Source organism: Oncorhynchus mykiss, chromosome 15, assembly GCF_013265735.2.
Source record: "Oncorhynchus mykiss isolate Arlee chromosome 15, USDA_OmykA_1.1, whole genome shotgun sequence".
Taxonomy (NCBI): Eukaryota; Metazoa; Chordata; class Actinopteri; order Salmoniformes; family Salmonidae; genus Oncorhynchus; species Oncorhynchus mykiss.
In genome coordinates, this window is record NC_048579.1 from 59,315,035 (window position 1) to 59,380,025 (window position 64,991).

Sequence of the window (64,991 nt, forward strand, 5' to 3'; positions counted from 1 at the left end):
AGGTGACGTGTATCTTACATAACTTCAGTCTCATTGCATAACACTTTATACATCCTTACATAACAAACATGGAGGATTGGTTAGGCACTACCCTCTTAGCCTCCACCACCACAGCTTTCACCTCTATTTCTCCAGAAATAACCTCCGGTCCACCAAAGCGGACAACCACCTCAGAAGTGTCCTTTGAAGGGGAGATTCAGCTGCGGCTTCTCCCTTCACACAGACATCTGAGCCAGGATATATGAATAGGCTTTCTCTCTCTTGGTGGTTGTTGGTGAAGGTGCGGGGGAGGGGAGATACGTGGGGGCTGAGTGTAAATACAAATATCAGTCGATATGGTTTCAAGTCTCATTCGTCTTGGTAAGTAAGCCAGTCTTTGGTAAGCCAGTTCCTTCTACTTGTGCGCCTGTCAAATAGACCTCTGTCTTTTTTAAGGAACACAAAGCCAGGGAACAAGAAGAGATTATATGTTCCAGGCTGTAAATTTGTTCTCATTGTCTCTCCTCTGATGGGAGCTCAGTGATGGTGTGCAGAGGGAAAGAATGCGCAACGAAAGGTTGAATATATGAAAGAGCTTTAAATAGTGATGCCTCCTCATTCTTAAGGGCTGTGTCCTACTCAGTTTTTTTTGTGCCATTTCCTCCATTCCTAATACTGCTATTCCAAATGTAGAAAACAAATAATCTCAATGATGATGTGCAACGTTGTGTAGCTGCGATATTTTAATAGAAGAACTTTCAGCTTCATTCACAAAGACACCCACACCATGAATAAACTTTATTTCAGATGTCATTTGATGCTCTGTACAAAGTTTATTGTCAAAGTCTCAGAAACCCTGTCTAAAGAGATGTATCCACTCCCAAGGCTGACAAATGAATTGCTACCCACTGGGCACACACTGGTTGAACCAACGTTGTATCCACGTCATTTCAATGATATTACGTTGAACCAACACGAACTAGACATTGAATTGACGCCTGTGCCCTGTGGGTACTATCTGCAACAGTTGCTGGGTGATTCTCATAAAACCAGCTTTAACCATGTTAGTAGCAAATTGAGTTAGAAAACTACTATGCATCTGCAAAAATTAACTACAGTATGACCAAAAGTATATGCTCATCAAACATCTCATTCCAAAATCATGGGCATTAATATGGAGTTGGTCCACCTTTGCTGCTATAACAGCCTCAACTCTTCTGGGAAGTTTTTCCAGTAGATGTTGGAACATTGCTGGGGGGACTTACTTCCATTCAACTACAAGAACATTAGTGAGGTTGGGCACTGATGTTGGCCGATTACGCCTGGCATGCAGTCACCATTCCAATTCATCCCAAAGGTGTTTGATGGTGTTGCGGTCAGGGCTCTGTGCAGGCCAGTCAAGTTCTTCAACAACAATCTCGACTAACCATTTCTGCATGGACCTCACTTTGTCCACAGGGGCATTTATTTTACATGTTTTTATTTCACCTTTATATAACTAGGCACATCAGTTAAGAACAAATTCTCATTTACAATGACGGCCTACACAGGCCAAACCCGGACCACGCTGGGCCAATTGTGCGCCGCCCAATGGGACTACAAATCATGGCCGGTTGTGACACAGGATTAAAACCAGATGCACAATTGCATCTGCACAAAACCAGATGCAAAATTGAAAGCGTCCTGTCGGGCTGTATCACCGCCTGGTATGGAAACCGAACTGCCCGCAACCGCAAGGCTCTCCAGAGGGTGGGGAGGTCTGCCCAACGCATTACCAGGGGCAAACTACCCACCCTCCAGGACACCTACAGCACCCGATGTCACAGGAAGGCCAAAAATATCATCAAGGATATCAACCATCTGAGCCACTGCCTGTTCACCCCGCTATCATCCAGAAGGCGAGGTCAGTACAGGTGCATCAAAGCTAGGACTGAGAGACTGAAAAACAGTTTCTATCTCAAGGCCATCAGACTGTTAAACAGCCATCACCACTAGCATATTAGAGGCTGTTGCTTATAGGCATAGACTAGGAATCACTTGCCACTTTAAGGAATGGAACGCTAGTCACTTTAATAATGTTTACATACAGTGCCTTGCGAAAGTATTCGGCCCCCTTGAACTTTGCGACCTTTTGCCACATTTCAGGCTTCAAACATAAAGATATAAAACTGTATTTTTTTTGTGAAGAATCAACAACAAGTGGGACACAATCATGAAGTGGAACGACATTTATTGGATATTTCAAACTTTTTTAACAAATCAAAAACTGAAAAATTGGGCGTGCAAAATTATTCAGCCCCTTTACTTTCAGTGCAGCAAACTCTCTTCAGAAGTTCAGTGAGGATCTCTGAATGATCCAATGTTGACCTAAATGACTAATGATGATAAATACAATCCACCTGTGTGTAATCAAGTCTCCGTATAAATGCACCTGCACTGTGATAGTCTCAGAGGTCCGTTAAAAGCGCAGAGAGCATCATGAAGAACAAGGAACACACCAGGCAGGTCCGAGATACTGTTGTGAAGAAGTTTAAAGCCGGATTTGGATACAAAAAGATTTCCCAAGCTTTAAACATCCCAAGGAGCACTGTGCAAGCGATAATATTGAAATGGAAGGAGTATCAGACCACTGCAAATCTACCAAGACCTGGCCGTCCCTCTAAACTTTCAGCTCATACAAGGAGAAGACTGATCAGAGATGCAGCCAAGAGGCCCATGATCACTCTGGATGAACTGCAGAGATCTACAGCTGAGGTGGGAGACTCTGTCCATAGGACAACAATCAGTCGTATATTGCACAAATCTGGCCTTTATGGAAGAGTGGCAAGAAGAAAGCCATTTCTTAAAGATATCCATAAAAAGTGTTGTTTAAAGTTTGCCACAAGCCACCTGGGAGACACACCAAACATGTGGAAGAAGGTGCTCTGGTCAGATGAAACCAAAATTGAACTTTTTGGCAACAATGCAAAACGTTATGTTTGGCGTAAAAGCAACACAGCTCATCACCCTGAACACACCATCCCCACTGTCAAACATGGTGGTGGCAGCATCATGGTTTGGGCCTGCTTTTCTTCAGCAGGGACAGGGAAGATGGTTAAAATTGATGGGAAGATGGATGGAGACAAATACAGGACCATTCTGGAAGAAAACCTGATGGAGTCTGCAAAAGACCTGAGACTGGGACGGAGATTTGTCTTCCAACAAGACAATGATCCAAAACATAAAGCAAAATCTACAATGGAATGGTTCAATAATAAACATATCCAGGTGTTAGAATGGCCAAGTCAAAGTCCAGACCTGAATCCAATCGAGAATCTGTGGAAAGAACTGAAAACTGCTGTTCACAAATGCTCTCCATCCAACCTCACTGAGCTCGAGCTGTTTTGCAAGGAGGAATGGGAAAAAATGTCAGTCTCTCGATGTGCAAAACTGATAGAGACATACCCCAAGCGACTTACAGCTGTAATCGCAGCAAAAGGTGGCGCTACAAAGTATTAACTTAATTAAGGGGGCTGAATAATTTTGCACGCCCAATTTTTCAGTTTTTGATTTGTTAAAAAAGTTTGAAATATCCAATAAATGTCGTTCCACTTCATGATTGTGTCCCACTTGTTGTTGATTCTTCACAAAAAAATACAGTTTTATATCTTTATGTTTGAAGCCTGAAATGTGGCAAAAGGTCGCAAAGTTCAAGGGGGCCGAATACTTTCGCAAGGCACTGTATCTGGCATTACTCATCTCATATGTATATACTGTTTTTCTATACTATTCTACTTTAACTTAGTCCGTTCCGCTCTGACATCGCTCGTCCATATAAATATAGTCTTAAAATTCATTCCTACTTAGATTTGTGTGTATTGGGTATGTGTTGTGTAATTTGTTAGATATTACTGCACTGTCTGAGCTAGAAGCACAAGCATTTCACTACATCTGCAATAACTTCTGCTAATCAAGTGTATGTGACCAATACAATGTGATTTGATTTAGTGACGCCTCAAGCACTGAGATGCAGTGCCTTAGACCGCTGTGCCTCTAGGGGCCTGCTGAAACAGGAAAGAGACTTCCCCAAACTGTTGCTACAAAGTTGGAAGCACAGAATCGTCTAGAATGTCATTGTATGCTGTAGTGTTAAGATTTCCTTTCACTGGAACTAAGTGGCCTGAAGTATGAAAAACAGCTCCAGACCATTATTCCTCCTCCATCAAATTTTACAGTTGGCACTATGCATTCGGGCAGGTAGCATTCTCCTGGCATCCGCCACACCCAGATTCGTCCATCGGACTTCTAGATGGTGATGCGTGATTCATCAGTCCAGAGACGTGTTTCCACTGCTCCAGAGTCCAATGGTGGTGAGCTTTACACCACTCCAGCAGTCGCTTGGCCTTGCGCATGGTGATGTTAGGCTTGTGTGTCGGCAGATTGGCCATGGAAACCCCTTTCATGAAGCTCCTGACAATCAATTTTTACACACTACGCACTTCAGCACTCGGCGGTCCCGTTCTGGGAGCTTGTGTGGCCTACCACTTTGTGGCGGAGCCTTTGTTGCTCCTAGATGTTTCCAATTCCCAATAGCAACACTTACAGTCGACTGGGGAAGCGCTAGCAGGGCAGGAGTTTGACGAACTGACTTTGTTGGAAAGGTGGTGTCCTTTGACAGTGTCACATTGAACATCACTGAGCTCTTCTGCCAATTTTTGTCTATGGGGATTGCATGGCTGCGTGCTCGATTTTATAGACCTGTCAGCAACTGGTTTGGCTGAAATAACTGAATCCAGTCATTTGAAGGGTGTCCACATACATTCTGAAGACTAAGATGCTCAGTTTATGATGTCTTATTTGAAATACATTTAACATTTTCGCCTGAATTCTCTCGGTGGATGCTGCAGTGAACCCACTGGCGTCGGGAGCAACAGCTTGCACGTGCCTTACCACTCCACTATGTCTCCCTGTCATGGCTTTTGCGCCATCAGTACAGACACCAACACATCTTGACCACCAAAGTCCATTTGATGTCACAAAGCTGTCCAGTACTTTAAAAATATTCTCTCCTGTCGTCCTGGTTTCCAGTGGTTTGCAGATGAGGATGTCTTCCTTAATTGACCCCCCATAAATGTAACGGACATATACCAGGAGCTGTGCCAGACCCAGCTGTAACACATAGAATTCACTGGCTTGTATGTGAAGCAGTAATTGTTTCAAAATATCTCCTGCCATGTCACTGATGCGTCGTGAAACAGTGCTGTTTGATGAAGCCATTGTCTGTATAGTTTTTTGGGCCTTTTCCCCCAGCCATGTCCGCGGCAGCAGGAAGTCCTCCACAATAGTATGGGGCTTGCCTGTCCTATCCACTCGCTAGTTCACCATATAAGACGCTTCTAGCCCCTGCCTAGGAGGCAGAGTCGCCTCTCCACTGTTGACGTTGAGACTGGTGTTTTGAATAGAATAGAATAGAATGACGAGTTTCAGAAGAAAGGTCTTTGTTTCTGGACATTTTGAGCCTGTAATCGAACCCACAAATGCTGATGCTCCAGATACTCAACTAGTCTAAAGAAGGACAGTTTTTTTTATTCTTTAATCAGGACAACAGTTTTCAGATGTGCTAACATAATTGCGAAAGGGTTTTCTATTGATCAATTAGCCTTTTAAAAGGATAAACTTGAATTAGGTAACACAACATGCCATTGGAACACAGGAGTGATGGTTGCTGATTTTTTTTCTTCACCTTTATTTAACCAGGTAGGCTAGTTGAGAACAAGTTCTCATTTACAACTGTGACCTGGCCAAGATAAAACATAGCAGTGTGAACAGACAACAACACAGAGTTACACATGGAGTAAACAATAAACAAGTCAATAACACAGTAGAAAAAATAAGAAAAAAAAGAGTCTATATACATTGTGTGCAAAAGGCATGAGGAGGTAGGCGAATAATTACAATTTAGCAGATTAACACTGGAGTGATAAATGATCATACGGTCATGTGCAGGTAGAGATACTGGCGTGCAAAAGAGCAGAAAAGTAAATCAATAAAAACAGTATGGGGATGAGGTAGATAAAATGGGTGGGATATTTACTGATGTACTATGTACAGCTGCAGCGATCGGTTAGCTGCTCAGATATCAGATGTTTAAAGTTGGTGAGGGAGATAAAAGTCTCCAACTTCAGCGATTTTTGCAATTTGTTCCGGTCACAGGCAGCAGAGAACTGGAAGGAAAGGTGGCCAAATGAGGTGTTGGCTTTAGGGATGATCAGTGAGATACACCTGCTTGAGCGCTTGCTACGGGTGGGTGTTGCCATCGTGACCAGTGAACTGAGATAAGGTGGAGCTTTACCTAGCATGGAGCCAGTGGGTCTGGCGACGAACATGTAGCGAGGACCAGCCGACTAGAGCATACAGGTCGCAGTGGTGGGTGGTATAAGGTGCTTTAGTAACAAAACGGATGGCTCTGTGATAAACTGCATCCAGTTTGCTGAGTAGAGTATTGGAAGCTATTTTGTAGATGACAATGCGCCTCTGTGTGGCTATGTAGATATTCCATTAAAAATCTGTCATTTCCAGCTACAATAGTAATTTACAACATTAACAATGTTTACACTGTATTTCTGATCAATTTGATGGTATTTTAATGGACAAAAAAACAGATTTTCTTTCAAAAACAAGGACATTTCTAAGTGACCCCAAACTTTTGAACGGTAGTGTAAGTGAACCGCAAATCCATGTAGTTCTCATCATATTTGCTCCTCTTCAATGGTCTATCGTCCCTGTCTGTTGTTCGGTGCTTTCCCAGGTAAGGGGCCAGTAGTTCTTCAGCTGCATCAGATTCACAACTTACAGTGTCCATGCTAGCTGGGCTAACAACAAATTTAGAATTACTGATGCTAGCATTGGATGTGCTCGTGGAAGCAGAACAGCTTGTGTCGTCAACAGGTGCAGGTGTAGTACTGCTGGTAGTAGCAGTACTACCAGTAGAGCTGGCATGTGTGTCTATGGACGCAGGCCTTACTTTTTTAACTATTTATCCATTTTTGAGCAAATGGAATGAGAAGCAGCTACATACGGACCGTTAGTGGAATTCCCACGAGAGAGTAACGGTTAATGTGATTGGATGTTAATTATTTGACTAGGCTACCTGTATTTGAAATTGTGTTGTTATTTAGCATGAACAATTAAAAAAATTGGCAGTGAAATGAGGCTACTCATGCGAGAAAAAACATCTCACCCAAATGTATAGGCCCTTTGGAAAATATAAATGGACTGTTTTAAACATATATATATATTTCTTCACATTTTCAATGTAAATGTGAATTTTATTTGGCGTACCCCCGACGGCATTGAGCGTAGCCAAGTTTGGGAATACCTGCCGTAACGCATCTGGATTCAATTCTCTGGTTATTTTATACAATTTTACTTTAGAAAAACCACATTTATTTGAATAAAATTCAAAATATGTTGCTGTAGTTTGTCCATAAATACTAGTTGAAGATTACATTAAACTCTAATATTTATTATGTAAAAATACAGTGTCTGTGGACATGTTGAGTTTGTTTTACTCACTGCTTTAGCACACTCTACCAACCCGGATGTCTTAGTCGTGTCTGAATCATGGCTTAGGAAAACCACAAAAACCTTGAAATCTCCATCCGCTAACTATAACATTTTCCGCCAAGATAGAACTGCTAAAGGGGGCGGTGTTGCAATCTACTGCAAAGATAGCCTGCAGAGTTCTGTATTACTATCCAAGTCTGTACCCAAACAATTAGAGCTTCTACTTCTAAAAATGCACCTTTCAAGAAACAAGTCTCTCACTGTTGCCGCTTGCTATAGACCTCCCTCTGCCCCAGCGCTGGCCTCAATACCATATGTGAATTGATTGCCCCCCATATATCTTCTGAGATAGTGCTACTAGGTGACCTAAACTGGGACATGCTTAACACCCCGGCCATCCTACAATCCAAGATTGATGCCCTCAATCTCACACAAATGATCAATGAACCTACCAGGAACAACTCCAAACCCGTAAACACGGGCACCCTCATAGATGTCATCCTAACTAACTCGCCCTCCAAATACACCTCTGCTGTTTTCAATCAAGATCTCAGTGATCACTGCCTCATTGCCTGCATCCGTAATGGGTCTGCGAACAAACGACCACCCCTCATCACTGTCAAATGCTCCCTAAAACACTTCTGCGAGCAGGCCTTTCTAATTGACCTGGCCGGGGTACCCTAGAATGACATTGATCACTGCCCCCACCTGCTCGCCCGTCCAGCATCACTACTCTGGACGGCTCTGACTTAGAATACGTGGAAAACTACAAATGCCTAGGTGTCTGGTTAGACTGTAAACTCTCCTTCCAGACTCACACTAAGCATCTCCAATCCAAAATTAAATCTAGAATTGGCTTCCTTTATCGCAACAAAGCATCCTTCACTCATGCTGCCAAACATACCCTCGTAAAACTGATCATCCTACCGATCCTCGACTTCGGTGATGTCATCTATAAAATAGCCTCCAACACTCTACTCAACAAACTGGATGCAGTCTATCACAGTGCCATCCGTTTTGTCACCAAAGCCCCATACACTACCCACCATTTCGACCTGTACGCTCTCGTTGGTTGGCCCTCGCTTCATACTCGTCTACAAACCCACTGGCTACAGGTTATCTACAAGTCTCTGCTAGGTAAAGCCCTGCCTTATCTCAGCTCACTGGTCACCATAGCAGCACCCACTCGTAGCACGCACTCCAGCAGGTATATCTCACTGGTCACCCCCAAAGCCAATTCCTCCTTTGGTCGTCTTTCCTTACAGTTCTCTGTTGCCAATGACTGGAACGAACTGCAAAAATCTCTGAAGCTGGAGACTCATATCTCCCTTACTAGCTTTAAGCACCAGCTGTCAGAGCAGCTCACAGATGTACCTGTACATAGCCCATCTGTAAACAGCCCATCTATCTACCTACCTCATCCCAATACAGTATTTATTCATTTATCTTGCTCCTTTGCACCCCAGTATCTCTACTTGCACATTCATCTTCTGCACATCTACCATTCCAGTGTTTAATTGCTATATTGTAATTACATCGCCACCATGGCCTATTTATTGCCTTAACTCCCTTATCTTACCTCATTTGCACTCACTGTATTGCACTCACTCATTTGCACTCACAGACTTTTTGTTTTCTTTTATTCTACTGTATTATTGACTGTATGTTTGTTTATTCCATGTGTAACTCTGTGTTGTTGTATATGTCGAATTGCTATGCTTTATCTTGGCCAGGTCGCAGTTGCAAATGAGAACTTGTTCTCAACTAGCCTACCTGGTTAAATAAATAAAGGTGGAATAAAACATTTAAAAAAAAAATCTTATTACCTTCAACTTTTATTCACACATGATGCTTCCTCTCGAAGTAGTCATTAGATGAGCACAAGTTAAGTTAATTTCTTCAGAATGTGCCGTTAGAATGGGGATCTTATTCTCAAACACCCCCTTTACCTTCCACACTTGACCTCAATACCGAAATGACTAAAAAGCTCAAATTGGGAAAAGGTCAGAGAACCAACATGGAGGCATGAATGGAATTAGTGATGCTGTCGAAGGTGAAGGTGCATTAAGATTTCAGAATGCAGATATGACGTCATTGTTTTACCACTATCCACTGAGTTTTTAAACTACTGCGTGCGACATGGTTGATAAAGGAATTTATATGTTTAAAGTAATGACTAAAAGATTCCACCCTGAAACATATTTAACGGTGTGAAATGTATTACAATAATAAGACTATAATCCAATATTAGAAAATAAGACTATAATCCAATAATTTGTGTGTGGGACAAGTTAAGATGGAGAAATGTATGGTTGAGAAAACAGAGGCTGGTAGACTACACACGACCTGACAACAGGAGGGCCCTTCCAAGGCCTCTCTAATCTAGGGAGGAGAGGAGAGAACAGTGAGAAACTGTCAAGGCTGGTAGAAAAGTGATCTGTCTGTCTGTCTGTCTGTGTAAGTAGGTGGGGGTTATAAAATGACTGTGTTTGCATTCTTGACTTCAGAACGTACTCTGAATAAAGAACCAACCTTTTGCAGAGATCTGGGACTTTGCCTAATTCTTATTAACCCTAGCTGTACAACCCAGGGGGAATTGGTCAAAGCTATAGTGATTGTTATCATCATTGGGATTGAAAATTCTCGTGACAATGGTTCAACGAACCAATATACAATATACTTTATTTTCATATTGTCGCCATCCTGGAACCTAGAATTGGGATCATGTATCCTGCGCTAATGATGACACAAATAAGAGTAAAGTAGAGCAATGTATAACACAGCGAACTTAGTAAACAAGGCATTTGTGGGAAGTGCATGGGGGCCGCCATCTTTATGAACCTTCGCTATTGTTTGCTGACTTATAATGGCTGTCTCCTATTACTTGCATATTAAACTACACATAATTTTTAGGTCAGTTTTGATAACGAGAACCTTAATTTAGGTAACGATAATAATTTAATTATAATTTAATTCAATCGGTGTGCTGTGCTGGTAACTTTATTTTACTACAGTAGGACCATTGGTTATTTGACTAAGTAGGGTTTGTCAAGAAATATAGAGTGTATTAACCCCCTTTAATTTACTTAAACCCACAATCTGGAGTTTGTGTGTCAAAGACAAACCCTGATTTGGTCAGTGCTTATATTTGTCCTATTTCATACATTTTAAATTAATTATAAATGTGTTTTTTTTGCATATCCCAACTCTCTCTGAGACACCCTCAGAGAGTGGGGTCACAGCCAGGGTCAGCTCTGGGATTCGAATTAGCAACCTTTTGGTTACTGGCCCAAAGCTCTAACCGCTAGGCTACCTGCCGCCCATTTCATATCCCCCACTTTAAAATGTGTACCTGTTTTAGCACTTACCTATATAGTTGTTTCATATCCCAAGCCAGTGTTTGGTCCATATCCCACATATTTAGATACTTTATAGGCATATCATGTTGTGTCATTTGCCAATAGGATCCCATTCAATCCAGAAATACATCTAAAATACCTTACAACTTGAATGATACAGTACCTACATGTACATACTACCTCAATAAGCCTGACTAACAGGTGTCTGTATATAGCCTTGCTACTCTTTTTTCAAATGTATTTGTACTGTTGTTTTATTTCTTTACTTACCTACACACACACACGCACATATACCATTTTTTTTGCACTATTGGTTAGAGCCTGTAAGTAAGCATTTCACTTTAAGGTTTACACCTGTTGTATTCGGCGCACGTGACAAATAAACTTTTGATTTGAACTCCACATATCCACGTCCTGATACACCAATATTACTTGTAAGGACCTTGGAGAAATTGCTTTGTCTTAAAAAAAAAAACTTTCCTACCCTTAAGTCCACTTTTGACTTGCATGCATGTATAGTCTGAAAGACAAGCACAATTACACTAATTATTATACATACGTTTTTTTTTGGTCAATTGAATTAAGATCAGTGATTTTAATATTATGCAAGTCATTTGGGATTAGCAAATGACACAGTTTAATTATGTATTGGGTTACTGAATCTCTAATAGATCTCAGTACAGTTTTTCAATGGATTGCCAAACTGCAACACTCATTACCGAAACATTCATTGGTATCTCCAAAAGCTGCTTATCATTAAAGTAATGGATCAATATTTAGGAAATATTAGGAAAAATACAACTTATTCTTTAGCAATTATGGCTTAATCTTGTCATGAACATCGTCAGGGAAATGACTGTACCAAGGTGTAGCGGGGTGAGCGTACATTCGTTTTATTTACAATGTTGCCAACAACACAAGAAACAACAAAAACGACCGTGAAGCTGACTAGTGCTATACAGGCCACTAACACAGACAACTACCCACAACTAAGGTGGAAAAACAGGCTGCCTAAGTATGATTCCCAATCAGAGACAATGATAGAGAGCTGTCCCTGATTGAGAACCATACCCGGCCAAAACATAGAAACAGAAAACATAGAAATAAAGAAACTAGAATGCCCACCCTAGTCACAAACCTGATGCCTTTTGTTCTTTATCCAAATATGTGTGCATAAAAATGACATGTATACACAAATAATTATGACAAAACAAGATTCAGAAAAGGTTATGTGTTGCGGTAATGAGAGAAATTACAAAATACATTTTAGTAATTTTATTAGAAATATATTTGTTTTCAGTGTTATGTTTAACTCAGGCTTTTTCAGTAGGGGAGCAATGTTTGTGTAGAACTTTTTTGGACATTGAAAACTGTTGTGGTAATGAGAATTTTTGCATTGGTTGTTTTTGAAATTTCTTAGTCATTTTTATGATGTATTTATTTTTTGTCAATTTTTTTTTTTTTCAAGTGCCAGTTTCATGAGAATCACCCTCCTGCATGAGTTTTCGCAATCAAAGTCATCAATCCATTCCTCGAGGCGCTCCCTGAAATTAAACATGAAGGACAGTGGAGGAATTGAATTCAACGAACTGGAATCACACATGGTGGCACAGGCAGAGCACAGACACATACTGTGTACACAGTGTACACACACACACACACGCATGCACAACATAACACAAATCCAGTTGCCAATACATCTTATTCTTCTCAACGGAACCACCTAATTACTTCCGCTCAATGTCTTCGACAAAGTGAGCCCAGATGGAATAAATGAAAGTGTTGCTGTTTGTTCCAGGCTTTATTTAGAGGGCCCGTCGGGCAAAATCCTCTCCTGCATGACACCATTACCACAACATCCACATCTCGTAGCCGGGGGTGGGGTTGGAAAATGCTCTGTGAGACATGCTCTCTCTCCTTGGGCGCTAGACAGCAGGTACTAGCCTACCTGCAGCTGCTCACGAAGCGGCGGAAGGAGATTAACGCCATGGCATGCTCTAATTAAGCAATAAGGCAAGAGGGGGTGTGTGGTATGTTGGCCATATACCACAAACTACGAGGTGCCTTATTGATATTATAACTGGTTACCAACACAATTAAAACAGTAAAAATACATGTTTTGTCATACCAGTGGTATACGGTCTGATATACCACGGCTTTCAGCCAATCAGCATTCAGGGCTCAAACCACCCAGTTTATAATTTTTTGTTTAATTATAGTCCTGGAGCACCTGGAAAAGGTTCCATCAGTCAAGCCTGATATTGACCACTGGGGTAACCATGGCGACAGCTCAATGAATTGTGAGTGTCTGCACTAGAGTCACACTGGGCGGGGGGGAGGGGGACATACACACACACATAGACAGACACACGCATGAGCGCACATGCATACCTGCACACACAGAACAAGATGCACACACTAATATAGACAGCAGAAGTTCTCATTGATTAGAAGCAAATAAACTGACTAATTCAATTCAATCATGTTGACAGACTATCCATTATCCGTCCATTGTCAGAAATGCAGTAATTTTATGTTTGAGCATAATATTTGTTTAAACACCAGCGGTGATACAGATGTAGGATCTTCATTTTTGTTGTCAGAGCAAAATTATCCCACTGCAACAGGATTAATGTTGCTTTATAGGTAGTTACGCTATTAGCTGGACAAAAGTAGACTATGTGGAAAGTGCACTGATGTTAATAACTGTGTGTTAGTGTGGGTTTTCTTTGAATTTATGTAAATCACAAAGCTCATCTGCATTTCCTGCGGCGCAGTGATCAAATTAAGATCCTACATATGTAGTATTACAACACCCAAGGCTGAAATAGCTGGAAACAGCATTGTTAGAACACACCGTATATTACAGCATCCATTCTATAAAGCGGTGACCAAATGCCATAAATTACAGTAAGAGCTTTCTCAGTTGTCTGTCCCTGTGGGTGAGCAGCCAGGACACGGCTATTGATTGGAAGGCCTCAAGCAGAATACATTACTGCAGCAGAAACCTTTTTTGTCTGGTTGTGCACTGGCTAGGGAAAGGGAAGGCCGTCTGCTTCAGGGCAGTGTGTGCTGTAATAGGCCAATTCAGATTTCAACCTTTAAAACCTTGTAATCGGACGTTATTGCCACAGTGGCGGTGTTCACATGAAGAGCTCCCATAAAGAGCCCTAACAAACAGCTAGGCCTGCATATACAGTATAATTACACATGCATATCTCTAAATATGGGACTGGGCCTGTAGATCGAAGCCCAATAAACCACATAGTAGACATATTCCTCTCACATGAACTCATGACCCTCACTCTTCATGTCAAAAATGTGCCATGAGGATAAATCAATCATTAGATGATTGACAGCAAAGGCTCTCATACAGTATGTGTAATGGTTTTCCATTAGAGGCGAGAAGGATCGGAGGACCAATATGCGGCGTGGTAAGTGTCCATGGTTGTTTATTTAAACACATAAACTGAACACTCCATACAAAAACAATGAACGTAACGTGAATAACCAAAACCGAAAACAGTACCATGTGGTGTAAAACACAGTCACGGAAACAATCACCCACAAAAACACAGTGAAACCCAGGCTACCTAAGTATGATTCTCAATCAGAGACAACTAACGACACCTGCCTCTGATTGAGAACCATACTAGGCCGAACACAGAAAAACAACCTAGACACACAAAACATAGAATGCCCACCCAGCTCACGTCCTGACCAACACTAAAACAAGGAAAACACAAAAGAACTATGGTCAGAACGTGACAGTATGTACTGTATCAGCTATCATCTCTTGCTTTACCTACCCACAGGGCCATATAAATGATAATGGACCTACATTTATAGTCTCTTCACTTTGTCCAGCTTGCTAACAGTGATCAAAACGAAAGCTACACAGTCAGGGAGCATCATAAATTCCAAAAGCGATGAATAGAGGACAATTCACAGCAAATTTTGGCCGCACTTAAAATATATGCAGGGACAATTTGTTTGACACCACTGCTTTAAGCTATTCATACTTGTTGAACTAGAACAATATTAAAATGAACTCCAATACATTTCAATGGCCATAGACTTGAATGTTTTTTGTTGTTGTCTTTTTTACAAATTCCAGACACTACTCGTCTTGAAACGTTTGAGCTATCAACACCAAACCAATGTTGAAATGTGCAGACTCGCTTAAATGTTATTAATTTTATTCAGATTTTTTATACAATGTATACTTTTTGAAATAAATTCAGCAAAAAAATAAATGTCCTCTCACTGTCAACAGCATTTATTTTCAGCATACTTAACATGTGTAAGTATTTGTATGAACACAGCACAACAACTGAGACATGAACTGAACAAGTTCCACAGACATGTGACTAACAGAAATGGAATAATGTGTCCCTGAACAAAGGGGGGATCAAAATCAAAAGTAACAGTCAGTATCTGGTGTGGCCACCAGCTGCATTAAGTACTGCAGTGCATCTCCTCCTCATGGACTGCACCAGATTTGCCAGTTCTTGCTGTGAGATGTTACCCCACTCTTCCACCAAGGCACCAGCAAGTTCCCAGACATTTCTGGGGGGAATGGCCCTAGCCCTCACCCTCCGATCCTACAGGTCCCAGACGTGCTCAATGGGATTGAGATCCGGGCTCTTCTCTGGCCATGGCAGAACACTGACATTCCTGTCTTTCGGGAAATTACGCACAGAACGAGCAGTAGGGCTGGTGGCATCGTCATGCTGGAGGGTCATGTCAGGATAAGCCTGCAGGAAGAGTACCACATGAGGGAGGAGGATGTATTCCCTGTAACGCACAGCGTTGAGATTGCCTGCAATGACAACAAGCTCCAAATCGATCCCGCTCCAGAGTTCAGGCCTCGGTGTAATGCTAATTTCTTCGACGATAAACACAAATCCGACCATCACCCCTGGTGAGACAAAACCGCGACTCGTCATTGAAGAGCACTTTTTGCCAGTCCTGTCTGGTCCAGCGACGGGTGGGTTTGTGCCCATAGGCGACGTTGTTGCCGGTGATGTCTGGTGAGGACCTGCCTTACAAAAGGCCTACAAGCCCTTAATCCAGCCTCTCTCAACCTATTGTGGACAGTCTGAGCACTGATGGAGGGATTGTGCGTTCCTGGTGTATCTCAGGCAGTTGTTTTTGCCATCCTGTACCTGTCCCGCAGGTGTGATGTTCGGATGTACCGATCCTGTGCAGGTGTTGTTACACGTGGTCTGCCACTGCGAGGACAATCAGCTGTCCGTCCTCTCTCCCTGTAGCGCTGTTTTAGGCGTCTCACAGTACGGACATTGCAATTTATTGCACTGGCCACATCGTCCTCATGCCTCCTTGCAGCATGCCTAAGGCATGTTCACGCAGATGAGCAGGGGCCCTGGACATCTTTCTTTTGGTGTTTTTCAGAGCCAGTAGAAAGGCCTCTTCAGTGTCCTAAGTTTTCATAACTGTGACCTTAATTGCCTACCGTCTGTAAGCTGTTAGTGTCTTAACGACCGTTCCACAGGTGCATGTTCATGAATTGTTTATGGGTCATTGAACAAGCATGGGAAACAGTGTTTGTTTAAACCCTTTACAATGAAGATCTGTGAAGTTATTTGGATTTTTATGAATTATCTTTGAAAGACAGGGTCCTGAAAAAAGGTCAATTTCTTTTTTTGCTGAGTTTATAACCATTTTACATTAGTATAAATCATCATGGGTTTGAATGAGAACACTTGGAATACAGTGATAGCTATTCAAAATGGTCCTGCTCCTTGGCCAATTAAGACCAACTTTAAAATGTTCAAGCTTATCTAACTTCAAATTCTCTAAAACCTTTATAAGCTATAAACCATTTATATTTGCATAAATTATCATAAAATGTAACGGATTCAATGCCAATGAAACAGACATCAGTGTGCTTCTAACAGTATAGATTCCTCTATTGTCCCTATCCCTGTATCGGGCTCGAACCAGTGATCCTCTGCTAGCAAACACATGTGACTGCCCTCCTTGACAACATACCAACCGTTGATCTGTGTCATTTCAAGTTACCTGTAGAGTGAGCTTGCGGTAGGTTCTTAACTCCATTACACTCTTTGTCCACTGTCCCTATCCCCATACCATGCTCAAACCAGTGATCCTCTGCTCGCAAACACACGTGGACAGACCTCCCTACTTGATAAGTAACCAATCGTTTGAGCTAACGAAAAAGATCCATAGGCGATATTTCAAGCTAGCTGTGGAGTGAGTTTACAGTACATTCTTAACTTTACACCAACCATAACAGCGTATGTCTGTAGCTAAAAGTGTTAAAGAGCTAGCATTTAAAACATCTACCACTTAAACAAATGTTTATCCTTATAAATTATAACAATTTAAATTAGCATAAAATAATCCACCAACAGTAAAAGTAACTCTTGAACTGTTCAAGAGCTAAAGACACCTAATCAACTTATGTTCAGGCTATCCTATCAAGCAATCAATCAATCTTTCCATCTATCTATACTATACACAGTGACTGTGATGGCGCCGACAGAGATGGTCGCCTCGCTTCGCGTTCTTAGGGAACTATACAGTATTTCGTTTTTTTATGTATTATTTCTTACACTGTTACTCCAGGAAATCTTCTTACATACAGCCTGGAGGAACTATTGGATATACATTACGACCAGGAATACGACTTTCCCGAAGCGGATCCTCTGTTTGGACCACCATCCAAGACAACGGATCAGATCCCTGTAGGTGACCTAAAACAATAGCGCCACAGAAGGGGCAGACAGAGGGGCACATCGCTCACCGATCCCGAATATACTAATCACTGCTTTTAATCATGGCAAGGCAACCAGAAACATGACCGAATACAAACAGTGTAGCTATTCCCTCCGCAAGGCAATCAAACAAGCTAAGCGTCAGTATAGAGACAAAGTAGAGTCGCAATTCAACGGCTCAGACACAAGAGGTATGTGGCAGGGTCTACAGTCAATCACGGATTACAAAAAGAAAACCAGCCCTGTCGCGGACACTGATGTCTTGCTTCCAGAAAAACTAAACAAGTTCTTTGCTCGCTTTGGAGGACAATACAGTGCCACTGACACAGCCCCCTACCAAAACCTGCGGGCTCTCCTTCAACGCAACCAACGCGAGTAAAATATTTAAACGTGTTAACGTGTTAACCCTCGCAAGGCTGTCCCACATGCTTCAAGAGGGTCACCATTGTTCTTGTTCCCAAGAAAGCTAAGGTAACTGAGCTAAACAACTATCGCCCCGTAGCACTCACTTCCATCATCATGAAGTGCTTTGAGAGACTAGTCAAGGATCATATCACCTCCACCCTACCTGACACCCTAGACCCACTCCAATTTGCTTACCACCCCAATAGGTCCACAGACAACGCAATCACACTGCACACTGCACACTGCCATAACTCATCTGGACAAGAGGAATACCTATGTAAGAATGCTGATCATCGATTACAGCTCAGCATTTAACACCATAGTGCCATCCAAAATCGTCATTAAGCTTGAGACCCTGGTTCTCGACCCCGCCCTGTGCAACTGGGTCCTGGACTTTCTGACGGGCCACCCCCAGGTGGTGAAGGTAGGAAACAACATTTCCACCCCGCTGATCCTCAACACTGGGGCCCACAAGGGTGCGTTCTCAGCACTCTCTTGTACTCCCTGTTCAACCATGTCTGCATGGCCATGCACGCCTCCAACTCAATCATCAAGTTTGCAGACGACACTACAGTGGTAGGCTTGATTACCAACAATGACGAGACGGCCTACAGGGAGGAGGTGAGGGCCCTCGGAGTGTGGTGTCAGGAAAATAGCCTCACACTCAACGTCAACAAAACAAAGGAGATGATCGTGGACTTCAGGAAACAGCAGAGGGAGCACCCCCCTATCCACATCGACAGGACAGTAGTGGAGTAGGTGGAAAGTTTTTTAAGTAAGTATTTCGCTACACTCGCATTAACATCTGCTAACCATGTGTATGTGACCAAAAATATTTGATTTGATTTGATTTTTCAACTAAAAACTATTTACAATTATTCTATGGCAATGGCGTCAACAGATATGGCAGCTCTGCATCTAGCTCCTAAGCAACTTTGCAGTATTATTATTTTGTGTCTGTTATTTCTTACGTTATTAGCCCAGAAATATTTTTGCGTTATTCTTAATTCCATTCTTTTACTTTTAGGTTTGTGTGTTTTGTTGTTAATCGTTTTTAGATACTACTGGACTGTTAGATACTACTGCACTGTTGGAGCACAAGGAACACAAGCATTTCACTACACCCGCAATAACATCTGCTAAATATGTGATTGTGACCAATAGAATTAGATTTGATTTAAATATAAATAAAGACAGTTTAGTTGTTTACGCTAAGCTTAGTTGTTCTGGCGTCTTATCCCCTTCTGAAAATAACAGGCAGACTGCAGACTTTTCACAGTTGCATATGTTCAGTGATTCAGAAATGTTATTCTGTATCAGACACACAAAAAAATAAATTCTCAAGTCAATTCTGTGAGATTATTTAAGATACCCTTTAAAGAATTAGCATTTGGGGCGGCAGGGTAGCCTAGTGGTTAGAGCGTTGGACTAGTTGCAAGTTCATATCCCCGAGCTGACAGGGTACAAATCTGTCGTTCTGCCCTTGAACAGGCAGTTAACCCACTGTTCCTAGGCCGTCGTTGAAAATAAGAATTTGTTCTTAACTGACTTGCCTAGTTAAATAAAGGTAAATAAAGAATTAGCGTTTCAGATGTTCGGAAGCTGGGCAGGTACTCTTAGCTGTCCTGACATTAGGGGAAAGCTTGTTCCACCATTCGGGTGCCAGAAGAGAGAAGATCTTTGGCTGGGCTGGGCTGAGCTGGAGCTGCCCTCTCATAGCGGTGGGTGGGCCAAGAGACCAGAGGTGGCACAACGGATTGCTCGGGTTGGGATGTTGGGTTTGACCATAGCCTGAAGGTAGGGAGGGGCAGTTCCCCTTGCTTCTTCATAAGGTTAGTGTCTTGAAGATGATGTGAGCTTCAAATGGAATCCAGTGGACTGTGCGGAGGAGCAGTTTGACATGGGATAACTTGGTAAGGTTGAACACCAGGCGTGCTGCAGCTATCTACATAGATTACAGGGGTTTGATGGCACAAGCGGGGAGCCCAGCCAACAGAGAGTAGCAGTAGTCTAGACAGAACATGACAAGTGCCTGGATTAGTACCTCCGCTGCTTCCTGTGTATGAGGAAAGGTTGTACTCTACAAATGTTGTAGAGCATGAACCTGCAACAGCGAGTCACTGCTTTGATGTTTGCAGAGAATGACAGTGTGTTGTTCAGGGTCACGCCAAGGTTCTTTTACCTCTGGGAGGGAACACCAAGGAGTTGTCAACCGTGATGGAGAGGTCTTGGAGCCGGCAGGCCGTTCCCGGGAGTAAGATCAGCTCCGTCTTGTAAAAGCGGGTACTTACACTGTGTCAAAACTAGATAAAAATAGAGAGTATCTCATCTGTCTGAACTGTCCTCTCCAGAATAAACTCAATTCGAACCCTGTGTAAAAAGTAGTAGTAAAAGAATGAACCAGCTGAGGCTGTCCGCTAAGGCTTGGATAAAGGCATGTAGGATAATTATTCTCATGCGTGCAGTTCAGATTTGAATGGATGACTAATGAAGATGTAACCAAAAGATTTTGAATACATACATCACTCTTGCTTGATAGATGACAAGATAAACACAACAGTGTGACTAGTGATATACTTATAGCCTCACATATGTTGGCATTCTGTATCCAATTCTGACCAGTGGAATGGGTATTTAGCCTAGCCTCCATGCAGATGCCCCTGACGGCACAGGTTCCAGTGTTACAGTTTTTCTCAATTGCTAAAACACTAAAACTCATTGGCTGAGCAAAGTTCTCAGTTGCCTGGACTCATTTAGCTAATTATGCAGTCTGTTGTCAATACCTTAAACCATTTCACATGATAAAACACAATTTGCAATTCAGCAAAACTCTAAACACATTCTCATTCTCAAAACACATTCTGCACTCTAATACACATGTCATCCATACTGGTAAACACAAGTGGCAACAATCAAATACAAATAGAGAACATATGTCATTGATTGAACACAACCACTCAAAATTGATTTAACCTGTTTGAAATGATGTGACACAACCAATATAAGCCAGTTCAGAGAGCAAACAGGTTGTTGAAGGTGGGAAGGAGAAAGTCTGAGAATGGATACTGTACAATGGACAAATTGTACGGCCCTGAACATTGTGCTTTCCATTTATTAACAGTACTGACTGCTCAATAGATTTTGACTGGTTGCAGGTTCATGTCAACAAAGAACAAGAATTACAGTATCACAGAGACAAAGGACAAGTTTGTGAGATGCAGGGTACAGTACTGTAAAAATAGGGGTACAAGGAGGAGGAAGAACAAAAAACACATTTGCAAAGCAGAGTAGTAATTTCTGATCCATTTTGAGCTACTATGATAGAACATGTTTTCGTTCATCAAAGGACAATGACAGAAAAATATGAATACTTTTTTAGATTAAAAATGTACTTCTACCTGAGGATTGACTGTTTTGAACAATGTGTTTTCTATTTTTCGGTGTATTGTTTACTGACTGCTTGAGAGTGTATATCATTTTGATCACTTTGTTTATGATTTGAGAGCAGTGTTTGATTTTGCAAGAGGAGTCAGAGGATATGTAAATAGTGCTTGAAGATGAGGTTTTGTGTTTAATGTTTTCAGGAAATGGAGCAAGGTTTCAGAATTGTGTTTTAGCAATTGAGAAAAACTGTAATGTAAATAAATAGCTGTGACTGCAAAGAGCGGCCTCAGGTTTCCATTATGACTTCACCTGAGGTGTGCATGGCAGCCGGGTGGACATAATTGTTCTGAACAGCCCAGTGTGGCGCTCTCAGTTGTGATCAGCTCATCCACACAGAGTGTGTGTGTGTGTGTGTGTGTGTGTGTGTGTGTGTGTGTGTGTGTGTGTGTGTGTGTGAGAGAGAGAGGTGAGTCAGGTGAGTCAGTCAAAGCAACGTCCATTGACAATGCAAAACCAGATAGGACTGGGTTTTAATCTAATTTGTTCTGATGCATACCAGATGAGCAAGATTTCACTTCTGGAACACCTGAATAATTTTACTTACAGTATATTTCATTGCATTGCATTGCAAATACTAAGTGTACAATAATACATGTCTACTTTTTCACATGAACAAATAACCTTTTCGATCAGAACCATGTTCTCCTTGCAATGACCGAGAAGGTCTGCTTCATCAGTGGTGATAAGTATCAGTATTAAAGGCAAAGAGCCGTGCTCAGTGAGTTGTCTGACTGCTTTGGACATGGGAGCAGACCTGGCAGTTAACCTTTCAATGGCCTAATTATTGTAAATCACTGCCAAGGCCATTACATAACCCTATATTAAATAGGACTGTTGCTGAGATGAGAGGGAACATTAGGCAGGCTGTGTTACCTGGGGTGTAAGTGTTCCTTTCTTATAATGAGATGTGTCACAACAGGCAAAGTATGAAGACTTGCTTTTTTACTGTAGGGAGTTTAGGGAGTGTGTGCGCGTGCGTGCGTGCGTGTGACACGAGCCTACCAGATGAGCTAAACTACTTCTATGATCGCTTCGAGGTAAATAACACTGAAACATGCATGAGAGCACCAGCTGTAACGGAAGACCGTGTGATCACGTTCTCCGCAGCCGATGTGAGTAAGACCTTTCAACAGGTTAACATTCACAAGGCCACAGGGCCAGACAGATTACCAGAACATGTACTGCGAGCATACGCTGAGCACACACTCAGAGGTGAATGCTCAGTCCCTGTTCAGTCCCTGTTCACTCATGACTGCGCGGCCAGGCACGACTCGAACACCATCATTAAGTTTACCGATGACACAACAGTTGTAGGCCTGATCACCGACAACGGTGAGACAGCCTATAGGGAGGAGGTCAGAGACCTGACCGTGTGGTGCCAGGCCAACAACCTCTCCCTCAACGCGATCAAGACAAAGGAGATGATTGTGGACTACGGGAAAAAAAGGACTGAGCATGCCCCCATTCTCATTGACGGGGCTGCAGTGGAGCAGGTTGAGAGCTTCAAGTTCCTTGATGTCCACATCACCAACAAACTAACATGGTCCATGCACATCAAGATAGTCGTGAAGAGGGCACGACAAAACCTATTCCCCCTCAGGAGACTGAAAAGATTTGGCATGGGTCCTTAGATGCTCAAAAGGTTCTACAGCTGCACCATCGAAAGCATCCTGACTGATTGCATTACTGCCTGGTATGGCAACTGCTCGGCCTCCGACCGCAAGGCAATACAGAGGGTAGTGTGTACGGCCCAGTACATCACTGGGGCCAAGCTTCCTGCCATCCAGTACCTCTATACCAAGCGATGTCAGAGGAAGGCCCTGACAATTGTCAAAGACTCCAGCCACCCTAGTCATAGACTGTTCTCTCTGCTTCCGCACGGCAAGTGGTACCAGAGCACCAAGTCTAGGTCCAAGAGGCTTCTAAACGGCTTTTACCCCCAAGCCATAAGACTCCTGAACATCTATCAAATGGCCACCCAGACTATTTGCATTGCCCCCTCCCCCCCTCTTTTACACACTTCTGCTACTCTACCTACATGTACATATTACCTCAACTAACCGATATCCCCGCACATTGACTCTGTACCGGTACCGCCCTGTATATAGTCTCGCTATTGTTATTTTTCTGCTGCTCTTTAATTACTTGTTACTTTTATTTCTTATTCTTATTTTTTTTTCAACTGCATTGCTGTTGGGCTCGTAAGTAAGCATTTCACTGTAAGCACCTGTTGTATTCGGCACATGTGATTAATACAATTTGCTTTGATTTGACATGATATTAGTGCACGTGTGTGTTTGTACTTTGGAATCATGGGGTGGAGAGGATTTCAGATTAATCTATATGAGTCATTAACACAACCGTTGATTAACAACCCATGCTAGGAGCGATGGCTCTGTTGTGTCATCTGTCACCTAGTATGTCACCAAATCTCTAAACATTCTACCATCTTCATCAGGGAAGGTGATGACTTCAATAAAGAGTGAATTACAAAGAACACGAATAAGACAGAAATAGACACGGAAAAGAACTGAGGTTGAATGACATGACAAGGAACACAGGGAACATTTGAAGTACGGTAAGGCTTGACATTAAATAATGACAGAGGACAAAGTCTATTAGGATCATTGCCTCTCAACAACAGAACAGTGTTATTGGTCTTCGGAAGTCTGCTGGGTATCTGATAGCAGAAGCAATAGGTTTGTGACCGGGCATCCCCTCATATCTCAGTAACACAGGCGTCCTGGACAAAACTAATTTGTCCAGCTAAATGTCAGAAGACATCAATGTTTTGTCAAAACAAAATAGTCCTTTACCAAGGGGAATTCGATTTGTATAGAGCTCTAATGACAATGATTGTAGCTTGTTGAAGCACACCTCTGTGGCTAGCCTATCCTGATGATTTCATACTTGAGCTGAAGCCAATATTTGGGTAGAAGGTGTATATTACTCTCCAAATCAACTACTCAACATGTTTGTCTCACGATAACAGTGCCCTACGCCAGCAAACACAGCAGTTCACTGAAACAGAAGCTGGAGTCCAGAAGTGTTTACTTAATTTATTAATAATTACATTAATACAGCAGGTTAATTCTCTCCTGTGAGCAAATATTATATCAATATATTGAGAAATAATCCTCAGCACATTGTTCACGATTTTAAATATGCAAAAAGGCCCTCACTGAAATGTCAACAAATCCCAGATATAATGGCTTCTAGTGTTTAGAGAAATATACATTTTCTCTCCAAATGAATGGTTTTGCTGTGCAATTCCAGAAGAGAGCAATTTTGCATCAGCAGATGTCACAAAGTGCTATACAGAAACCCAGCCTAAAACCCCAAACAGCAAGCAATGCAGGTGTAGAAGCACAGTGGCTGGAAAGGCAGGAACCTAGGAAGAAACCTAGAGTGTGCGAGACTCTCTCCATGTTCCTCAAATTGGCCCTTTTAAGAGTGCGCTGCCAATGGAGCTAAAGCACAATTATACTGTTTAGCAAACAAATTGATCTAACCTCACTGCTGAACTTAACATTGTGGCGACGTGGCAGCGGCCGGGGGCCATAACGAGACAAATTGAAAATGGCTGAAAATGAGAACATTCATTATACTCCGCCAGTGGCAGTCCGGCACAACTTCTTTCTATAGTCATTAGGGGACAGTGTCTAAATCTCCTCACGCCTTTCAGGAAGCTGGCGAACACCATGTTCTGGAATGGCTCTATACAACCATTTCTAAAAGCGACAGTCTGTTTGGTATTCATGCCTGTTCGTTCTTACATAAGCCCGAGCTCTTCCCGAAATGTGTTTTGCACCAGATTTCTGATTTTGACATTGTCTCCCAAATAATCAATTACAGCTATAATTTGACTGGCACACACGGGCTGTGATTCTGTTTCAGTGTTAAACACAGAGAGCTGGAGGCCTCTCTGTTTCTGGTCATGAATGATAATGATTAAATCATTCCTCAGCCTCAGTTAATGTCAACGGATGCAATTCCACGGCATCAATTCAAGACCCAGAGGGAGGCTGGCTTTCACTACTAAGGTTCAGTGTTTAAAGTTAGACTCTTTCTCATGACAATTACTCTTGGTTTATACAGAAATTAAACACCACTCCTTTTCTAAAGCATTTTTTCAGCTCATGGAGAAACAAGTAAATGTAATTGAGTATGTCCTTTTCTATATTTAGGACCTGAACACCTCTCTTAACTCAGTGCTCTTGTTAGTTCACTGATACATCCATTGATATTTCACTTGACACTTGACATTCACATAACTCTTTAGTCCTCCAAGCTAACAGACCTGAGAATACAGTGTTTTCCTCCATCCTCCTTCAATGTCCGTGAGCTGGGCTGTCTCACTCCTGTATTTATGCAGCACAAAAGCCAGCCTCCGTCATTTAATAGTCATCACAGGTCTCTCTCCGCCTTACAAACAATGGCTTTTAACAGGGATCTCACCAGCCACCATAAAATCTCAGATGATTGATTTATGACTCTAAGGGCTGTTTTCCTGCCTCTTTCTAAGTACCAATTTCAGCCTTTTTCAATCTCTGTTGGTCTAGCTGGCTCTGCCCCAAAATCCCCAAAGGATATTGTAGATGTTTTTCAATGCAATCCATAAGCCTCTTGTTTTTTTTTCAACATTTTGTGACGATGAATCTATGTTTGAAACACATTTGGTTTTGCAAAAAGTCATCAACCAGTTCTGTTTTCATACCATTTTAACCAGTGATGCAGACATTGGAATTATGCTAAAACTTGAACTTAAAAACAATGACTAACGGGTTGTTACATCAATCTAATTTCAACATATTCATCAAAACTACGTATACATTGAAATTGCGTTGACAATGCCACTTAGAATAGTTGAAAATCTCATGTAGAATCTGTGGAAATTCCAACACAATTCATGTCATGTGGTGTTGTTGCATGTTCATCGTATTTACATCAGATCCACATCACATTTTCATCCTATTGGGGACATTTCTGCATTTTCTCATTGTGAAATCATTATCTGTTTTTCATCCTATATTCACTGAGCATACAAAACATCTTTCCATGACATAGACTGACCAGGTGTCACGTCCTGACCTTAGTTCCTTTTTTATGTCTCTATTTTAGTTCGGTCAGGGCGTGAGTTGGGGTGGGCATTCTATTCAAAGCTTTGGTCCACACCTTCTTCATACGACGACCGTTACACCAGGTGAATCCAAGTGAAAGCTATAATCCCTTATTTATGTCACTTGTTTAATCCACTTCAATCAATCATTTTTTAATGCCCTTTTTAAAGCCCTTTTTACATCAGCAGATGTCACAAAGTGCTATACAGAAACCCAGCCTAAAACCCCAAACAGCATGCAATGCACGTGTAGAAGCACGGTGGCTAGGAAAAACTCGCTACAAAGGCAGGAACCTAGGAAGAAACCTAGAGAGGAACCAGGCTCTGAGGGGTGGCCAGTCCTCTTCTGGCTGTGCCGGTTGGAGATGATAAGAGTACATGGCCATTTTGATCAGGGTAGATGAAGGGGAGGAAACGGGTTAAAGAAGGAGTTTTAGGCCTTGAGACAATTGAGACATGGATTGCGTATGTGCCATTCAGAGGGAGAATGGGCAAGACAAAAGATTTAAGTGACTTTGAACGGGATATAGTAGTAGGTACCAGGCGCACCGGTTTGTGTCAAGAACTGCAACGCTGCTGGGTATTTCACACTCAACAGTTTACTATGTTCATCAAGAATGGCCCACCACCCAAAGGACATTCAGCCAACTCAACACATTGGTGGGAAGTATTGGAGTCAACATGGGCCAGCATCCCTGTGGAACGCTTTCGACACCTTGTAGAGTCCATGCCCCAACGAATTGTGGCTGTTCTGAAGGCAAAAGGGTGGGTTGCAACTCAATATTAGGAGGGCGTTCATAATGTTTGGTAAAATCAGTGTACATAGCGCTACATTACATTTACAATTGATCTATTCAGCAAACTCTCCCATTCATACAGCTAGTGCGCTCATCTTAAGATAGCCAGGCGAGACAACCACATATCACAGTCGTATCCCAACCACGTATCACATACATAAAACAATACATAATACAATGCAGAATACAATACAAAATGCAGAAAATGTCTGTGTGTCTCTTCACAGTCCCCGTCGTGCCGTAAGGTGTTCTTTTATCTGGTTTATGTCTGGTTTTATTGCTAGTTTGAGTGACCTGGGGTGGCAGAGAGTTCCATGTAGTCATGGCTCTATTTAACAGTGTGTTTTTATCAGCCTCTGTTCTGGACCTGGAGACTGTGGAGAGATCTAAATCTCCATTGATAGATTCTGGAGTTTCTTCCATTTAGATTCCATGCATATGGTGTGCTTGGGTGTCGTGAGGAGGATGTTGATTTTCCTTAAACGAGGCCCTAGAACAGACAGACTGTCTTCCTCTCAGAAAACCAAGTTGTCAGAGGCTCTGATCTCCTTTTGAGGCTAATTTGTAACGCTCATCGTTGGAATGAGGTGAGGACCAAAGCGCAGCGTGGTAAGTGTTCATCATTATATTTATTAAACAGAGAACTCTCAACAAAATAACAAAGGAGAACGAAACGAAACAGTTCTGTAAGGTGACATACACATAACAGAAAACAATCACCCACGCCACACAGGTGGGAAAAGGCTACCTAAGTATGATTCTCAATCAGAGACAACGAACGACACCTGCCTCTGATTGAGAACCATACCAGGCCAAACGCAAAACCTCAACATAGAAAAAAGAACGTAGACTACCCACCCAACTCACGCCCTGACCATACTAAAACAAAGACATAACAAAAGAACTAAGGTCAGAACATGACATTATTGCCAAAACAATTTGCCCGATAACCTCGGTCCCTGGCAGATCTTGACCATGGAAGGCTACTGAGTACAGGCGGTTTTTGCTCTACACGGGTCCCATAGTATTGAAGGATGGCGTTTCCTAAAAGGTCTATCACCACTTCATGTCCCTCAATGTAGCCATGTCAATTTTCCTATATTCAGATGATGACAGGAGGAGGCATTACCTTGATCATGCCAAACAGTTGCTGATGCACTTTGTTGACATGAGCAAGTGTGTCTATGGTGATACATTTACAGTACATTGTACAATGTGCATGGTCTCACTCACTTAGCAGATGTTGCATTTCACAACTTCTCACTCAGTGACCTTAATTGGTTGAGACCCATTTGCAGTGGCTTAAACGTGTCATCAAAAGCCCACATAATCCATTGGTATAAGTGATGAGGCGACTGTCTGAATAAAGAAAAGTAAAACATTCTGCCAAGAACATCAAGAATAACATATGAGATGGTTGCTTTCTCCTCCAGGACAAATATGCATTTGGCAAAGAAATAAGAGACGACAGAAACCTGGTTTGTGATGTCATTGACTCAAACTGACAACTTCTTCCGTGTGCCTCCAAAGACCCCAACATTGCAAGTATCTCAAATATCCACAAATGCAAGATCAATTATTTACTCAGAGGACCTTATCAGCAAGGCAGTGTCTGCCCTATCATAGGCAATACACAGTGATCTCTCTGTTGCACAGTTTTGCCAAGGAAGATCACATCTATTGGAATAGTTTGGTTTACAATTAGGCCACATATTATATTGACACTCTATTTCTCAAGGTTGTCATCTCAGAGGATGTGGGCCAGAGCAGAGTGGATGGAAAATGAGAAGGAAGGTGTAATTCCAGAGCACAGGATCAAAGACCAAACTGTTTTTGGTCCAAATCAATAGGACAAAGCAATAAAGGATTGGTCCACACCCTCTCTGAAATGGAAGTAATGTCATACTTCTGAGGATAAAACTGACATCCAACACATTATACTTGAAAATGCAATAAGTAAAAAGTACAACAAGTAAAAAATGACTTAAATTGTTCAAACCCTCCCCCCTCCTTTCAGAATCAAAACAGCAATGTGAAGTCATCGAAATCCTTGAAGCCAGTGAAGTGTAATAACTGTTATGTTTAAACACGCATTGACAGTTTGTGTACATTAAATTTACTTACCATGGTTTTAAGTCTGTATATTCACATGAGGAATGTAATCTACCACCTCCAGCCACTCCTGCCAAGTTATGTAAGTATGGTAGCCTGCAATGCTGATTACTAATCAACCCCTTGTCCCTAAACTCTAGCCACTGAACAACCACCTTGCCTTTTGATTGACTGGGAGGACCTTGTACCGTACTACTTTAACTGATCCCCTCAAATCGAGTGTGTGGCTAGTGGTATGGTAGCCTCAACCCAGAAGGAATCATTCCATGTTTCACCATTAGTGAAGTGAACCAAATGTCTGGATTTCCAGGCTAGGGGGTAAGAGCTTGGCATTTTAACTTTGGCATGTTGCAAAATTTTGGTTTAAAGTTTGGTAATATGTTTAGGTAGATTTTTTCCACTTCAATAAAACGTACACCTGCATGTTTATTTTCAGGCAAAGGTCTACCCAAGCCCCCACAAAAATATGCCCCGAAGCACCAGAAAAACCGCCACTGCTGCAAAGAAGCAAAAGGCTAAAACGCAGCACAAGCCACCAAGTAGTAATGGTGACCCGTCACAACATAACCAACTCCTTATTCTTGATCATTGTATTTGAGAAAGGTATTGTAATTGTAAAAACAATTGGCATTATGTTGTCCAATCTTTTACTGCAGAGAACCATCTTGGTCTGCTTTACTGCAGAGAATCATCTTAGTCACTCACATGGATTAACGCTGGAGAATGAGGGCTCGGTCGCCTTCTTAATTGAGGGATCCCCTCGCCAAATCGCTATAAAGGATCAGACCTTTTTCCTGTGACAGACGCAAGTATGAAACTCTCCATTTATCATTTTGGTTTAAAGTTTGGTTGAAATTAGATTGTGTTTATGTTGCCTTTTATGTTGCCTAACAAATGTGTGTAATTGTTTTGCTCCTACCTAAGCCCCCACTAAAATCTGTTCTGAAGCACAAAAAAAACAGTGCCATTAAAGTCTTGTTTACACTGTAGGCCTGAATGATCAAATCAGTTTTGTTTTTCAAATCCGTTCTGGAATACTGACTGTCCAAACTGAAAGTTACAAGTGACCACATAGGATTTGTGTGTTCAGACAGCAGTTATTTGCTGACATGGCTAAGCTAGTTGTCATAGTAATGTTGGGTGTGTGCACAGTGGTGTAGGCTGATTGGTGGTACTCTTGCTTCCTATCACTTAGAAGTTAAAGAATGTAGCAAGCTAAGGTGACAATAATGCTTTCCATGGGCGTTTCATACTGTAAGAAGACTTTTAAAGCCTCGAAGGATATGATGTGACCGTTTGACATGTGCTTGTCAAACTGTCAACAGCCTAGACTAGCTAGCAAGCAACAATATATGAAGGTGGTTTGAAATGTGGCTTGATATAGCCAGTTCCATGTGCTTTTCGGCTGTTCAGACTGCAGGAAAAATAACGGATTCGAATAAGATATGCAAAAAAAAATGGATTTGAGTCACTTCAAACTGTCAATGTGAACAAGCTTAAGAAGCAAAAGGCTACAACGCCCTGCAAGCCACCAAGTGTCCGTGGTGAGGGGAAGTGGCAAACTAAAACACCTCTCAAGCCACCAAGTGTGGGAATGGGGAAATGGCAAACTAAAACACAAGCCACCAAGCGATTATAGTGAGGACCCTTCACAACGTAAGTCAACCCCTTATTCTCATTCTTGATTGATGTATTTAGGAAATGTATTGTAATTGTACCAAGAATTGCCATGTTGTACAATATTTTGCTGCAGAGAATCTTGAGCCTTCATGCTCCAGGTTTAGGTAATGTGGGAGACCGAGGTCTCCTTCTGCCTCTTCAGATGAGAGATCCCCCTCACCACCAACACTGCAAAGGCTCAGACCCTTTTCCTATCCTGGAAGCAAGTATGACTCATTTCTTTTTAAGCAATTGTTTTATGATATTTAAATGAGGCTGTTATATTTGGAAGTGAACAAATGTACAACTACCTTGTTTCAGAATTTCAAAAGGAGTCCTACATCTCCTTTGTGTGATCTGTGACCTTTTCAAAGGACAGCGCCCAAGTCTGGTTGAGAAATTCAACTTCAACCTGAACGAGTCGGAGAAAGATGTACTAAAGATGGAAGAGAAGCTAACGGACAAAGATTTTCAAAAACGCATGGTGAGAAATGAAATCTTTAATTGGCGTGACTTGAATGATATTATATTGTCACGTAGTACTGGATGGAAAAATCCTATCCTTTTGTAGTACAATAGTGTCCTTTTGTAAAATTGCAAATATCTTAGGTCTCAAAGCTGAGGGGTAAAGACATCCCAGACGTGGTGAAGAGAGCAATGCATTGGTAAACTATTACGATATTTGTATCACTTTTAAAATAAGTTGTGTTGTGTACATATGTAAAGTACATATTTTGTGTTCTATACAGAACCCTGACAAACGGCCTTGTGTTCTATACAGAACCCTGAGAAACGGCCTTGTGTTCTATACAGAACCCTGACAAATGGCCTCATGTCAACGATGACTATGAAAGGTAACAAATGGAAGAGGGCCTTTGAGGACTCCAACCTTTGCAGTGTCATTATAGGTACAGTGGAGTACAAATCATGACCTTTTACATGACATTTGAATACTTTCTCAAGCTAATATTTGTTTTCCCCCTTTACAGCAAGTATGAGTCTTGGCGAATCAAAGGCTACAGAGGCAGATATATTACAGGCGATGTCAACCTGCCTGCAATATGCACCTGACTGCAAGGGGGCCAGTGGGAGGGCCAATGAGAGTTCTTAAGAAGTTAAAGCATCAAAGCCTGTTCTGACAGTGCATTTTTTTGGTTTATTGTATATCTGATTTTGGTTTCCAGAAGCCTGTGCCAGAAATTATATATATATATATATATATATATATATATATATATATATATATATATATATATATATATATATATATATATATATATATATATATATATATATATATATATATATATATATATAAATGGCTTTTACATTTATTTTGTGGTGCAATAATTTTTCATTTCAACCATTCTTGACTTTTTTTTGCATTTGTTTTTACATGGACAAAGGTTTACACAATGCTGTGTTGTGTTACACAGAATTACAATAGCCTACAGTAACATAGACCCTAAATCTGGAAGATACATTTTGCACCGAGAGTAGAATTGTATTCTACACATCAGGGTGCTTTTCAAGAGTGTGCAACATCAGAAAGGTCCTAGTCCTAGTTTGTTTTCCTATTCTTAGCTCGTATCCTTATTTAATGTAAAGAACCCTACATCACAAAATGGCAACTGCTTCTAAACAGCTCATCGACACACTTCATGGATTAGTGATAAGGTCAAAATCAGTGTTTAGGTCAAATGAGGTCACAATGTGTTCTCAACGTTGCTCCAATATTTAAATGTAGTTGATTTATTAGTCATGTATAGTTTTCAAACTCTAAAGTACCTACATTTAAAAAACTGTTGGCTGTCTTTTTGAGTGGGTGAATAAAGGTTGAAATGTCATTGATCAATGTCTCAACCAAATATTACCCAAATGTCCACATTTGAAATGACTGCTCATTCAGAAAAAAAGACACCATAAATGTTTCAAAACATCTTCACCATCAAAGTAAACAACTTTAAAGTGGCACTCCAGTCTCCTGTTCACCTCTGTCATGTACTGTCATGTTGTGTCTTGTCTCTGTCCTTTCCCTTCACCCTGTCTCCCTCTGCTGGTCGTTATTAGGTTACCTTTTCTCCCCCGCTTTCCCCCAGCTGTTCCTTGTCTCCTCCTAACTACCCATTCACCCCGTTTCCCACCTGTTCCCTTTTTCCCTCTGATTAGGTCCCTATATCTCTCTCTGTTTTTGTTCCTGTCCTTGTCGGATTCTTGTTTGTTGTGTTTCATGCCTGAGCCAGACTATCGTCATGTTTGCTGTAACCTTGTCCTGTCCTGTCGGAATCTGCCGGTCTATCTGAGCCTACCACAGTTTGGTTATTAAAGAAGCTCTGTTTAAGTTAGTTCGCTTTTGGGTCCTCATTCACTCACCGTAACAGAAGAATCCGACCAAGAATGGACCCAGCGACTTCGGATCCTCTCCACTCAGCCGTCGGGATCCAGGGAGCGATGCTAGGCAGACACGAGCAGGAAGTGTCTGCTGCTCGACATGCCGTTGAGACCCTGGCCACCCAAGTCTCCAACCTCACAGAACAGGTTCACCATCTCCGCCTCGATCCACCGGCCACTTCCAGGGCTTTCGAATCTCCGGAGCCCAGAATCAATAACCCGCCGTGTTACTCTGGGGAGCCCACTGAATGCCGCTCGTTCCTCACCCAGTGTGATATTGTGTTTTCTCTCCAGCCCAACACTTACTCCAGGAGCACTGCTCGTGTCGCCTACGTCATATCTCTCCTTATTGGACGGGCTCGTGAGTGGGGCACGGCAATCTGGGAGGCAAGGGCTGAGTGTACTAACCAGTATCAGGACTTTAAGGAGGAGATGATACGGGTTTTTGATCGATCTGTTTTTGGGGAGGAGGCTTCCAGGGCCCTGTCTTCCCTATGTCAAGGCAATCGATCCATAACAGACTACTCTATTGAGTTTCGCACTCTTGCTGTCTCCAGTGGCTGGAACGAGCCGGCCTTGCTCGCTCGTCTTCTGGAGGGTCTCCGCGCAGAGGTAAAGGATGAGATTCTCTCCCGGGAGGTTCCTTCCAGCGTGGATTCCTTGATTGAACTCGCTATTCGCATTGAGCGACGGGTTGATCTTCGTCACCGAGCTCGTGGAAAGGAGCTCGCGCTCTCCGTCGCCCCCCTCTCCGCATCACTACCATCTTCCTCTGCCGGCTCGGTGCTGAGCCCATGCAGCTGGGAGGTATCCGCATCTCGACTAAGGAGAGGGAACGGAGAATCACCAACCGCCTCTGTCTCTATTGCGGTTCCGCTGGTCATTTTGTCACTTCATGTCCAGTAAAAGGCCAGAGCTCGTCAGTAAGCGGAGGGCTACTGGTGAGCGCTACTACTCCTGTCTCTCCTTCAAGATCCTGCACTACCTTGTCGGTCCATCTACGCTGGACCGGTTCGTCAGCTTCCTGCAGTGCCTTAATAGACTCTGGGGCGGAGGGCTGTTTTATGGACGAGACCTGGGCTCGGGAACATGACATTCCTCTCAGACAGTTAAAGGAGCCCACGGCCTTGTTCGCCCTGGATGGTAGTCCTCTCCCCAGGATTCAGCGTGAGACGCTACCTTTAACCCTCATTGTTTCTGGTAATCATAGTGAAACCATTTCTTTTTTAATTTTTCGTTCACCTTTTACACCTGTTGTTTTGGGCCATCCCTGGCTAGTTTGTCATAATCCTTCCATTAATTGGTCTAGTAATTCTATCCTCTCCTGGAACGTCTCTTGTCATGTGAAATGTTTAATGTCTGCTATCCCTCCTGTTTCCTCTGTCTCTTCTTCACAGGAGGAGCCTGGTGATTTGACAGGGGTGCCGGAGGAATATCACGATCTGCGCACGGTGTTCAGTCGGTCCAGGGCCACCTCTCTTCCTCCACACCGGTCGTATGATTGTAGTATTGATCTCCTTCCGGGAACCACCCCCCCCCCGGGGTAGACTATACTCTCTGTCGGCTCCCGAACGTAAGGCTCTCGAAGATTATTTGTCTGTAGCTCTTGACGCCGGTACCATAGTCCCCTCCTCCTCTCCCGCCGGAGCGGGGTTTTTTTTTGTCAAGAAGAAGGACGGGTCTCTGCGCCCCTGCATAGATTATCGAGGGCTGAATGACATAACAGTGAAGAATCGTTATCCGCTTCCTCTTATGTCTTCAGCCTTCGAGATCCTGCAGGGAGCCAGGTTTTTCACTAAGTTGGACCTTCGTAACGCTTACCATCTCGTGCGCATCAGGGAGGGGGACGAGTGGAAGACGGCGTTTAACACTCCGTTAGGGCACTTTGAATACCGGGTTCTTCCTTTCGGCCTCGCTAACGCTCCAGCTGTCTTTCAGGCATTAGTCAATGATGTCCTGAGAGACATGCTGAACATCTTTGTTTTCGTTTACCTTGACGATATCCTGATTTTTTTCACCGTCACTCCAGATTCATGTTCAGCACGTTCGACGTGTCCTCCAGCGCCTTTTAGAGAATTGTCTTTTTGTGAAGGCTGAGAAGTGCACTTTTCATGCCTCCTCCGTCACATTTCTCGGTTCTGTTATTTCCGCTGAAGGCATTAAGATGGATCCCGCTAAGGTCCAAGCTGTCATTGATTGGCCCGTCCCTAAGTCACGCGTCGAGCTGCAGCGCTTTCTCGGCTTCGCGAACTTCTATCGTCGTTTCATCCGTAATTTCGGTCAGGTGGCAGCTCCTCTCACAGCCCTTACTTCTGTCAAGACGTGCTTTAAGTGGTCCGTTTCCGCCCAGGGAGCTTTTGATCTCCTCAAGAATCGTTTTACATCCGCTCCTATCCTTGTTACACCTGACGTCTCTAGACAGTTCGTTGTCGAGGTTGACGCGTCAGAGGTGGGCGTGGGAGCCATTCTTTCTCAGCGCTCCCTCTCTGACGACAAGGTCCACCCATGCGCGTATTTTTCTCATCGCCTGTCGCCGTCGGAACGTAACTATGATGTGGGTAACCGCGAACTGCTCGCCATCCGGTTAGCCCTAGGCGAATGGCGACAGTGGTTGGAGGGGGCGACCGTTCCTTTTGTCGTTTGGACTGACCATAGGAACCTTGAGTACATCCGTTCTGCCAAACGACTTAATGCGCGTCAGGCGCGTTGGGCGCTGTTTTTCGCTCGTTTCGAGTTCGTGATTTCTTATCGTCCGGGCTCTAAGAACACCAAGCCTGATGCTTTGTCTCGTCTCTTCAGTTCTTCAGTAGCCTCCACTGACCCCGAGGGGATTCTCCCTGAGGGGCGTGTTGTCGGGTTGACTGTCTGGGGAATTGAGAGGCAGGTAAAACAAGCGCTCACTCACACTCCGTCGCCGCGCGCTTGTCCTAGGAACCTTCTTTTCGTTCCCGTTCCTACTCGTCTGGCCGTTCTTCAGTGGGCTCACTCTGCCAAGTTAGCCGGCCACCCTGGCGTTCGGGGTACGCTTGCTTCCATTCGCCAGCGTTTTTGGTGGCCCACCCGGGAGCATGACACGCGTCGTTTCGTGGCTGCTTGTTCGGTCTGCGCGCAGACTAAGTCCGGTAACTCTCCTCCTGCCGGCCGTCTCAGGCCGCTTCCTATTCCCTCTCGACCGTGGTCTCACATCGCCTTAGATTTTGTCACCGGACTGCCTTCGTCAGCGGGGAAGACTGTTATTCTTACGGTTGTCGATAGGTTCTCTAAGGCGGCTCATTTCATTCCCCTTGCTAAGCTTCCTTCTGCTAAAGAGACGGCACAAATCATCATCGAGAATGTTTTCAGAATTCATGGCCTTCCGTCGGACGTCGTTTCGGACAGAGGTCCGCAATTCACGTCTCAATTTTGGAGGGAGTTTTGCCGTTTGATTGGGGCTTCCGTCAGTCTCTCTTCCGGCTTTCACCCCCAGTCTAACGGTCAAGCAGAACGGGCCAATCAGACTATTGGTCGCATCTTACGCAGTCTTTCTTTTCGTAACCCTGCGTCTTGTTCAGAACAGCTCCCCTGGGCAGAATACGCCCACAACTCGCTTCCTTCGTCTGCGACCGGGCTATCTCCTTTTCAGAGTAGCCTCGGGTACCAGCCTCCGCTGTTCTCATCTCAGTTCGCCGAGTCCAGCGTCCCCTCCGCTCAGGCTTTTGTCCAACGTTGCGAGCGCACCTGGAAGAGGGTCAGGTCTGCACTTTGCCGTTATAGGACGCAGACTGTGAGGGCTGCTAATAAGCGTAGAACTAAGAGTCCTAGATATTGTCGCGGTCAGAGAGTTTGGCTCTCCACTCAGAACCTTCCCCTTAAGACGGCTTCTCGCAAGTTGACCCCGCGGTTCATTGGTCCGTTCCGTATTTCTCGGGTCATTAATCCTGTCGCAGTTCGACTTCTTCTTCCGCGATACCTTCGTCGCGTCCACCCGGTCTTCCATGTCTCCTGCATCAAGCCCGTCCTTTGCGCCCCCGCTCGTCTTCCCCCCCCCCCCCCCCCCCCATCCTTGTCGAGGGCGCACCCATCTACAGGGTCCGTAGAATTTTGGACATGCGTCCTCGGGGCCGTGGTCACCAGTACCTCGTAGATTGGGAGGGGTACGGTCCTGAGGAGAGGAGTTGGGTTCCCTCTCGGGACGTGCTGGACCGTGCGCTGATCGAGGATTTCCTCCGTTGCCGCCAGGTTTCCTCCTCGAGTGCGCCAGGAGGCGCTCGGTGAGTGGGGGGGTACTGTCATGTACTGTCATGTTGTGTCTTGTCTCTGTCCTTTCCCTTCACCCTGTCTCCCTCTGCTGGTCGTTATTAGGTTACCTTTTCTCCCCCGCTTTCCCCCAGCTGTTCCTTGTCTCCTCCTAACTACCCATTCACCCCGTTTCCCACCTGTTCCCTTTTTCCCTCTGATTAGGTCCCTATATCTCTCTCTGTTTTTGTTCCTGTCCTTGTCGGATTCTTGTTTGTTGTGTTTCATGCCTGAGCCAGACTATCGTCATGTTTGCTGTAACCTTGTCCTGTCCTGTCGGAATCTGCCGGTCTATCTGAGCCTACCACAGTTTGGTTATTAAAGAAGCTCTGTTTAAGTTAGTTCGCTTTTGGGTCCTCATTCACTCACCGTAACAACCTCATTTAAGATCTGATTTACTTAACAAAAGTAACATTGCAATAGGTGGTCCAGGTATGCCATGTCAGCACAAGTGGGGGGGTGGGCCTTTCCTCTTTTGTCCTCTATAGTTACTCAATCAAGGGGGAAGGCTGATGACATCACGGATTCCCATCAAACCAGATCCCTGAATGCCCTGCCCGCCTACCTTTTCATTTAAAAAACTTCAGTGTGTGTACTTTACTGTATTTATACTTGGGATAAAACTTTTCAACAGTAATAGTTAAAAAATCACTGGAGGACGTCTTTAAAGAATATAGCTGTTTGAAACGTATATATGCCAGTAGAATGTAAATGTGGCTGTAGAATATGGCCACAGTGGACGTTGTGGTGGATGCAGCTATCAGTGGGACAGACCATACAGAGAAAGACATAAGAACGAGACAAACAAACTAAATAGTCTCACAAATAGAAATCAGTGTTGTCATTACACAACCCTTTGGGCACAATCAAGGACATGTTCAGAGAATGTTCCAGTTAAAATCTGTCAGAGAATGGTACCCTCTCTGTCTACCCACTTAGTTGGCAAACCAGTGATAAATATGACTGCTAGTAAAAAATATATTAGATTACACTATTAGTATTCATGCCCTTAGTGCCTGACAGTTGCCTTATCACCCATATTTAAATATTTGCCACTTTGCCTATCAAGACTGATAGAGACAGTGTGTTTGTGTGAGTGTGTGTGAGAAAGAGAGATGCATTAACAATGTGGGACCAGTTCTGCCCATACACCATAGCTCTCAACAATCAGCAAACACGGATAGAGGAAGTTAATTTTTCCCAATGAGGCTGCTCATTATTAATGTCCTGTTGTCTAGGAGACTGTCTGCCTCTGCCGTTGCCTGAGTGGCACCTTACCTCCTTCTGGTCATGAGCTGTCATTGTGTTGCATTGTGGATTCTTGGTAAAGGATCCTACTTTAGCAATTGCATGAATTCATTAATAAGTGAAAACTGCCCCATGCATGTTCCTAAAATATAATAATATTCATGAAATAAACAACCTTTTCATGGCTCTGTGGCTGTGAAACTGATTGCATTGTTGCATATGTAATTCACATATTTACAATGTTGAACTGTACTGGTACTAGCATATTGGATTTCAATTTGTTGTCCCCTGTGACTAGTTCGTTGATACTGTTCTTACTTTGCCCTTTCAATATCTGTGGGCTCTCTTGGTAATTCAGTTGGCTAATTAAGATTCTGGTGTTGGGTTGATATTAACATGTGTTTCTGAAAGGAATATTTGTCCTCTCAAAAAAAGACTAGTATAATGTAGGTTGAGGAGCCTAATCTTTGTTATTCAACCAAGGTTTATAATTTAAAATAGTATTTGTAGATGTCATTATAGTAAACCTTAGGCACAGGAACAATATTTGGAAGACTATTCAGGCTTCTGATTGAACTTGTGGGTATTCACAGAAGTAATGTCAAGCTTCACTGGTATTAGTCCAAATCTAATGAGATCAAATAGCGCAATAGTGTATAACTCCAACACTAGAGTCTTGCTTAACCGGTGCTTCATTCCTATTGGACAGTGGCTGGTGGACGCTAAGTGCTGAAGAATCTTTTGTTCAAACACAAGAAGCGCGCTGGAAGTCAGTCCCGGCATTGCGCAGTGGATATGGATGTGGACGCCTCGTGCGCTCTGATCTTTGGCGCGAAGAGGCTGCACTCAGCGGCGCGCAAGGTGGCTAAATGAATCACCGCCCTCCCGGCTCCTCCAGCGTGCAATGGCTTAACAGGAGAGACATGAGTGTCCGAACGGAGGACAACATCAGCTTGTGCCAAAGGGCCCTTCAGATCGTTACGGAGCTCTGTCTAGCGGGGCATGTAGATGGGGAGAAATGCTCGGCTATATTTCCCTTGGAGAGCAACATACCAGGTAAAGGGAGCGCAGGTAAATAGGTCAAAAGCAACTTCTTCTTCCTGACCCTCTCCTTAAAGCTTGCATCCCTCTATTGTGTCATGGTTTGGTTTCTCTGGCGTCAACCTGCTGCACAAGGTAGTGTGAGAATGATGAGTTGAACAGTAAAATGCGTGTTAAGTTAAACTTCAGCTGTCTCAACTTTCCCCTTGAAGCACTGCAATATAATCATGTAATATGCGCGATTTAAGTATAGGACTAGCGTAACTTGTAGGGGGGAAAACATGTTTAGAATGTTAAATAATCATGGAGAGGTTGTGCTGTGTCCTCATGTCGCTTTGAGCTACGCTCAACAGGTGAAACATCTGTGTCTGCAAAGGGAAAAGACTACACCTGTTGCAGCATCAGTGTATGCTCGTTTTCCCATGTCATTGTGCTTGGTTCTGGCGTGTGCAATCTGATGGTGTGATAGTCTGATTGTGTGAGACCGATAGCTTGTTGAACGAGGAGATGTGTTCTCAGTGATCTTGCATTCATTGACTCCACCATGCGCCAACTGACCGGCATGTCTGAAATTAGTCATACTGTTGGCTACCAGTTCGTGTTCTAAACATAGATCCCCTTCTGTCAAATAAACCCATTTATTTGGTTGATAATGTCTCTCTCATTGATTTGGTGAAAGTTATATTGTAGCCAACTCATCAGTGCCTTTTTAATTTTATGGTAATGCTTGGATAAGATGTTGAAACAGTTCTACATTCTACATATGTATTTTTTTGTAGAGTTTCTTAACAGCATGTCATTATTCCCTCGGGGTTGATGTGAGTTGCATAAGACTGTAGCAGCATTGTTACTGGTGCAATAACGTCTCTGATTTTGCGTAAAGCCTAACAGATGGAAATTGAATTGGTCGGTCAGTCTGATTGCATTTATTGCAGTATTTTTTTGCTCTTCTAAACTAAATGGAGTTAAATCCGTGATAATTACAACACAGTTACACAATGTATTATATTACTTGAAGTGATAACTGCCTAGGCCTACCTGCTTGTGTCATTTCCATAACTACACTTACATTTGCAAACCAACTTAAATGAATTGTACATCTCAGCAGTCTAGCATACCTGTTAAAGTTATTAGTCTGAAAAATAAATAGACGATTTTAGTGCCACTTCATATAAAGTGGGACTGATTATTGCCTGTAGATCTGGATTCTTGTTTTCATATGGCTTTGAGATGGTGCACCACAAAGCATCAGTGTCCTTGTGAGAGTGAATGAGCAACAGGAGAGGGAATAACACGGAGACAGAACACAGCAAAGAACATGACATCATGCAGTGCTATCAGTGAGAAAGGACATATCTCCTGCACATTGCAATCCACACACAGGCGTATACTGTCCAACTTTATTTATAAGAAACCATACAATTGTGTAACATGCACACAATGGAATGCATAATGCATTTTGTAACAGCCTGTGGTAAATCTTGGTTTGTATATAGTTGCAGAGGAGGGGTAATGTGGTTTCCGAAAGTTGAATTGTCAACTTGATCAAATATGGCCATGAAGAGCAATGTATCTGTCCTGTCCATGTGAATGTCTTGGAATGACGCTGTATGACTTTCTAACTTCCTCTGATCTTTACCAAACGAGGGCATTTGCATCCTCCTCTTTTACAGCTTGCTTTCTCTCTTCTCTTTTTTTCTCTTGCATGTTTGTCTATCATGCTCCGACCATCGCTTGCCCGTCCTCTCTCTCCCTCTGTCACTCTTTCTATCTGTCACTGTTGATCCCTGTGGTCGCTCGTAGACATCTCTATCAGTCTCCTTGCTGTGGTCGTGGGTTTCTGTGGACTCGCCCTGTTGGTAGTCTCTCTCTTTGTCTTTTGGAAGCTGTGCTGGCCCATCTGGAGGAGCAAGGCCCTCTTGTCCCACGTCGACAATGGCCCCCGGGTCGGGCTCCCCGAGGCCCCTCCACCGCCCCCCCAGCCCGTCACACCCCTCCAAAAGGTGGCACCAATGGAGGAGGAGAAGAAGCCTGTGCCAGTGGTGAAGGTGAACGGGCGTTGCAGCTCCGTGAAGCTGCTAGAGGCAGCCATGAAGATCAGCCAGACATCCCCGGACATCCCTGCTGAGGTGCAGACGGCTCTCAGGGAGAGGCTGGGCCAGCAGGCCAAGATTCAGAGGCAGACCACCGACCCCACCTCGTCCTCCAGGTAACATTATTGGACCTCTCCCAGAGTAGTGTCCCAGTCACTTTCCTGTCACTAGGTCTCAACATTCTGTTGGTATACATTTTTGGTGGCACTGGTTCCAAGGATTTCTGTGTTATGTTATGTCATATGCATGCACAGAGCTGTGCACACATATAGCAAAGGCAGCGGAGGCTGCTCAGGGGAGGATGGCTCATACTAATCGCTCCAGCCATTACCGCGGGCCCGTCCTCCCCAATTAAGGTGCCACCAACCTCCTGTGAGTGAAGGTTATGAACATGATGCTTTCAAACAAGTGACATCAAGTGACAAATGATAACACTTGAACCTTACACATCAAGTATAGCCATGACAAATATCAATAAGACAGTTCAGGAGAATTTGTGACGAATGACCTTAAACTGATGACCTGAAGGAACATCTCCCATGGTGCTTGTCAACAGGGCGACAGCACGCCCCCTTGCTCCTCACACACACAGAAACCCTGTAATCACCCCAGGTCACATCTTGTGTTGGGCGGGCGTGAGTCACGCTGCCATGGCAACAGCGGTAAGCGACCCCGGTAATGAAACAATCAGCTGCTCTTCTCTTTGTTTTCGGGGGCTGTTTAAACGAGCGCGTCTGTAATTAGCGCCGCCGCAGGTTGAGAACTGACGTGCTGCGAGGCGCTCGTCCGACTGAGACCCACTGAGCAGCTGCACTCCATCTTCTGCAGGAAGCCATTATTGGCACTTGCTTTAGTTTGTCATTAGGAACGTTGATGCAATTTATAGAGCCTGGCGCTTTTCATGAATTACACACTGACGAAGAGGGCAGAAAGGGCTAATTAAATAGTGTCTCATCACTTTTTGAGTTGAATCTCCCTCAGATGCTCTTGCAAGCTTTTCATCTAGGGGAAAAAAAGAACATAAGGAAAGATTCAAAGAAGGAGAGGACTTGTTGTATATGATTGAAAAGTATGATCAGTAAAGTTAATGGCAGGTTTATCATCATGTTTCTGTTTATCTCTTGAAAGTATGTTTCCCAGTGCTCTCAGAGTAAGACACTTAAAAACCTTTTACTGCAGTGGGCTAAATCAGGGACACAGAGAGTGTTTTTTGGTAGTCTTATACAACTCTAACTTGAAACAAAAGTATAGACCTCACACACATGGTTATGGACTTTTAAAAAAGAAGACACCTGTACCATGTCAGATATAGAGTTGAAATGCATTCAGTTTTGAGTTTGAATCCTAATATTACACTTTATATACATCATATAAGACTGAAATATAACAAAACTGTTTGACATGGAAACACCAGATTTTCAGCTGTTTCATTTTTTTGACATGAATTATTAATTAGGAAATTATTAAAAATATGAATAATATTCCACCCATAAGGCCACTAGGTCATTTGACTGCAGGAAAGGGCTACAAATATCTAAATATACATGTACCAGTCCGGCTGAATCTGAAGCACGAATCTATAATTTTCAATACAAATCATCACAATCACGACACAAGTAAGGACTGCATCTATAGTACATCCAAGTAATTAGGAATAATTAGATGATGATACACTGCATGAATGCATCAATTTTAGGAGACGTGGATAATGTATTCATGCGAGACGAGGTGGGAGGAGACGCTTGGTGTCACTCTGGCCTTCAGGGCAAAACTATGAGGCTTTGCAACCATGTGACTTGCAGAGCGGGTGATTACCATGGAGAAGAGCAACAGATACATTCTGTTAACATCGATCCTCTCCGACAGCTACATCAGTATTCACTGCTCATGCATTGTGCAGACACATTCTAAACAGAGGCAATGTCCAAGGGCAAGGGCAAAGTCAGAGAGAAAGAGAGTCTTGTTCAGAATGTACTGGTCTACTCAAATTGTGATTTTCAGACATTCCTCCACCAATCTCTGATAAAATGCTACAGAGCAGTATATATCAATACATCACCTCATCATATGTTACATCCATAAACAGCGCCAGGTGGTATGAGACTGGGGATTTGTCATGCTGTTTTATTACTGTACGATTTACCTCCCTGCGAGAGATTAAGATTTTGACATTTTCATTGGTCACTTTTTTTACGGGTGGAAACAGAGATCTCTGACACCTGCGAGAAGTACCATATTTTGGTGGGCTCCTGAGTGGCACAGCGGTCTAGGGCACTTCATCTCAGTGCTAGAGGTGTCACTACAGACCCTGGTTCAATTCCAGGCTATATCACAACTGGCCATGATTGGGAGTCCCATAGGGTGTTACTAAAGTTTGGCTGGTATTGGCCTTGGTTGTAAATAAGAATTTGTTCTTAATTGACTTGCCTAGTTACATTTTTTTTATTTTTACATTTAGCAGATGCTCTTATCCAGAGTAACTTAAAGTAGTGAATGTGAAAGTAGTGAATTCTTGTACTTTTCCTCATACTAGTCACCCATGGGAATCAAACCCACAACCCTGGCATTGCAAGTGCCATGCTCTACCAACTGAGCACACAGGTTCAATGTGAGTATTGAGACTGAGAGCCCATCCCTGATCCTATAAGATTGAGAAAGTGGAGGACAGAAAAATTGTTATCTTATGGAAGAAAATAATGAATGTGGCTCTGGAGAAGAAGTGTATGTAGGGAGAGGTAGAGAAAGAGAGAATGTCTTTACTGGAGTTGGGATGGCAGGCCTGCAAAAACTGATTCTGGGTCAGGGCTGACACAACAGGGAGGAATATGTGGGCAAATGTGGATGAAATCCGCCAGCCTCCTCCATTATCAACTCTTCCAGTGTATACTATTCATCCTCTTGGATGCCGTTCTCTGAATGTTCTAACAACTGTATCTGAATCAGCTGTAACTGAATCATGGGAGGTTGTAAATTGATGTCCCTTGTCTGAAATAATAGGACTCCCGAAGTATCCTTCACAAAGAACATTGTGTCTTATTATGTCCCAGAACATTTGCTAGAACATGCAAGGCACCTCTACATATGAGGTTTGAATATAATGTGATGGTTTTTTTCATATCCCATATGTGTTAGGGTTAGATTTGAAAATTTGTACCAATACTAACCGTGGCGGATTAATGTGATCTTCTTATTGGCGTCAGTAGGGGGGGGTGGGGGGGGGGGGGGGGGGGGTTATCAGTTGCTAGGTGACAACCGGGAGAAGTACAGAACAGTGGTTTGCTCAAAGTATGTAAGTCATTATCAGTAGATGGACCTGGGCTCAAGGTATCCCAGGTAATGTTATTTTCCAAAAGAAGTCCTGTGAAAAACAACTCACTCAGTCACGTAGCTTCTGAGCTTCATAAGAGTTCAATCATAAAGTAACTACATCACTACTGCTGGGGCGGCAGGGTAGCCTAGTGGTTAGAGCGTTCACATCCCTGAGCTGGCAAGGTACAAATCTGTCACTCTACCCCTGAACAGGCAGTTAACCCACTGTTCCTAGGCCGCCATTGAAAATAAGAATTTGTTCTTAACTGACTTGCCTAGTAAAATAAAGGTAAAATAAAAACTTGAAAGCCAGTAACATCTTTCTCGTTAATGCTGAGAGAATGGATTAACAACATTAAAGTGCAAAAAATTATCTCAACAAACATTTTCCTACCAACAGTAATACTAGAACTACAAGAAGAAGCAAGGAATTGTAAAAACACCAATGAAGTAAACTAGTTTCAGCAACAAGAAAAAATAATGGCTGCCACCCCTGTCAAACAGATAAAAATGTTGTCAATCTTCAGTACATTTCACCTATAGCTGCCGTTTCCATTACACGTCTCAATGTTTTGTTATTGTTGCGACATTGCTTTTGTCTTATAACCCTGGGTCAATGGAAACCTGCGTATTGAAAGGTACCAGGAACCGTAGATGACTGATCTCCTTTTTCAACAGGCACAATTCATTCCGCCGCCATCTGCCTCGCCAGATGAACGTGACGAGTGTGGACTTCAGCATGGACACGCTCCCCATCCGCCAGTCGTCCACCGTAAGCATCGGCCGCATCAAGCCCGAGCTCTACAAGCAGAAGTCTGTGGACTCCGAGGACGGGACCCAGGAGCCGGTGGAGACGTGCGGTAAGCTGAGCTTCTCCCTGCTCTACGACTACGAGGAACAGGCGCTGGTGGTCACGATCCTCAAGGCCCTGGAACTGCCGGCCAAGGACTTCACTGGCACCTCCGACCCTTACGTCAAGATCTACCTGCTGCCAGAGAGACAGAAGAAGTTCCAGACGCGTGTCCACCGCAAGACGCTCAACCCCACGTTCGACGAGGCCTTCTGCTTCCCCGTGGAGTACGATCAGCTGTGCAACCGCAAACTGCACTTCAGTGTCTACGACTTTGACCGCTTCACCAGCCACGACATGATCGGCGAGGTGGTGGTGGACAACCTCTTTGAGCTCTCCGACCTCTCGAGGGAGGCAGTGGTGTGGAAGGACATTCACGCTGCGACCACGGTGAGTGGGCTGGGCCTCAGCTAGTTGAGATAGGTGTAGTACATGGAGGATATCGGTATGTGTGGAGATCATTGGATCAGTGATCTCAACAACTGATGGCTCTGTAGGTCGTAACTGTAAGTCGCTCTGGATAAGAGCGTCCGCTAAATGACTCAAAATGTCAATGTCAATGATGGTGGAGTAGATTTCAGGGTGGAGCTGTGGTCAGTCTGCCGTAGTTAACATTTGCATAGTTTCTGATGGGGTCGTGCACTGCACATAATCTGACTTATTTAAGGAAACACTTGACATTTTTAAGTCTCTGTGCATTATTTGATTGGATAAGGTTTTAAGTCCTGGAATCATCCGCACTGTATTACATGACTGGTAAATTGCATGTGTTGTATAACCTCATTGCCAGGAGCAGTGAATTTAGAATCCAAGCACCCACACAACACCTCCGAAAACTGAAGTACACACTGTAGACTTAAATATAGCCACGGGCACAATTCTCCTTTGTTCTTCACCTTTATCCCTTCACTGACATACTTGGGTATGATAGTGCAGTTTTATCTGAGCCCACACACTTCTTACTCCTCGGTAGCGTTATCACAGTTTGTTTACTCAACAGCTTCTGTTTATGAATATTATTGTTTTGGTGGTATTTATTGTGTCTGAAGGTCATGGAGATAGATTAATGGTTAATTAATCAGTTGATCTCTGAACGGTGTACTGTGGAAAACAGAACAAGAGTGGATCAACTTGAAAGAAAGTGCACTGTGTATTTCAGATTAATCATCAAGAGCACAATTGAGCCCTAACCTCTACAGGTACTATTTGACTCTGGCCAACAAAGTTACACCAGTTTCTTTCACATTATATAGGCAGGTTTAGGTGAGTTTAAAGAAGTCTGGGTTTTAAGCCATTGGAGGGGGATTGGCTGGACATTGATGCAGTTATCCCATGTCAACAGCCATGGTGTTTACCTCAATGTGTAGTCTGTCTCCAGGAAGTTTGTAAGTGTTACATAATGTTTACTGTGTGCTGCGAGGAAATTACACTTTCAAAAGCTTGAGCATCCATAGAGACATCAAGTTTACTGCTACTTTGACTGTGGTTGATAGTGTTGATTATGAAAGCTACAATTGAGCTGGGCTATTGAATATAATGTGAGACTTTTTTCAAGATTGCCTACAACAGAAGAAAAATTTAACAATTATTGTAAATATTCAAATATCTCCCTACGTTGTTGTTAATGGTTAGACATATATTTTGTCTGGTGTTTGATTGTTATTTATGTCTATCTTGGGATCATTTTATCTCACCTTCCTGTGTTGATTTAGTTTATGTCTCTGGGCAATTACGTTGCCTGAACTGCCGTCCAACAGAGGGGAATGAGGATAAGGATGTTTGAATGGATAATGACTCATAGCAAATGCAGTTTGCCATACATTTTATTTTGACAGTGTTTCATTCCACCTTTTTTAATTTACATTAACGAGAGTCCTTTTAAAAGTGTCTTCCTTTATGCAATGTATTTGGAGATGACCATTTACGGTGACTTTACTCGTCACTGTCTGACAACAATACATTGATCATGTCGTGCTCTGGTGTACCAAAGTAGTGTGTACTTTGTGTTACCTACTTCCTTGAATTCTCAAAAAAAAAAATGCATGCAACTACATATGAACAGAAAAAACACAGGAAAATCAGAGGTTAGCCTAATTTGAAAAACCCTCTGTGTATTTACACTTCAAGCAATTTTCAATTTAATGTGGAAGCAAAATTGCACAAAGTAATTTGTCACAACAAATGACATTAATATGCCCTAGCCATGCCTCACATTCAGCTGAAGATTATTATGTATTGTATTTCAAAACCTATTTCCCTTGGCTAGATTGATGTATTTTTATGCATGTGACCCTTTGTGTCAATTGCATGGGTAGAAACCAGGCAGAGAAATGGGAGGGGTGTCAATGCCTAAAACAACCTATGACCTGCCTATGAGGGTCACGGTTTGAGACGTAGAGTTTTTCCCGCCTTGCAGCTGTTTGTGTGGGTGTCTGTGCTGAGATTGAAAGTACGGGACACAGAGTTAGTCGGAGCTCACAATGGTTAGGTGGGTGGGGGTGGTGCTTTGGAACACACCATGGATGGAGGTCTGGGGGGGTATTGACACTGTTTTGATGTTCAGAACTTCTAGGGCTGGGAAGGCATCCTCTGTTTCATCCTCTGTTATATTTTTATTGTGAAACTCCTGCATGTCAATACATTGATGACACTGGAAGACTGCATCAACGTATCTCAAGTAAAGATTCTGTCCATGGAGAGCAACTCTTATGCAACCCTTATTCTAAGTCTATTTTTATATGGTGACATTCTGTGAGAACACACAGATCTATTTCTAACTACAATCTTGGAAAAAAGGTGCTATCTACCTATCTATCTATCTATATTTATTTGGTGTCCCCATAGGTGTCCCCATAGTGTCCCCATAGGAGAACACTTTGAAGAAGCATTTTTGTACCAGGTAGAACCCTATTGGGTTATATGTAGAACCCTTTCCCCGGAGAGTTTTACATTGGACCCCACAGAGTTTTACCGAGAACCAAAAAGGGTTCGACCAGGAACCAATAAGGGCTCTCCTATGGGGCCATCCAAAGAACCCTTTTGGAACCCGTTTTTCTAAGAGTGTATGTAAACACACTAAACAAAAATCAGTGCTCTAGTGAGATGCCTCCCAGTCAGTCCTCTGTGTTCTCTGGTTGGCCAATCAAATTTTATCTCTGGAGTGCTTTTTATTAACTCCGATTAGGTATTAATACAAGCACACCACATGTTCTTCTTCATGTTCTTCTCTTTCAAGTCAGTCCATCTGATGCTGTTTGCTCAGACTACAGTAGTGCTCCAGTCTAAACTGATCCATAAACACATTGTTTTGAGGTGATTCCTCATGACACTAGAGCCAAAAAAAAAGACCACGACTTTGGGGATTTTCACGAAATGTAATCCATAGAATTGGTCCTTTGTAGTATCCTAAAGCATAAATGAGAAATAAGTAATTGAAGTTTGAACATTTGTGACATTTTTGCCTTACCCAGGCCTCCTTTAAGACTCCATAGAGTTTCATCTGTAGGTGCTACACAGCTCAAATTGGTGTCATATTAAGCTTTACAACTTTCTCTGTAATATGAGTAGTATTTTGTATATATTGTATATTAACAATAATAATAATTTACATACATTTATGAATATTGAAAAATACAAACAAACTATTAATTTGGCAAATGTTTCTATATGCTCTATGGATATACCAAAGTTCCAGAGTGGGATCTTTGTTAGTTTTAAAGTTATTGTCCATTTTATACAGAGACATTGTCATAGAGGCAATGTAACCAGGGTTCTAAATAAATAAATAAAAATGTTGGTCCTTGCATCTTAAAAAGTTAGGAGCATCACATTAACATTTAGAGTACCAGAAAATATGATTTTAAAATTGATTGAGTCACAGCCTTTAGTGAGCCGATTTGAATTCAAACTACTTTTGAAGCACATATTGTACCCTACAAACTAATATGTAACTATGGAAATACATTTCTTTATGATAAAGGCTAAAATGTTGATACAAATACAAGTAATTTGTAGAATATTAGGTTTCTACATTGTGTAAAAAACACTTTTTCCTATGGAGATGCTCTTTAATGTCAGTGACTTTCAGTGATGCATATCTGTCATTTATTGCTATGATCATTGATCTCCTGAAGAAGCAAACCCCTTTCCATTCTTTCTGTGTCCCCAAATGTTTGGATACACTGGTACAATAATACCAGGTTGTTAGCTAGCTAACTAATGAGGTAACATTACTGAACACGGTGTTAACGGCCTGTGAGTAGTTTAAGAACGGACCACAACATGGGGTGCGTTCATCTGCCCAGGTGTTGCCGACGCATGCCAGACCATTCAACGCCTGGATAGGTATTTTACGTAACAGTTTACCACATCATTATGTTATAATAATCTGGTGCCCGACGGAACATTCGGCGACGTGACACGCAACCATTGGTTGATGCATGCAACGTCTGAGCATCGTTAATGAATACCAAATGCGGCCCGCCAGTGGAGCTGCATCGCCAAAGCGCAATAGAAGGAACAAAATGTAGCATCGGTAATACGGGTCACAACTTTTAAACGGTTTGGGCTAGAGACAAGCAGTTTTCTCTGGAGTAATGATGCAATCAACACGGTCACAAACCTCTAGGACACTCGGAAGCAGCGAAGCCTAATCATTACAACAATTTATCTGTCAGATTATTTTCTAGGAGCACTGGTGCTCCCAAATTAAAATTAGCACAGCAAAATATTTAGAAGTGGTAGCGCTTTAAAACCCTTAATGTGACCAATCACAATCCTCATTTTACTTGTATCTTTGCACATCCTGCGAATCACTAGCAGAGGGCGACCATTTTGAATACACATTCCCTCTGTTGGTAATGTTTACGATTGGATTTGTTCTAGTTTCTAGTTCTAGTTATAATGTTCTCTCTCAGTTTTGAGGACACCTCTGGGTGTTCATACTTTGTTTAAATCAATTTGCGCTAATTGCTTTCCTAAAAGAGTTATTCTACAGCAACAGTGCCCTTTCCTTGATGCAGTGTTCCCCTTGTCTTTCTCCAGGAGAGTGTGGATCTGGGGGAGATCATGTACTCTCTATGCTACCTGCCCACAGCAGGACGGATGACCCTGACCGTCATCAAGTGCCGGAACCTCAAAGCCATGGACATCACTGGCTCCTCAGGTAACAACAATACAAAACTGACAGGCATTTAGGCTGGGCCTTAAAACATGATGGTTCTCTGAATAACAATGAGGGACAACTGTAAATGATGGTGAAGGATAAAGTATACAAAATAAAGTCAAAATAAAACATAATAAAGTCAGTTTGAATGACACTGAGGGGCAGAGTTTTTACAGTTAATGCCGTTTTGCCTGCGGCTGATGCTGTGCATGTGTTTGTACACATGCATATACACACACTCTCATTCAAAAACACACATACATGGGGATACACATATGTAAACAGTGCCAGACAAGCACTCAAACATATACAGTTGGCCTTGCTGTTATGATTTTAGTTGTCCTTGATGTCCATTGTTGTTTTCTGATTTTTTTCTCATGAGTTCATTTTCTTGGTTGTTTGTGCATTGGGGGCTTCTTGGGGGTGGGGAATGGAATTAATTAAATGTTTAATTATTTAATTATAATTTTTTTCTGTGGGGGGGGGGGGTACTGTAGGAGGGGTCTCGGAGGATTCGCGTCCCCGTTTTTTTTTTTTGCCACTGTGGGAGATCTGTCGACGTGCCCTTGAGCAGTGCGTTGACCCTGGATGCCTCTGTGTGTCACTCTGAATGGGAGTCTGTTGGATGACTGGTGTGGTGTAGTTGTTGAGTGGCTTCACTGCAAGTATATTGTATGTTTTGGATATTCAATAAATGTAAAAAAAATAATAACAAAACAAATATATATAATAAACTGTTAAGCTCTAAAAGAGCAAGCAAAGAATCAAAAAACATAATTACGTCAGGCAATATGCTGTACCTTAGATAAGAGTAGTCAGGGAGATACTTCTTTCATGTGTTTTCACTGTTTGTGGTGAAATTGTAATAGAAGATACATTTTGACTTACCTTGTCAAAAAAAGATCACTGGATTTAGCCAAACTGAATAATTGAATGTAGCCATCAGTAGCTGTGTGTGGGTAAAATCACTGAGCAAGCCAAGCCTGTAAAAAAGCCATATTACAACCTATGTTGTGATAATTGCGTTGTTTGCTCTATAACCCATGTGTTCATACACCACCATGATATATAATTAGGCCGCGACAGCAAAAAGACAAGTGTCACACAGTGGCGGAATAAATTCAACTACACATACATTAGTTTGATCATAAAACAGGAGAACAACATCTGTCTGGTGAAGTCCACAAAGCAAATATTTAATGTAATAAAACAATGATATCACCTGCAGCATGGATCAAGCAATAACATTTTTTTTTGACAGTTATGAACAACTACTGATTTTTAGAACCACAGTTACCACAGGTCAGCACAAAGACAACAGGAGCACTGCTTCTGCTATTCCAGCACCATTTCAACTTAAACATTTAAACATCCAATCAACAAGGCTCAATTTATATATGCTCAGTATACTGAAAACAAACTTAAAGATCTCAAAAACACTTTAGTCCAATAAATGTTGCTAAATATCATGTGGCAGTCCATGGTATTGATTTCTGTCTGTGTGTGTGTACGTGTATGTGCACGCAAGTTAAACAAAACATTTTGACTCACCGTACTTGTAGACTAGTTGAACGCCAATTAGGGTTGAATGGCAGGAACCCGGTTACTGAGATTTCCATCCCAAGGATGGAACATTTGTAAAATAGAGAGAAAATATGCAACCCTAACTCCAATGCCATCCTCCTCTCTTTCATGTTGGCAAATTGGTCTATGGCTCTGTCATACAATACACTTTATATTTTTGTTGTCATAGGCTAGCAGGCCTAGCTAGGTAGCCTAACTTCTTAGCATTGGCAACAATGAACCAACTAAGTTAGCTAGCTAGTTAACCTGAGCCTAGTAGGCTACATATTGAACTTCAATCGTCTCAGGCCAGTGGCACAACATTAATTTATAGTTAGATCAGAATCGCCTTCATAATCATTGGCCTGTACAGAGTCCAAATCCCCATCTCGATCCATGGTTTAGGAAAGAGACGATTTAGCAAGCTAGCTACTGCAGGATATCAACACCAGTAGACCAGAAACAGACAAGTTTTTCTTGAAAATAACGTTTTGCTTCAGAAGTGATTTGATTGGTTTGAAGCCAAATCTAAACTGGCCTCCCTTGGGGGGTGTTTTTTTGCACCAGGATAACCCACAGTTGAGCTCAATGTTATCAAGGGAGGCCAATTGCTTGCTGGCATCAATCAAATGCTACGGCGGCCACATGTTATACTCTTTTGGTCCAGACAGCATCAGATACATGGGCTACACATACTGAGACAGAGGGGTGCTGTTTTCCTATCTCTGATGATTTCTTCAGTGAGATTCAGCAACTTGCGAATTGATGGAAAATGATAAAAACCGAGAGAGACGAAAGATAAATGATTGATACTGTATATTTGCATTTTTTATTGGTCAAATATTTTGGGAAGCCTGCCTTCCCTTGGCATCCATGAATACACGCCACTGGTTGCCATTACCTGCAATCTACACGACTGACTTCATGGAGATGCTATTTGTGGCACACAGATCCCTATGTAAAGGTTTCCCTGCTCTGTGACGGACGGAGGCTGAAGAAGCGGAAAACTACCACCAAGAAAAGCACACTGAACCCTGTGTACAACGAGGCCATCATCTTTGACATCCCCCCAGAGAACGTGGAACAGGTCAGCCTGTCCATCATGGTGATGGACTATGACCGGTGAGTGAAACCACACTAAATACAACACCCACAATTCAACACATGTGGTGGTCATAAGCATGCTTGTACAGTACACACATGCACTGAGTATATAAAACATTAAGAACACCTGCTCTTTCCATCACAGACTGACCAGGTGAATCCAGGTGAAAGCTATGATCCCTTATTGATGTCACTTGTTAAATCCACTTCAATCAGTGTAGATGAAGGGGAGGAGACAGGTTCAAGAGGGATTGTTAAGCCTTGAGACAATTGAGACAGGGCTGTGTGCCATTTAGAGGGTGAAAGATTTAAGTGCATTTGAACAGGGTATGGTAGTAGGTGCCAGGCGCACCGGTTTGTGTTAAGAACTGCAATGCTGCTGTTTTTTTCACACTCAACAGTTTCCTGTGTGTCTCAAGAATGGTCCACCACCCAAAGGGCATCCAGCCAACTTGACACAACTGTGAGATGTATTGGAGTGAACATGGTCCAGCATCCCTGTGGAATGCTTTTGACACCTTATAGAGTCCATGCCCTCAACGAATTGAGGCTGTTCTGAGTGCAAAAGAGAGGGGGGTGCGCAACTCAATATTAAGGTGTTCTTAATGTTTGGTATATAGTCAACAAACAAGTACTTGTTTTTTTAAAAACATTTACATTGAAGGTGGAATGAGTAATGTTTTAACTTTGAGTTGAACTTGAACTCAGGTGAACTTCATCAACAGAACTTTTCACTCAAATCCTGCAAGTGCCGCTATACAATATAATCATGACCACTTACCAGAATGCTCAGGAGCCACATAATTCACTGTAATTAACCAAACCTAGGTTTAGAATTATTTCATCAAACTAGCACTCAGCTTTTAGGTGTCATATATATATATTTTTTACACTCAAGATTTTGCATGTTTGTGTGTGTTTGCATAATGCCCACAGGGTGGGCCACAACGAGGTGATAGGTGTGTGTCGGACTGGGCCAGATGCTGAGGGCCTGGGGAGGTACCACTGGAACGAGATGCTGGCCTACCCACGCAAGCCCATTACTCACTGGCATGCCCTGGGAGAGGTAGAGGACTGTTCGTTTTTTTCCCTCAAAGTAAGAGGAGGTACAAGTCAATTGCAGGACTTTCCAGAGCTCCCACAATGCTTCGCTGCATCACTCTGGTTTTCTGAGAGAGCAGATAAAGCCAGAGGTCTTGCAGCCAATCATAGAGCTTGAGGAAATAACCCTGTCAATTTCAACAGAGATGTGTAATAGTGCAGCATGACAAAGATGCAAGGATGTTGTCTGTACTAGAACAAATACCAATTTTATTCTGGAAACTTAAGGGCTGGTTTGAACTAGAAGCATTTAAAGTAATTGGAGAGTTGGTGCCCTGATATCCACCCAGGATGGTTGGATGGGGTCACTAGCTCGATTTTTACGGTGTGTTCCCATAACTGGGGACCACATATTATAGTGGTGGGCCATCCCTTTTCCTTGCTCTTCAGGAGTAGTAGAGAATGTGAGTTTTAATAGCACAATCTATAAACCGTCTATGAACACAAGACGATATCCTTGAAAAATGCATGAAACATTCCAATCTTTATTATCCGGAGAAATCCTTATTGACAGATGAGTAGTTGAATTTAGACCCATCGGTTGCGTAGGAGAAAGACTTCACCTTGTGGTTGTGCATTAAACAAAGAGCCTTGTCATTCTATTTAGCTTGAACAAAGAAACAAGAACATGGTCCTCCTCTAAATTGAAAATACCTGTAGGATACAAATCTATTGTTAATGCTTTCTTGAATCCAGGTACTTTAGAAAATTGATATTAAAACACAAACAAATAGCAGCTTTGGAGTTCTAGCCAACTCTTGTTGAACTAACCCTTGTTAACTGTCTGTTTTGTCCACAGTGGCCAGGAAGAGCGACAAGCTTTGAGAGCCAGGGGTCTTGTCCTTCCCCCAAACCTCCACAAACTCCATAGGAAACACGAATGGAACCATATGACCTGATAGCAGATTAACTAGATGTGTACAGCTGTGTTCAGAAATGTCCAGTGCCAAGGTTCGATTAGCATTATAGGTTGTGTTTAATCATCATCAATCAGGACTCTACATTACAGAGTTATGACACAAACAACATTGGCACTGAATTCATGTCTTGCAGGAAGTGTTAGCCTACTTTTAAGTTAAAGGCCCAGTGCAGCCAAAATTGGATTTTTCTGTTTTGTATCATTGTATAACTGCTGATGAAACTAACACTGTAAAAGTGTGATCACAATTCCTGAGAGTTGTTAGTTGGAAATACAATAAATTTGGTTAATAGAACCAATGACAAAGAGAGTTCCAAACCTCTCTGCCAATAACAGCTAGTTTTCAGTTTCCCCTCCCCACTTAGACCACTCCCAGACAGTCCTTGTAAAATTATTGCTTGAGAAATAGTATTTTATCTAAAAAGCAATTTTATCATTTTTAATGGAAATCTATTACAGTAAGGAAATTATTTGATAGTGATATAAAAATGACTGCATTGGGCCTTTAAAAACATTCTATAATATGGCCTGATTTTGAAATGCGGTTATGGACCACACATGAGAATGCCTTGTTCGTGGAATCACAACATTTTACATTTAATGTGAATTTACAAATTTCCAAAGTTTGTGTCTTGAATAGTGTTATCCATGATGAATTCTCTAATTGAATCATTGCTTCAGTAACCTTTATCACATACCATTTACAGTATTATATTGCTTGACTGGAGTGGAAAATTAATCTTGGTTCGTACTATGGAATTAATCAACCAATGGTGTACTCCTCAGAGTAAACAGTTTGAATTATCAGAATTCGGTTTTCTGTCCTGTGCAAGCTATTCAGTATAGAGCTGTGAAAACAATTGATTTTACTTCTCAAGAGTTTTATTTCCATTGTACATCGTGAGAGGCACTTGGGTCCGAAAGGCATCATATCAGATAATAGCTTTGCAAAATGGAGATTTCATCCTCTCATTCCAATGGTATTGTATTTGTTTCCTGAATAGCAATTTATTACCACAATACTACCAGTGGGCATTAAGAGAACTAAACTTTGTAACATACTTCAACACTTTCTGGTTGATACATTTGCCCAAGGCATTCTGCTCCTCTCACAGTTATTTAGTGAGTTGCCATTTTCATTTGGGATGATGTGATACTAAAGGGCTAGGCTTGATTCTAAGACCACATGTCAACATAGACATACAGTAGACAAGCCAAGCTGTGCCCTGGGCGTAGCCACAGGGAACACAGATAACCTATCAACTCAAAGGGCTGGGTGAATGTCCAATCCCAGAGCATACAGTAGTTTGCCAGTGGCACATCACTAATGAATGCCAATTGATCCCATTTATTGAAAGAACATGGTGCATATCTTACCATATCACAAGTGGGTTGCAGATTCACTTGTCATAGGATCAACGAGAGTGCAATACGTGGTAAGAGCAGCAGTATTCTCCCGTGGACAGACTACGTAACATAAATGGTACCATAAATCTGTTAGGGGCAATGGGATGTGTCGACTAACAAGCAGAGTACTTTAGGTACTTGTTTTTTTTGGATGTATCAGGATTGGGAAAAGATAGAGTTTCCGTTTACGAGGGTGTAGACTTCGCAAGTCGCGTTAGAAATTGTACTAACACGTCTCCCCCAAGAACTTAATCTGGATTAACTGAGATTAGAGCAACAGTAGCCACACAATGTAGCATGGTGTTTTCAACTCTTGTGGGAGATGAAAGTGAGACAAGCATTGAAGCAACAAAATGTTGAAAATTACAGTGCCTTCAGAATGTATTCACATCCCTTGATTTGTTGTGTTACAAAGTAGAATTAAGATGGATTTAATTGTCATTTTTTGTCAAAGATCTTAACGAAATACTCATGTCAAAGTAGAAGAAAAATTATAAGATTCGTAAAAAAGAAATGTAAAACACTATCTTGATTAGATAAGTATTTAACCACAATCAATACATGTTAGAATCACCTTTGGCAGCAATTTACATCGGTGAGTCTTTCTGGGTAAGTCTCCATGGACCCGATTCCGATTTAGGCATAATTTTCTTTCTTACACACAGCTTTCCTATGCACATCTCAGTAGTTAGTATTCAGACTTCCCTTATGAAGGTGCGTAACCAGCTTTGCAGGCATGGTTCCCTTGCGCATGTTGAATACATTTAATTTGACCGCTGAAAACCCTCCTACTTGCTGGCCAACGGATTTTTGCGTGGAGTTTTCATTCAAGCATGTATCTTTGTATTGATTGGGTGTAAATTTGCAAAAATGTCTGTTTTCACTTTGTCATTAAGGGGTATTGTGTGTAGATGGGTGAATGTACTATTTTTTAAATCCATTTTGAATTCAGGCTGTAACACAACAAAATGGAATTAGTCAAAGGGTTTAAATACTTTCTGAAAGCACTGTATAAACAAAAAGTTTTCTTATTGATTGATACACATTTTAATTGCAAACATGTTCCCACAGCTGCTACACTGAAGATTATAAGCATTTAAATCTCACTCAACGTAATTTGCTTCCGCCAGGACTCAATACACTCAGAAAAGCATGTCTGACCTCGTCACTTCTTAAGAACATTTCAGTGTCCAAGGTCATTTTTCTCTGAGACTTTGCCCAACGTTTTAGCTGTTACTGGAATTGATAGACATCTTTATGATTGCTGAAATGCATTCTACTAATTAATCCAGAAAAGTAAAACCATGCCAATGAGATCAAACTCATTTATGATGTGTTTGAAGCAAGGTAATTTATTTGTTAAAGCTAATGGCTTTCCTTTTTTCTTTAAAATATCGTCTTTGATGTGTATTTCACATGTGCCAAATATGATTTCAAATAGCAACAAAAAAAAAGATTATTAAAATTGTCTCTGACAAATTAATATGGATATTTAGAAGAGTAATTTGTTCTAGTTGTGGAGACAAAAAAAAGTGTTACGGGACAAAGGAAACAAACTTCCATCAATCACTATAAGGTTCTATCTGCAAAAAGATGATTCTAAGAATTGGTTTTAGTTCTGAACCCTCATTGGTTTGAATGGTATCAGCAATTTTGATCTTGAATTCTTTTGAACTTAACATGAATTGGGGTATTTCGAGTACTATATAGGAATTGAACAGAACAAGGCTATGTCAATAACTACATTTTGACTAAAATGCAGATAGAACATTATAGTCCGAAGCTCTCGATTTGTTTAATTTGAGTACATTTTTCTTTACAAGCAGTCCATTGTAAATGCATATGGCCAAGCCCCAGATTCCAATTGTAATTGTGTCTTCTGCAATCACTTTATGGAAAGCCTTATGAAATAAAGCCTTATGATATCGAGTTTAGTACTCAATCTGAAAACATTACTAGAATGAATTTCAGTTGCACATGTGAGTAATAATATGAAATAGTGATGGGCATATCTGAGTCTTTTCGGTGAGCCGAATCTCTTGTCTCCATTCACCTTGAAGAGCTGTTAATTTGGCTCCTAAATGGCTCTTCGTTCAGTAGTGCTTAAAAATGTATGAAAAATATTTGTACAAATCTAATGTCAAGGCTAGAAAGTTGCACACTGTTTTCTCAGATTGTGAAATGTGAGTAAAAAATAATAATTCCTAACTAAATGAAATTGAGAATAGAGCGTGGACCAGAGTAAGGCTTTGTCCTCACTACCTATTTGTTACTGCAGATAATCATAGTTTGCAGCTCATAAAGCAGTAGTAGCAGTATACAAATCAGGGAGGCAAATTAATGGCTCTTTCACAAATGCGATTCAGGTTCCTGACGTTCACCAAAAAGAGCCTTTCAAAAGAGCCGCTAGTTTGCGAATGACCTATCACTAATATGAACATAGAAAATACTAAGGCTGTGTACTGTTCATTTATTTTGCACATTCAAATAATAATGCTTCTGTTCCCAGGCTGGCCCCAATATAAAAACCATAAGTATTTGTACTTGTAGCATGCGAGTCAATATATTGAAGTAGTATAAGAATATCAAAGATCAAAGTTTCATGAATATATAATATAGTATTTTATATTGCTAATATTTTACGTTTACATTTGTACATAGACCTCACAATGCGAATACTTGTATATATCTAAAGTTTACTTCTAAGAACATTTGTTGTTGAAAACTTGTTCAAATGTTACTGTGTATTTATATGGATCGTTTGGTGATAATTTGTACAGCTCAAGCTTGTGTTTTTGGGTGACTTTATACACATTCCATATCAATTGTGGAATGATTTGTCATATTGTAAGCATATCTAAGGCAACCCTCTACTTTTTCGGGACACTCCATGCTTAGGAATTTAGCGCTTTTTAGCTGAGATTGTGTGCATAATGCTAACATCAATAGTATATTTAACAAGAACAGCAATTGTAACTATTTGTCATGAAATGTACAGTTTGTGATAACTTTTGTAACAATTTGCAGTAAACATTTGAAATATAATTTTACTTTATCTGTTTCATATGTATTTTAAATAAATAAAGAACAGATCATAATCTTATGAATTATTGCTGTCAGACATTTTCCGTGCTAAAAAATGTGTGGGTGTATTTGATTGACTGTGTGGTGGATGCATGAATCACTCAGTAGCCTCCTTTAGAAAATGACTCTGCCAAGCACAAAATGTCCCATAGGTATAGTGAGACTGCCCTTACGGAAAACGCAATTTGGTGAAAGAATTACCTAACAATGGATACGTACTGTAGCGACCTTAACCAAACACTTGGCAACCTCATATAGATTCGGACAGCTTGGTGTAATAGTTAAGGTGTTGGCTTGACAGTCGCTGGACCCGGGTTAGAGTCCCGGTCGGGGCTACCCCCTGAATTCACTTTAGCCCTTAAATTTAAGTCTGGACCTCAAAGTCAGTTCCACTGCTTGTTTTCAGTGTTCCCCTTTCATTGGCATACCAGGTGGTGCAATTCATTATCAGGTAGAACAGAAAACCAGCAGGTTCCAGACCTCGTAGTGTGAGTTTCATACCCCTGTGCTACAGTATGAAAGATGAGTGCATTTTTTTGTGCCAGTTTAAGAATAATTACTTCAATTCCCCTATAATACATGTCTCCATTATGTAACCCTGCAGAGTGGATCTCTGCAGCTCTGTTGTGTGTCCCAATAATATCTTCCTCCACCAATCCAATACTTTTAGGTTTGTGGGAAGTAGTGAACAAGTGCACACTTCAGGAAAAAGGAGATGTCATTAGGACGCACATTATCTAGTGCCAAAAAGAGGTATGATATTGTGAAAAGGTCCCAGCACTACACACAACCTCTGAACGGTGGACAGTAAATGTTCAACATATATTCGCTAGTCACAACATATCCGGGTTATGCAACCCATACTATGTGCACTGGATACTGAATTGAGTGCCAGATAAAAATTGGCAACCAGGACTGCACTGATAATAAGCCCATTTACTCAGCAGCTTCACACTCTAAATGACCTGCAGGCTAACCAATCTAACAAACTATCAGTACGATGTGTAAAGCAATGAACAAAAACATTTAAGAATTTAACAGAGTGTCAGGGACATGTCTGGGGTTGTTTACTTTGGAATTTTTGCAGTGTCCCTTCTTGCAACGGTGGCAGATGTCCTCGTTTCAGTAATTGATGGTGTTGTCTGTGTGTGGCAGACAGTGCTGTTTTGGTCACCATGGTTAAGAGGTTGATTTCATGATTTCAGCCCTCTTTTATGGAGCTCTTTAGTAATGGGCCTCTAGGTGCTCACACATGTCATTTGCCCCCCTTGGATATTCAAATATTAAAGATGGAGGGATGAGTGAAGGAGCCTTGGAGCAATTACAGGTGTGATGATGGAGTCCAAGATTGGCTGAGGTGAGATGGGCGGAGGTCATTAGGTTTGCTCTGTGATGAGGGGTATGTCGTGAATCATTGTCTTTTGTACACACACTGTACCTTACCTATCTTTTTGTCTGTCTCTATGGAAGTCTGTCTTTCCGTCTGTCACCAGATTTGATGGCTTCAATGACAATAACTGTTTCATTTCATTGCTACAACACGTTTATTGTTGTACGCAACAGGTTCAATTTTGACACCAAGTTCCAGTAAGAATGAGAATATCATAACATTCACATGCGCCGACAGAGATGGCCGCCTCGCTTCACGTTCCTAGGAAACTATGCAGTATTTTATTTTTTTATGTGTTATTTCTTACATTGTTACCCCGGGTAATCTTAGGTTTTATTACATACAGTCGGGAGAAAATATTGGATATAAGAGCAACGTCAACTCACCAACATTACGACCAGGAATATGACTTTCCCGAAGCTGATCCTCTGTTTTGCCCACCAGCCAGGACAATGGATCAGATCCCAGTAGGCGACTCAAAACAACAACGCCGTAGAAGGGGCAGACTGAGCGGTCTTCTGGTCAGGCTCAGTAGATGGACACATTGTGCACCGCTCCCGAGCATACTACTCCCCAATGTCCAGTCTCTTGACAACAAGGTAGACGAAATCCGTGCAAGGGTTGCCCTCCAGCGAGACATCAGAGACTGTAACGTTCTTTGCTTCACAGAAACATGGCTCACTCAACACACGCTTTCGGAGTCGGTACAGCCAGCTCGTTTCTTCATGCATCACGCCTACAGAAACAAGCATCTTTCTGGTAAGAAGAAGGGCGGGGGTGTATGCCTTATGATTAACGAGATGTGGTGTGGTCATAACAACATACAGGAATTCAAGTCCTTCTGATTATAATCGAAGAGAATTCTCTAGGTAGATAATGCGGTCCGCATTTGATTGTGAGGAATTCTAAGTCAGGTGAACAGAAGGACTTGAATTCCTGTATGTTGTTATGACCACACCACGTCTCGTTAATCATAAGGTATCCTGAGGCTGCATTTATTGTATCTGGGGATTTTAACAAGGCTAATCTGAAAACAAGGCTCCCTAAATTCTATCAGCATACCAAGGTTGGCAAAACCCTAGATCATTGTTATTCTATCTTCCGCAATGCATATAAGACCTTCCCCCGCCCTCCTTTTCGGAAAAGCTGACCACGACTCCATTTTGTTGCTTCCAGCCTATAGACAGAAACTAAAACAGGAAGCTCCTGCGCTCAGGTCTGTTCAACGCTGGTCCGACAAATCGGATTCCACGTTTCAAGATTGCTTCGTTCACGTGGACTGGGATATGTTCCACATTGCGGCGAACAACAACATTGATAAATACGCTGATTCGGTGAGCGGGTTTATTAGCAAGTGCATCGGCGATGTCGTACCCACAGGGTCAATTAAAACATTCCCAAACCAGAAACCTTGGATTGATGGCAGCATTCGCGCAAAACTGAAAGTGCGAACCACTGCTTTTAATCAGGGCAAGGTGACCGGAAACATGAAAAAATACAAACAGTGTAGCTATTCCCTCTGCAAGGCAATCAAACAAGCTAAGCGTCAGTATAGAGACAAAGTAGAGTTGCAATTCAATGGCTTAGACATGAGAGGTATGTGGCAGGGTCTACAGTCAATCATGGACTATAAAAGGAAAACCAGCCCCGTCGCGGACCAGGATGTCTTGCTCACAGACAGACTAAACAACTTCTTTGCTCGCTTTGAGGACAATACAGTGCCACTGACACGGCCCACTACCAAAACCTGCTGTCTCTCCTTCATTGCAGCCGACGTGAGCAAAACATTTAAACGTGTCAACCCTCGCAGGGCTGCAGGCCCAGACGACATCCCCAGTCGCGTCCTCAGAGCATGCGCAGACCAGCTGGCTGGTGTGTTTATGGACATATTCAATAAATCCTTATCCCAGTCTGCTGTCCCCACATGCTTCAAGAGGGCCACCATTGTTCCTGTTCTCAAGAAAGCTACGGTAACTGAGCTAAATGACTACCGCCCCGTAGCACTCACCTCTGTCATCATGAAGTGCTTTGAGAGACTAGTCAAAGACCATATCATCTCCAACCTAGACACACTCCAATTTGCTTACCACCCCAATAGGTCCACAGACGACGCAATCACACTGCACACTGCCCATACCCATCTGGACAAGAGGAATATCTATGTGGGAATGCTGTTCATCAACTACAGCTCAGCATTTAACACCATATTACCCTCCAAACTCGTCATTAAGCTTGAGACCCTGGGTCTCGACCCCGCCCTGTGCAACTGGGTCCTGGACTTCCTGACGTGCCGCCCCCAGGTGGTGAGGGTAGGTAACATCATCTCCACCCCGCTGATCCTCAACACTGGGGCCCCACAAGGGTGCGTTCTCAGCCCTCTCCTGTACTCCCTGTTCACCCACAACTGCGTGGCCATGCACTTCTCCAACTCAATCATCAAGTTTGCAGACGACACTACAGTGGTAGGCTTGATTACCAACAACGACGAGATGGCCTACAGGGAGCAGGTGAGGGCCCTTCAAGTGTGGTGTCAGGGAAATAACCTCACACTCAACGTCAACAAAACAAAGGAGATGATTGTGGACAGAAAACAGGGGGGTGCTCCCTCTGCTATCCACATCGACGGGACAGTAGTGGAAAGGGTAGAAAGTTTTAAGTTCCTCTGCGTACACATCACGGACAACTGAAATGGTCCAACCACACAGATAGCGTGGTGAAGAAGGTGGCTGAAGAAATTTGGCTTGTCACCGAAAACACTCAACTTTTACAGATGCACAGATGCGCAAAAGATCATCAAGGACAACAACCACCCAAGCCACTGCCTGTTCACCCCGCTATCATCCAGAAGGCGAGGTCAGTACAGGTGCATCAA

General features: G+C 42.4%; 1 protein-coding gene across 1 annotated transcript; it reads left to right on the forward strand.

The window, feature by feature from the left end:
* The first annotated feature begins 39,884 nt into the window (after positions 1-39,884).
* LOC110490461 (synaptotagmin-10) lies at positions 39,885-60,742 on the forward strand. Its single transcript, XM_036944846.1, has 7 exons — positions 39,885-40,150; positions 41,939-42,344; positions 46,216-46,777; positions 51,431-51,551; positions 54,065-54,236; positions 55,155-55,284; positions 56,119-60,742. Exons 1-7 carry the CDS (start codon positions 39,964-39,966, stop codon positions 56,188-56,190), a joined length of 1,650 nt encoding a protein of 549 aa, XP_036800741.1. The 5' UTR covers positions 39,885-39,963; the 3' UTR covers positions 56,191-60,742.
* The last annotated feature ends 4,249 nt before the right edge of the window (positions 60,743-64,991 follow it).

Excerpts from the sequence above, each read along its gene's own strand:
- LOC110490461 (XM_036944846.1), top strand. The coding sequence starts at position 39,964 with ATGAATCACCGCCCTCCCGGCTCCTCCAGCGTGCAATGGCTTAACAGG. Across the intron at positions 54,237-55,154 it reads ATGGTGATGGACTATGACCG|GGTGGGCCACAACGAGGTGA; the intron begins GTGAGTGAAACC and ends TAATGCCCACAG. Across the intron at positions 55,285-56,118 it reads ACTGGCATGCCCTGGGAGAG|TGGCCAGGAAGAGCGACAAG; the intron begins GTAGAGGACTGT and ends TTTTGTCCACAG.